Source organism: Elaeis guineensis, chromosome 5 (genome assembly GCF_000442705.2).
Source record: "Elaeis guineensis isolate ETL-2024a chromosome 5, EG11, whole genome shotgun sequence".
Taxonomy (NCBI): domain Eukaryota; kingdom Viridiplantae; phylum Streptophyta; class Magnoliopsida; order Arecales; family Arecaceae; genus Elaeis; species Elaeis guineensis.
In genome coordinates, this window is record NC_025997.2 from 30,255,440 (window position 1) to 30,327,528 (window position 72,089).

General features: G+C 33.7%; 1 protein-coding gene and 2 pseudogenes across 1 annotated transcript; 1 reads left to right on the forward strand and 2 right to left on the reverse strand.

Annotated features, from left to right (window-relative positions):
- Window positions 1-15,796: 15,796 nt before the first annotated feature.
- On the reverse strand, window positions 15,797-17,493 carry LOC105045301 (leucine-rich repeat extensin-like protein 7). The gene has a single exon (XM_010923536.4). The coding sequence runs from the start codon at window positions 17,464-17,466 to the stop codon at window positions 16,042-16,044; it is 1,425 nt and encodes a 474-aa protein (XP_010921838.1). The 5' UTR covers window positions 17,467-17,493; the 3' UTR covers window positions 15,797-16,041.
- A 20-nt stretch (window positions 17,494-17,513) lies between these two features.
- Window positions 17,514-21,368, forward strand: LOC114914219 (uncharacterized; annotated as a pseudogene).
- A 1,122-nt stretch (window positions 21,369-22,490) lies between these two features.
- On the reverse strand, window positions 22,491-45,524 carry LOC140857978 (uncharacterized; annotated as a pseudogene).
- Between the last annotated feature and the right edge of the window lie 26,565 nt (window positions 45,525-72,089).

Genomic DNA, 72,089 nt, shown 5'->3' on the forward strand with positions numbered 1-72,089 from the left:
ACTAAGTAAATGTTGCCACACTTATGTCTAATGAATTTGATACTAGCATCAAAGGGATTAGTGACAATGCATGAAGTTAATTTAAATATTACTTCAAAACTTTTGTCACGCAGTTGACTTATACTAAGCAGATTATATTTTAAATTATCAACTAACAATGTATTATCAATGTAGGTAGAAGGAATAATCTGAATTTTACGAATCCAATGATCTTTCCTTTGTCATTGTCGCCAAAGGTGACTACTCTTCCTTTTTTTTCTCAAGGGTGAAGAATTATTTCTTATCACCCGTCATATGTTTTAAACAGTTGCTATCCAAGTACCATTTGCATTTTGATCCATTGGCTGTAAGGCATTCCTGCATGAAAATCAAGTAGCTTTCTTCGGTACCCAAGTTTTTTTTGGATCCTTTAGGATTGGTAACTATGGTTCCTTTTACAACTCAAATTTTTTTCATTATTTTGCCATTGATTTTTTTTGAATTACATGCAAATGCTTTGTGTCCTATTTTTCTATAGCTAAAACATATTGCGTGAAAAGTGTTATAAGTGGATGATGATGCAGAAAAGAAGTTTTTAAGAAATTTTTATTTCTTTTTCTATTTATACCCTAAATCAGCCTTATCATAGACTCCCTTTTGACTGTTTAATATCATTTTTAGCTGATCTAAACTACATGTGAATTTTTCTATCAAATATTTTAGTTTTTCAACTTTCTTCTTTAAGATTTCATTCTCCTCCTTTAATTTATTATTGTTTTGAAATATTTCTTCTTTTTCTTTGATTAATACTTCAATTTTTGCTTTCAGATTTTTATTTTTCAAACTTATCTTTCTAAATTCTTTTATTAAGTCATGAAAAGTATCTTGAAGTTCATCAAAAGTAAATTTTAAAAAACGTTTAGAAGATACCTCATCATCCAAAGCCATGAGAAAGAAGTTGGCTTCATTTTGAGTCTCCTTATTAGAGCCAGACTCCTTGCTGTCACTCCACATTGCTATTATGGCCTTCTTCTTAGTTCTTTTAAATAATTTCTTCAAAGTTGGACAATCAGCCTTGAAGTGTTTCAGTTTTTTGCATTCGCAATACAAAGATAGTTCCTTCTCTTTCTCTTTCTTCCTGCTCAGCTCATCCTTGATCAAGTTTCTCTTCTTGAATCTATGTCTTCTTTTTCCCATAAATTTTTTGAACTTTCTGATTACTAGGGCCATGTCCTCATCATCATCATCTTTGACGGACTGGCTTTCATCTTCCTCAATTACTATAGACTTTAGGATAATTATCTTCTTTTTTTTATTTTCCTTTTCAACATGCTGTCCCATTGCCAACTCGTGTCATCAATGACCCAATCAGCTCCTCGAGAGCAATTTGTTTAAATCTTTGACCTCCTGAATTGTAGTCACTTTGTCTTCCCAAGACCATGATAAGGACCTGAAAATCTTTCTCACCAAATCACTGTTAGAATACACTTTACCAAGACTTTTTAGTCCATTAATAATATCTATAAACCTAGTAAACATGCTAGTGATAGATTCAGATGGATCTATTTTAAATAATTCATATTGATGCACAAGCATATTGATCTTTAATTTTTTTACCTGATTAGTCCTTTCATGCATAACTTCAAGTCTGTTCCAATTTTTTTTTGCAAAATTGCATGTAGAAATTTGGTTGAACTTATTGACATCAAGGGGATAATAGAGTATATTTATTGCTTTGGCATTTAATTGAGCAAGCTTCTTATCCTGCTCATCCTAATCTTTTTCAAATTTTGATTTTTCAGTGCCATCTACAATGATTGTAGGTGTGTGAGATCCATTGATTATGATACTCCACATATCACAGTCACGGGTTTGTATGAATATGTACATGCGTGCCTTCCAATAGGTGTAATTAGATCCATTGAAGAGCGGTGACCTATTTATGGATTGCCCTTCGGTAAGTGAACCTCCCACTTGAGTTATCATGATTTTTTTCTCTTGATCGTGAGATCAACAATTAGTAGAGAACTAAGGCTCTGATATCAATTGTTGCCCAATTGAACAACCCAAGGGGGGGATGAATTGGATTGTTAAAATTTTTTCAAATTAAAGATAATGTATGTAGTGCAGAAAAATAAATGAACAAAAAATATAGTGATTAAATGAGCTGAAACTAAATACAGAAAAAAAAAAGATCACAACCACACAAACACAGCAAGTTTATAATGGTTCGGTGCATCTCAAGCACCTACATCTACTCTCCAAGCTATCCCTTAAGTTTTTCACTGTAATCAATCTAATTACAGCTTGTTTGTTTTCATCGAGCTCATAAACAAATCTAATTAATTTTAGCTTAGGTCAACCAATCAAAATCTTTACAAGTCTTGTCCCAAGGCTCTCCAAACTAATCCTAGTTTGGTACAAATTTATCCCTTCAAGTTTCAGCCCCAGCTGAAACTGTTACAACAAATAAGAAATAAAAAATAGAACAGCAAAAGAAACCCTTAAGGAAGGTCGGATTGTTGTTATTGAAGCTCGATGGTTGAGGACTTGAATGCCAACAATCAATGCTCTTTGTCCCTCTTTTTTAATGCTCTAAAAAATCAAGAGGAATGTAGTTAGAAGTTGGTGGACACTCTTGATTAGCTTTAAATGTAGATTTTTTCTTTTAGCAATGAACTATTTTGCTTCTCTCTTTCCTTATTTTTTTTTCTCTCTTGATGATTTTCTCCATCCTCTGAGTGATTTGGACTTGAAACTAGTCATTGGAGATTGCTGGAGGTGGAAAATAGCCGTTGAAAGTTTTTTTTGATCAAAAAATTACATCTGAAAAACTATCCATTGAGGCTATCAGACATCATCGAGTCGGCTCAGATTGATCTCGAATAAGCTTGAACAGTACTTTTCAAAATTTTAATATTTTATTCAACTGAGAGAGTTGGCTCGAATCACTCTTCGAGTTGGCTCGACAGTTTCCTTCAAAAATTGATGTTCTATTTTTCTGAGAAAGCCGGTTCAGATCTATCCTCGAGCTAGCTTGACTTGTATTTTTGGAAAATCAACTTTCTATCGACCTGAGAGAGATGGCTCGACTCCAGTTTCGAGCTAGCTCAACTCGCAGAATCAAAAGATGGCCTTTTTGTCATCCTGAGAGAGTCGGCTCGGATCCACCTCGAGCCGGCTCGGTTGCATGCCAAGCCAAAATTTTGAAGATGTATCATGTCAGAGCTAGCTCAGTTTCTGACAGAGTTGATTTGATTTTTTCAAATTGATTTTTTTCATGTCAAGGCTCTCCAAATTCGATTTTTCTTGACTTAAATGATCTTTAATTAAATTTAGAATCTTCAAACAGTCATTTTGTTCTGTAAAAATATTCTTTGTCATACTTGAAAGAATATTAGTATTGAAATATGTTCTAATATTTTGTGATCATCAAAATTATTTTCGGAGACAACAATCTCTTTCTTTTTGATAATGACAAAATATTGAGCATATAGTATATATATACAAAAAATTATTTAGTATATAGCATAAATGTAATGGTTTTTTACAATTCAATATATATCATTTGCACAAACAGTTTGGATTTGAAAAAGTTGTATCTTTACAAAATTTATATGTGTGAACCTTTTATTTACCATTGAAATTTAGGCTCCCCCTCAATAGATGCATCTTATGAATTGATTTTCAGAATAAAAATTTTAATAATCTCTGTTTAGATTTTAACGTTTCACTTTTTATTTCATAAGAAATTGAGTTTGATGGATAATTTTAATGGATAAATTGAGTTTGATAGATATGCTCAATTTAATCTTTCTCTCCCTTTTTATCAATATCATAAAGCTTATAATTATTTCATAAGAAAGTTATCAGAATCAATAAGATGTAAGCATGCCAAGCATATCATGAGTCTTTTGATAGCCTTTCTTCTCTAAATTGATTTCTAGGCTAGACTTGCTTTCTTAATATGATTTAATTCTAATTAAAATTTCTTATAAGGTGTGTGTAGGGTATAATTCGACAGTCATTCACAAGAAACATTCACAAGAAGACACATATTACACAGCGAGATAAAATAAAGTAGATATTCATTAATTATTTATATTGTTTACAAAAAGATGCTATCCAAACAATACAATATGCATTACAAAAGAAGCCAACCAAAATATGAAATTAGGTCTAACATAAGGATAATCCAAGGTAACTACTCTAGAGTTTATTTGGCACTTCCTCAATAATGGGGTCAAAAGGATAAGATGATGAGGAGGAAGAAGCTGATGTCTTGCTTCGGGTTCTAACAAAAGGTCCAAGGCGAAGGGGTGGAAAACTAGTGGCAGGCCTAATCGTGGCACTGAAGGGGGGTCTGAAAGAAGATATGGGGGTAGGAGAAGGTTTGATCCGAGTGGCAGAAGGAGATATCCGAGACTACAACTGACCCAACTGTACCTCAAATCATCGAATCTCTGTGACAAAAAGCTCTACGCTGCCATGCTGTGATATCATAATCTCCTCAGCCCTTTTAAAAATTTTGGCGACCTCAGCTTTCACTCGACCGACCTCTTCAGCTGTCCCATGCAGTCTTTTCTCTAATATATCTATATTTTGAAACAAGATGCTTATTGCTGCATGAGAGAATCAAACTGCCCCTCAGAAAATACTTTCATCTCCTCAAGACTCTGAAAAAAGTACTATCGAAGATCTAAGAGATCAATCTTCTGGTTTGCGATAGTTCTATGGTCCACGACTCTCTCTAAACACTCAAGTCTCAAAGTGATCCTTAGTAACTCATTATGAAGTTGCTGAAATTGAGTCCGAGTCTGCTCTAGAAGTGCCTCGTGGTTCTGCAAAATCTGAGACTTGAAGTCAGCAAACATGCTCTCCATGCGATCCATCATCTGATCCATATCTCCCTCTGTAGAAAAGGTATGTGGCACTCTAGATGTGCAAGAGGAAGCAGGATAATGCTCACAAGCTACAGATCTCGGAGTTGGTGCAGGTGCAGAGGATGACGGTCCTACTGTAGGTGCAGGGGAGGATGGCTCTACAGAATCTGAGGGTGAGGAGGAGGAAGATCCAGAAACTTCTTCGGGCTACTCTTCTTCACCTCCTCTAATCCATTCATCTCCCTCTTTATGGAACTTCATGCGATGGAGAGTGTGGATGCAGTAGTAGTCAATATGTTTGAGTAGCTTGCAGTTCTCTCCATCTAACTCAATAGTTGCTTCTCTAAATATCAGGGTGAAGACCATTCCATAAGGGAGATAGGCCTGACTCTTAGATTTTTCTACTATATTTTTTATCTACTCGATCATAAAGAAGAGTAGATTTATAGCAGTGCCCCCAACCATGTGAAACATCATGCCCAGAACTCTTGAAGAAATCCAGTCAAATCTTCCTGTTTGTGGGAAGAAGATTCAGTTGATCATGTTGTGAAGAAGCTTTAGTTCAATAGGCAAGAGATTGGCATTGTGAATGTCAAATTTCTTTGAAAGATTCTTGTCGAGAAGTTTCTACATTCCATCAAAATCATTTGACAACTCCACAGCTTGGAGTCCAGAGGAGGGCATTTGCAGAAGATGCCCTAATCTTCTTTGGTCCAAAATAATCTCAATGCCCTTCACCATTGACTCAATGGACTCGGTATCTAACCTCAGATTTTCGAAAAACTCTCTAACAAGGTGGGGATAGGTCGGTAACTTGCATGAGCACATCATCTCCCAACCCTGCTGTCGAATCCACGATCCAATCAGAAACCCTTGTTCATCCAAAAACTTGAAATTAACTTTTCTTCTGATTGTAACAGCTCTGGATGCCGTAGAAACTTGAGTTAGAACAGAGGTCGAGGAGGAGGGGGCTAATCATGCTGAACCTCGGTGCTGCTTCTTCTTGGAATAGGTCATGCACAGAGCCGCTGCTCGATGCTTCTTTGCCTTGGCTGTGCGGGATTTGGGTGCCATGGTTTGGAGATCCCAAGAGTTTTAGGGTTGGACGAGGAGGAGAGATTGGATTTTGGAGGGATTAGGGTCAAAGCCAAGAAAAGCTCGGAGTGGGAAAGCTCGGATGAAAGGGGAACAGGATTTTGAAAAAAGATTGATACGATTTAAAACTGGGTCCCGACATGTCTAGCTAGCTTGAACCTCGTCGAGTCAGCTCGACTGCACAGTCGAGTCAACTCGAGCCAAATTTTTCAAAAATTTATAAAAATTCAAAATAAATGCAATAAATTTATAGAACATATGGATCAAGTCAATCAATACATGAGTAAAAAGATATTAAGAGATTTTATCATTGAAGGGGATTACAAATTCTTAATTCACCTCTAATTAGATTAAATCTATCTTCATTCAAAGATTTTGTAAGACTATTAGCCAATTAATTTTTAGTTGATATAAATTCAAGTATAATATCATTATTTTGAACGTGATCTCTAATAAAGTGATGTCTAATTTTAATGTATTTTGTTTTAAAGTGTTGAATAGGATTCTTTGTTAAGTTGATGGCACTAGTGTTATCACATTTTAGTAGAATTTTATTTTGCTCAATGCCATAATCCTTGAGCTGTTGCTTAATCCAAAGGAGTTGACCATAGTAACTTTTGGTACCAATATATTCGACCTCGATCATAGACAATGCTACCGAATTTTGCATCTTACTAAATTATGAGATCAAGTTCAACCCTAAGAATTGACACGTGCCTTTAGTATTTTTTCTATCAAGTCTACATCCTCCATAATCAGTATATGAAAATCTAATTAAGTCAATTGACATTTGTTTAGAGTACCATAAACCTAAGTTTTTATGTTCTCATTAGATATCTTAAAATTCTTTTAACAATAAGCATATGGGACTCTTTAGGATTAGACTGAAATCTTGCATATATGTAAATACTAAATAATATATCAGACCTACTTATAGTTAAGCAGAAAACCATTCATACCTCTATAAAGTTTTGCATTCACACTCTTATCATTTTCATCTTTGTCAAGTCTGCATGTGGGGCTCATCGGTGTGCCAATCTCTTTTGCATTCTCCATACCAAACTTTTTAAGTATTTCTCTAATATACTTGGTTTGGTTGATGAAGATCTTTTCTTTAGTTTGTTTGATTTGAAGCCCAAGAAAGAAGGTTAGCTCTCCTATCATGCTCATTTCAAATTCATCCTACATTAACTCAGCAAATTCTTGACAAAGATCCTCATTAGTAGCCCTAAAAATGATGTCATCCACATAAACTTGAACTACAAGAAGGTTATTATCTTTTTCTTTTCAAAAGTAGTGTTGTGTCTACACTACCTCTGTTGAATTTATTATCTAACAGAAATTTGCTAAGTCTTTCATACTATACCCTAGGTGCTTGTTTTAGACCATGTAAAGTTTTATTCAATTTAAAAACATGATTTAAAAATAAATGATCTTTAAATCCAGAGGATTGTTCTACAAATACTTCTTCAGTGATATAACTATTCAAAAAAATACTTTGCACATCCATTTGAAATAATTTTAAGTTCATGTAGCAAGCAAAAGCAAGTAACAATCTAATAACTTCTAGTCTTGCTATAGGAGCATATGTTTCATCATAGTTAATCTCTTCTTCTTGATTATATCCCTTGCCCACTAACCTAGTTTTGTTTCTAACTACATTATCATTTTCATTCACTTTATTTTTGAAAATCCATTTGATTCCAATAATGGGATGGTCAATAGGTCTGCTAACTAGTGTCCAACATTATTTCTCTTAAATTGCTTTAGCTCCTCTTGCATAGCAGGCATCCAATTTGAATTATTTTCAGCCTCTTCTATGCATTTGGGTTCAATTTAAGAGATGAACGTAAGATAATTAAAAGTATTTTTAAAAGATGATCTAGTTCTTATCTCTTGTGAAAGATCACTTATGATTAAATCTCTTAGATAGTTGTGTGCATACCTTCACTCCTTGGGCAGATCATTATACCTTTGGATTATCTCTTGTTCAGTACTCTTCTCTTGCTCAACATCTTTTATCTGTTCATTTTCATTTTGGGTTGATCTTCTTTCAAATTAGCTCCTTCATCCTATTCTTTAGAATTTCTACACCATCTTCAAACATATTTTTCTTTCTCGAAGATAAATTGTTAGCTTTATCAAAGATAACATGAATGGATTCTTCAATAGTCAAGGTATGTTTGTTGAAGACTCTATATACTTTGCTAGATGTAGAGTATTTAAGAAAGATACCCTCATCCACTTGAGCATCAAATTTACCTAGATTATCTTTTTCATTGTTAAGAATAAAATATTTACAACTAAAAATATGAAATAGTTAATGTTAGATCTTTTTTCTTTCCAAAGCTCATAGGGAGTTTTTTTTAAAAATAGGACGAATTGAAACTCTATTAAGGATATAACATATTTGTTCATAGCTTCAGTCCAAAAATATTTGGATAGGTTCCCTTCACACAATATGGTAAGGCCATATCTACTAGAGTTCTATTTTTTTTCAACTATACCATTTTGTTGTAAAATTTTTGATGTCAAAAAATTATGTTCAATACCATATTTATTATAAAAATTTTTAAAAAATTATTTTTAAATCAGTACCATGGTCACTATGAATATAAACTTTTTTATAAAATTTTGAAAAGACAGAAAAGCTTCATCTTTGTGTGCTAAAAATAAAATACAAGTAAAATATAAGAAATCATTAATTATCATAAGTTCATATTTTTTCTACCAAGACTTGTGATCCTAGTGGATCCAAATAAGTCCATATGAATTAATTCAAGTGGCTGATAGTTGAAATCATATTTTTGGATTTGAACTCCCCCTAGTTTGTTTACCAAATTAGCATGTATTACAAATATGATCATATTAAAAATTCAATTTGGATAGTCCTTTAACTAAATCTTTAGCAGCCAATTTTAAAGGAGTATTCATGCTAGCATGGCCTAACCCATGATGCCACAGCCAATTGATGTCTTTGATCTTAGTATCTGTAACAATAAGGCATTGGTCACTTTTTATAGCTATCTCACCAAGATCAACCAAGTAGATGTTGCCATGTCTATATCCAATGAATTTGATACTAGCATTAAAGGGATAAGTTATTATGTATGAAGTTAATTTAAATATTACTTCAAAACCTTTGTCACACAGTTGATTTATACTAAGTAGATTATATTTTAAATTATCAACTAATAATATATTATCAATATAGATAGAAAGAAGAATCTGAATTTTATCAATACGAATGACCTTCCCTTTGCCATTGTCGCCAAGGATGACTACTCCCCCTTCTTTTTTCTCAAGAGTGAAGAATTACCCCTTATCACCCGTTATATGCCTTGAACAGCCGCTATCCAAGTATCATTTGCATTTTGATCCATTGGCTGCAAGACATTCCTGCATAAAAATCAAGTAGCTTTCTTAAATATCCAATTTTTCTTACATTCTTTAGGGTTAGTAACTATAATTCTTTTTGGAACCCAAATTTTTCACTATTTTACCATTGATTTTTATTAAATTACATGCAAATGTCTTGTGTCCTATTTTTTCTACAGCTAAAATATGTTGCGTGAGAAGTGTTATAAGTGGATAATGATGCAGAAAAAAAATTTTAAGAAATTTTTATTTGTTATTCAGTTTATACGCTAAATTAGCCTTATCATAGACTCTCTTTTGACAGTTTAATCTCATTTATGACTTATCTGAACTGCATGTGAATCTTTCTACCAAAGGTTTTAGTTTTTCAACTTTCTTCTTTAAGATTTCATTCTCCTTTAATTTCTTATTGTTTTAAATATTTCTTATTTTTCTTTGATTAATACTTCAATTTTTGCTTTCAGATTTTTATTTTTCAAGCTTATCTTTCTAAATTCTTTCATTAAGTCATGAAAAGCATCTTAAAATTTATCAAAAATAAATTTTAAAAAAAGTTTAGAGGATACGTCATCATCCAAAGCCATAAGATAGAAGTTGGCTTCATTTTGAGTCTTCTCATTAGAGCCAGACTCTTCACTGTCGCTCCACGTTGCTACCATAGCCTTCTTCTTGATTTTTTAAATGATTTCTTCAAAATTGGATAGTCAGCCTTGAAGTGTCCCGATTTCTTGCATTCGTAGCACATGAATAATTCTTTTTCTTTCTCTTTCTCCCTACTCGACTCATCCTTGGTCAAGTTTCTCTTCTTAAATCCATGTCTTCTTCTTTCCATAATTTTTTTGAGCTTTTTGATTACTAGGGCATGTCCTCATCATCATCATCTTCGATGGACTGGCTTTCATCTTCCTTAATTGTTGTAGACTTTAGGGCAATTGTCTTCTTCTTTTTATTCTCCTCCTCAACATACTGTCCCATTGTCAACTCATATGTCATCAATGACCCAATCAGCTCCTCGAGAGGCAATTTGTTTAAGTTTTTGGCTTTCTGAATTGCAGTCACTTTAAGACCTAGGTAAGGACCTGAGTACCTTTCTCACCAAATTACTATTAGAATACACTTTACCAAAACTTTTAAGCCCCTTAATAATATCTGTAAACCTAGTGAACATGCTAGTAATAGATTTAGATGGATCTATTTTAAATAATTCATATTGATGCCAAGCATATTGATCCTTGATTTTTTATTTGATTTGTCCTTTCATGTATAACTTCAAGTCAATTCTAAATTTTTTTTATAGAATTGCATGTGAAAATTTAGTTGAACTCATTGGCATCAAGGGCATAATAGAGTACATTCATTGTCTTGAAATTTAATTGAGCAAGCTTCTTATCCTGCTCATCCCAATCTTTTTTGGGTTTGGATTTTTAGGACCATCTACAATGACTGTAGGCATGTGAGATCCATTGATTATGACACTCCACATAACGTAATCAAGAGCTTATATGAATATGTGCATGCGTGCCTTCCAATAGGTGTAATTAGACCCATTGAAGAGTGGAGGCCTATTTATAGATTATCTTTCGACAAGTGAACCTCCCACTTGAGTTGTCATGATCTTTTTTTCTTGATCATGAGATTAACAATTAGCAGAGAACCAAGACTCTGATATCAATTATTGTCTAATTGGACAACTCAAGAGGGAGGGGGGGTGAATTGGGTTGTTAAAATTTTTTTAAATTAAAAATAATGTATGCTGTACAGGAAGATAAGTAAACAGGAAATGCAGTGATTAAATGAGCTAAAACTGAATACAGAAAGGGAAGAAGATCACAACCATACAAATACAGTAAGTTTATAGTGATTTGGTGTACTTCAAGTACTTACATCCACTCTCCAAGCTATCTCTTAAAATTTTTACTATAATCAATCTGATTACAGCGTATTTGTTTTCACCGGATTCACAAACAAATCCTATTGATTTTAGCTTAGGTCAACCAATCAAAATATTTACAAGTCTTGTCCCAAGGCTCTCCAAACTAACCCTAGTTTGGTACAAATTTATCCCTTCAAGTTTCAGCCCTAGCTGAAACTATTACAGCAAATTAGAAATGAAAAATAGAAAATAAAAGAAATCCTTAAGGAAGGTCGGATTGTTGTTATTGAAGCTTGATGGTTGGAGACTTGAATGCCAAAAATCAATGCTCCTTGTCCCTCTTCTTTAATGCTCTAAAAAATCAAGAGTATTGTAGTTGGTGGACACTCTTAATTAGCTTTGAATGCAGATTTTTTTCCTTTAGCAATGAACTATTCTGCTTCTCTCTTTTCTTGACTTTTTTTTTTTATCTCTTGATGATTTTTTCCAACCTCTGAGTGATTTGAACTTGAAACTAGCTGTTGGTGACAGTTGGAGGTGGAAAATAATCATTGGAAGCTTTTTCTGATCGAAAAATTATATCTAAAAACTATCCGTTGAGACTATCACACATCATCGAGTCGGTTTGGATTGACCTCGAGTCGGATCGAATAGTACTTTTCAAAATTTTAATATTCTGTTCAATTGAAAGAGCTGGCTCGGATCACTCTTCGAGTTAGCTCACAGCTTTCTCCAAAAATCGATGTTCTATTTTTCTGAGAGAGCTAGCTTAGATATATCCTCGAGCTGGCTAGACTTGCATTTCTGAAAAATCAAATTTTTGCCGATCTGAGAGAGTGGCTTGGCTCTAATTTCGAGCTGGCTCGGCTCATAGAACAAAAAAAAAGATCTTTCTATCACCCTGAGAGAGCCTACTCGAATCCACCTCGAGCCAATTCGGCTGCATGCTAAGCCAAAACTTTAAGACATGCTGTGTCAGAGCTGGCTTGGTTTCTAATAGAGTTGGCTCGATTTTTTCAAAAGTGATTTTTTTTGTGCCAAGGCTCTCCGAACTCAATTTCTCTTGACTTAAATGATCTTCAATTAAATTTAAAGTTTCCAAATCTTCTGTAAAAATATTCTTTACCATACTTGAAAGAATATTAGTATCGGAATATGTTATAATATTTTGTGATCATCAAAATCATTTTCAGAAGCAACAGAGCCTCCACACCTTTTGGACCATTTAGGGAAGCCGCCAAGGCCTCCTTGATCAAGACAGGGAGGGTGAGAAGAGAAGGACGAGATGAGGGAGAGCATAGGAGTGGAGAAGATGATAGGGATGGTTGGATATCGCGGAGGCTTATGGTTGAAAAAAGCATAAAGTCGCTCTATCATAGGGCAACTCTATAAGTTGTTCTACGATAGGACGATTTATAGAATCGCTCTATTTTAGGACAACGTAGTAGTTGTTGACTTCACCTTCCACATGACGTGAATTATGGTGAGTCAGCACATAGGATGACTTTATTTTGGACAATATTTTGATAAATATTTTTGAAAGAGTAATATTTTCATAATTTTTTTTAAATTAGTATTATTTAGATAAAATAGCTCCTAGCTACTATCTGTATAATTTATGGGATGATTATTATATCTGGGAGAAAGCTACTAAGCAACCTGTGCAACTTGTGGAAGCGAATCTTTCTCTAAAGACAACATCTTAGGACATACCTCGATCAATAAGCTTTCTTCTTTCTCTATTTGTTACTATTATTGCTTGTCATTTTCCCTTTATTTATCTTTCATTTTCTAGCAAGTCCTATTTGGTATAAAGATGTATTTTTCTGAAAATTCCAATTCCTTTTCCAAATTTTCTTAGAGCCTTCTTCCTAGACAGGGGTTCCATATCTCTCAAGCCATTTTTTCATTTTAGACATATCTCAAGGTCTTCTAGAGATACAATTTAGAGACTGTGCCTATATATCGTGAATTGTGGTGATCATTTCTTCTAAAGAAAATGGTAGTGTGATATGAGTGCAATGAAAGGTCTTTGATTCTTTTGGTTTCTCATAGTTCTCTTTGGCTCTTGTTCTCTCTTTGCACTGCCACTGTCACCCTCTATGTTGCATCTAACTAAAAATTTTGTCGCCATGCATGTTGTCACCATTCCCATCTTTCTTTATTTTAGGATGAGGAGATGAGATGATGTCAGACGGGAAGGGTGCCTATCAAAGATAAGATCATCTCGAAGTAGTCCCACTTATCGTTGTGCTCCAAAAAGGTGCGTCTTACCTGCTAGCATCATTCAACCATACCAAGAATTTTGGGAGCATCCAAACTCCTTTACAAGGTCCATCTTCAGAAAAACAATCAACATAGTAACATTATCTTCTGTTTTTAAGGAAACAACAACATTATTAATAGCAAAAATGAAAGGTTGTGACCTAGTATATACTTTTCTGAAAAGAAATATAGCAAAGCAAATCCTGAGATAGACTAGGTTAAGCTTGGACTAAGGCATAAACATACTTCTGCTTGCTTCTTGGCCAACTCAATGTGAATATTTCCAAAATCAACTATAATTGTAATATAACTAGTACTATATAAGAACGTTTTGACAAGAGCAATCATTTGCCATGTCTTGAAATTCAAATGAGCATTCTAATGAGATTCCAACCACAACCTTTATATTCTCAAATTATTAGTGTCAATTCATGCAATATTTACTGATAACAAAAATGAGAATCAAATTGTAACATTCATTTATTCATTGATCCGATTGGAGAGAGAATATTTCCTTCAACATGTTCAACTCGAGTCTCTCAAAAGAAACTAGAGGAAGATGAAAGAATTATGAAAATACAGCTCAAGTTTTTTTTTCTTTCATTAATTACTTCTTCACCAAAAAATTGAAGTATATAATCTTTATTTATAATAATGAAATCTTCTCTTACATAATTTGAGTATGATTCTCATTCTAGTTTTTAGAAAAACTTTCTAGTGTCTATAAAAACATCCATTTTTGAATAATTTGGGTTGCATTCCATTTTCTAATTCGAATAGGACTGAGTCTCTAAAAAAAATTAATATAAAAAATTATAAAAAATAAAAAAAATTATAGAAGATAAATCTCGATTTCTATATTAACTTTGCTTTCTATTACTCTATTTAATTCTTCACATATTGGAAGATAACCTTTGGCCAAAGTCTTTCTCAAAAAGGAAACTAACCCATTTCTAGGTCCGAATGATGGAATTTTGATCTGATTTAGTCTCTTAAGAGGTGAACATAAATTATAGATCTTAAAAAGATATCTAATTTTTTTTAAAAAAAAATCATCTCAATCAGGCATCATATGATTAAGTTATGACCTCCTAAAGTTTGGCATATGATTCGATTTCTTGATATAGTAGATCTTACTCTTGAATCCTATCTAGCCCTACTCGTAGTGGCCAAAGTGATTTATATCAAGTCTGGTGATCTTTCTGGATATTTGTAGTGACCAAAATAATCTATATAAAATTTAGTAATCTCTTGAATATTTGTAGTGGTTAAATAATCCACATGAATTTAGTGATCGACCTAGATTATTCATTTATTTATGTTAAGAGAAAAAAGGGCAAGAGATTCGCCGCATATAATTAACCTAAGGCATAATACTTAGTGTCACGCCAACCAAGATTCAACCCAGTGCTTCTGCTTGCTAGGCAGAGTAATATAACCATTTGAACTATCCTAGTTTATACCATCAATACTTTGAATATTTATTGATAAACACAATATAGGTAGATGTTATAGTTTTATCAATTTTTTTGTTGCATTACACATCTAACATATTTTTTAGTTATGTCTAAAAGGGATTTTGCATATATGTCCTTGCAAATATGACTTAATGCATGTTGACACTCCAAAAAACTATTTGCACATGTATCCCCAAATCATCTTATTTGATATGAATACACCTACTATTAGATCTTTGACTAATCCTCCATTAGATTTTTGATCAGTAATGTTAATAAGTTAATCATTGTGAGTATTATTTGACACTTTTAACCTTGTAATTAATACCTCTGAAAATTTAACGGTCAATTCATATTGAAAAGAGCATATATCTTTATATAAATTTTTCAAGAATTTCACAAAGATGGAACAAATTTATTCTATTATCCTAAACAATTATGTATATTTAATATTTCATATAAAAATCTAATAGAAATGCCGACTGCCAAAATCTATATTGTATATATTAAAATCGAGGCATCAACCTCCGTCCACCACGTGTTTAATTTTTTTTAAGCACCGTTCATCACATATCCACAAGACAGCTTTAAATATTTTACGCAAAAAATATATTTTTTTATTATCTTAATTATTTTAAAATATATAAAATAAATATTAATAAATAATAAAATAAAATATTTTTTCAAAAAAAAATCATACCCGTGCTATGGTTTATAAGCTAGTAGGATCATATATATATATATATATATAATATATATATATATATATATATAAAAGGCACATCGTTGGCACAGAACGCACGCATTTATGTAAGATGTCTCTTTCGAAATGCATCATTGTATGAAACATCAAGGCACAAAAAGCATTGTTCCATATTTGAAGATCTCATTCACACGTGCAAGTTGTAAGCCAAGGAAAAAGGCATATGGAAACGAAAAGCACTGCCAAAAGAAAAATGATATGCTTGGAAGTACATGTTGTCACTAATGGCGCGCACACAAACACACACTCTCTCTCTCTGGGGTTCCCTGAAGCAGCGTATGGAAGCTCTTGGTGTGCATGAACGGAGGTGGATTCCTCACCACCTAAAATTTTCGAGCAAAGTGCAACTCAGTTGTAACCTGGATACTGGGGTGGAGGAGGCGATGCATAATTGAACCCTCTAACTGGTGGCAAGATGTTATATGGATCTGGTGGAGAGACAACTGCATTAGGTGGGGGAGGTGAATGGACAGGAGGAGGGGGAGAGAAGATGGGTGATGGCAATGGAGTTGGCCGTGAGTAGAGTCGTGGAGGTGGTGGAGAGTAAACTGGAGGAGGTGTCATGTCGATATCACACTTGGTCCCATCTGCATGATGACATATGATTGGTTGGTCTTGCACCGGAGCACAAGCCTTTCTTGATTTCTGTTGCCCCCTCTCCAGAAAACAATTGCCCTTGTCGTCAAATACCAAGTCTGATCTCGATGTGCACTCCGAGGCTGCCCCTTTGAAGTAGTTGTCCGATAATTTGAAGTTGCCAAGGCTCTTTATTCCACATACGCTACCCGGCACGATGCCGGTTAGCATATTATGTGCAATATTCAGTGACTCAAGCTTCCTTAAACTTGCAAGGGTCTCCGGTAGGACTCCTGAGAAAGAGTTGAAGCTAGCATCAAGTACTGTGAGTTCACTCAATGATCCGATTTCATCCGGAAGGCAACCTGTAAAACCATTGTTGGATAGGATGATCTCATTCAAGGTGGACTTCATCCTTCCAATGGTCTTGGGAATGGAACCTTCAAACTTGTTGTTAGCCAAAACTAAAACTGAGACGGTAGAATTGCCCAAGTTTTCTGGTATATTAGAAGCAAACCGGTTGTCGTTCAAGAACAAGGCATCGAGGTCCTTGTCAAAGAGCTTGGGTGGCAGCGGCCCCTCAAAGTTGTTGAATCGGAGGTCGAGGTATTTGAGAGCAGACAGGTCGAGGACCACGGAAGGGAACGGGCCGACGAGCCGATTGTTGCTTACGTCGAGCTCATGGAGGAGGGTGAGACTCGAAAGGCTAGAGGGAAGGACACCGCAAAATCGGTTGGAGTTGACGTGAAGGAAAGCGGTGTCGTTGAGGAGACCGATCTCGATGGGAATGAATCCGGCAAGGTCGGCACCATTGAAGTCGACACCGGCAACAACTTGGATGGAAGGATCATCCAGGGAAGGGGCGCAAAAAATGCCATTATAGGCGCAAACGTCATGGCCAACCCAATTAGAGGTGAAGTTGGTGGGGTCGGAGAAAATAGCTTTCTTCCAAGCCTGCAGAGCATTGTAGGCTAACTTTAATCGTGGGTTGCGAATATCGACATTGATGGAGATGTCAAACTCGAAGTCGTTGAGGAAGTCAAAAGAATTCCCATGAAAGGTGAGAAGCTGGCGACGGGCAATGGAAGCAGCTTGGGCATCAGAGAGGGCGAGAAGAGGAGGGGAAAGGAGGAGGAAGAGGAGAGGGAGGAGGGTGGAGCAGCCGAAGGCCTCCATGTCAGGCCTTGGTAGTGCCATGGTGGAGGCCTTGGGAGGCCTTGGGAACCTCGAGGAAAACGGCAAGGATGAAAGCAAAAAAGGATGTTATTTTGGGATTCGGTAGTGGGTATGGAAGGTCCTCCTTGTTTCTTGGTTGTTTGGATTGGGTTGGTTGTATTTTGATGGGTAAAAATCGGTATTGGATGCTAAATTAGAAAAGATGGCCAATATAGGGTATTCAAATTACTTATGATAAGCCATGATGATCAATGATCCACATATCATGTATGAGGCAATGCTTAATAAGAAGCGATGTGGACTGACAGGTTGGATGGTCAAGAACGATAATATAAGCAAAGAATACAGTTTCTCTGCATAAAATGTATTTATATATTTTTTTAATGAACCATAATATATATAGCACGTGCAATGTATTTCTTATTTTTAATAATAGATTTTGGAAAAAGGATTTGAACCTTCAAACTTATGGTGGATAACCACATGCTCAATTTACCTATCCGAGTTTGAAGAGGCCGGGTAGGAAAAATTTTGGAAGGGAAAATAGAGATAACATATAGGGTAGAGCAAGGTAGGATGGGAAATGCGAATGGCTAGATAATTTGCAGTATATAACATAATAGATGAGTCCCGACCAACTCACTAATTCAATTACTTGACTATTTATTGAATAAGACTATTTAACTATTATCAATTTGTGATGAAAATTAAGTATGTTACATCTAAGTCAGCTGTAAAAAAAAAAAAAAAAAAAAACCTTTTTAACTTGAACAAAGTTTTGTCCAAACAGGAATCAAAATAATTTTTTTTTTAAACCAAACATGGCTAAAAGAAAGTTAGGTTACGGTGGCAATTGATATTAGAGGTTTTTAATGTCCAATCCATTAGTAGATTAGACTTAAATTTTTAAGTCCTGTTGACTATTTTTATAACTCTCCATCCATTTTTAAATAGGATTTAACTTTTAGCCGTTATGAGATGAAAGTATCCTCAATTGAATAGCATACTTTCTCTCCCAATGAAAATTTTCATCTTCCGACTTCCCTTCTCCCCGATGAGTAGGTCCGGTGGCCAAGTTCGGCACGATTCTACTCATGCTACTTGCGGTGGCAGCTATGACATTGTACTTTCGATTCTTTTCTTCGGTGACGATGACGATGTAGAAATGGGTGGAGGTGAGTCCGACCGATAATTTTCTTTTTTTCTCTCCCTCTTCTCTCTTCTTTCTTTTCCCCCTCTCTCCCTCCCCTTCCTACCCGGCCTCCATTCTAGCTATGGCTTGTCCTGCCCCTCTCTCTATCTCTTCCCTATTTTTTTGTTGCTGCACCTTGCTAGTGGAATATTGCCTTCTCATGGACATCTTTCAGTGATTCTAAATATGTTACTTATTTTTTAATTTAATTAACCATATGCATGTTTCCAGTAATTACCAATCCCAATTGGTGGGAATGGGATAGTGTTTTCTCATTGACAATTTTCAGTATTTCCTCACATATCTGATATATTTTCTATATGTTGATTTTTATAATTAAACTAATGAAGTGCTTGCCTTACATATGATATGTATTAAACTTTTAACCAAACATGTGCTCATGCTCCGAGATTTATCAATTTAGAGCTAGTTAATTATCTGTGTCTGGCCCTTCAAATGATTACATGAATATATTAGTGAGAGGATTGGCAGAAGGGAAATAGATTACCAGAGAGGAAGCAATTGCTTCCATTCATGATCCTACTATCAGAAAGTTATAATTACTGCTTAGGCCTCTCATTTTTTCAATAGAAAGTTGTATAGATACAATGATTAACACTAGATCAAAAGCAGACAGCTTGATTCTTCACTATATATAGCTTGTATTTTTAGAAGTTCTTGTATGAACAGCTTAACATTGTTTCCATTATGTTGGGCTTGTTTGGTTAAATTTTATCACTGCTATTTTACTGCAGTTTAGAACATTGTTAGGATACCTGTACTTATTGTACATTGTCATGCTACAATTTACTTCATACTTTATTTTAGACATTATTATTTATGAAATACAATTTTGCTTCTCTAGTAGTAGCTTTGCATTCACAATTTTCATTCTAAGTTTTTTGAGATAAATTTGAGATATAAATTTGATCTATATATATATACATATATATATATATATATATATATATATATATATATATATATATATATATATATATATATATATATATATATATATATATACACCTGTACTTATTGTACATTGTCAAGCTACAATTTACTTCATACTTTATTTTAGACATTATTATTTATGAAATACAATTTTGCTTCTCTAGTAGTAGCTTTGCATTCACAATTTTCTTTCTAAGTTTTTTGAGATAAATTTGATCTCTCTCTCTCTCTCTCTATATATATATATAATACATATATATATATATATATATATATATATATATATATATATATATATATATATATATATATATATATATTTGTAATATAATGGTGATATTTCTAATGTGTATTGTTTGAATTTGATTTATGATGCAGTGTAATGATGGCTAGTTCAAAGAGAGACAAAAAATTTTGTATTGGTTGGACAAATATGGCTAATGGAAGGCACTATTTCCATCACTACGTCAAGGTTATGGATAGACTTACAGAGTCCATGTCCAAGGAGTAGAAAGCAAGGGTGGCTGCTCCTTTATTTGGCTATTTGTTTCAGCTTTCATACATCAAGTATAGCAGGCCCATATTGGATGCATTACTCTCTTTCTGGGATGATGAGAGGAGAGCTTTAGATTTAGTAAAATTGTAGGTCCTTTTGTAGGGAGCAACATTGCCCTTATCCTTGATTTAAGAGCTACGAGTGATGAGGTTGAGTTATATAGATAGGAAAGGGTTCAATCAGATCTCATCACCCAATTTTTTGATGGTGACCACAAAAAGACTATTAGGAATTTAATAAAAAATAAGTTGATGTATCTTGTTGGGAAGTCCAAGTTGCAAGATGTGGAGGACTTTACTAAGTATTGGGTTCTCTATCTTTTGGTAACCATCCTCTTCCCAATCATATACTATCATATTTCCTAAGGCATTATGTCCATATCTTGATGATTTGGACTATCTAAGATCATATAGTTGAGGTCTTACAGTTTTTTCTTTCCTTCAATAGCAGATCCCTAGCCTAGCAAAGACTGACATATAAGGAACATGATCGAAAGAGGCTTTACTGGATATATGGATGGATGCACGATGGCTCTGATAGTAAGCTTGTCTATATTTAGTATGGTACATAATTCATCTAGCATGATATGCAATTTATGTTGAATGATATATAGTTAATTTATTATGATACACAGTTAATATATTATGATACATATTTAATCTATCATGGTATATAATTAATCTATTATGCTATATAGTTAATCTTTTATGGTATACAATTAATTTAATATAATACGCAATTAGTCTAGTATCATATGTAGTTAATATGGAATGGTACATAGTTAATTTATTATGGAATATAATTAATTTATTATGATACATAGTTAATTATTATGGATACGATTAATCTATTACGGTATATAGTTAATCTAACATTATTTTAGTATAGTATATAGTTAAATTCTCCTAAAATATGATGCTTATATTGCTTTATTTGTATAGGCATGGGCTCTTGAGCATGCCAACAGTTTACTCGAAAATCATAGACCACTATTCATCTATCTCCATCTCTTACATTAGAGCAATGGCCCATTCCCTCGTAAGGTGGAGGCGATCATTGAAGCCATAAAGAAATTAAAAAATTTTAAGGTATATATTTTGTATCTAACATCATACATATTTCAATTGATGTATAACTATATTTTTTTGTCCTTGCCAGGTGAACAAGAAGATAGAGCCTAAGAAGGATGACTTGCACCTCCTGTCACAAGGAAGGCCATAGGGGCTGGTTCTGATATAGGGTAGATTCATACATAATTTGAATTTTTTTTATTTGTTATACTTTATATTAGTTATATAACTCACATATTATTTTCTATTTAGCGCACATATGTAATGTGCTGGCACACAGTAAAGTCCACCATGCACACACATATAATGTCATTACAAATAATTGGTATTCTGCTACATTCTTTTTAATTCTTTATAGTACGTAATTGTCATCATGTGGCACACTTGTTTCCATTTGGCGCACAACTATTATGTGCCAGCATTCTATTTGCACACAATATTTAAATAGCATATTTAAAATTTTACTATATAGGAAATATGTACTTCTCATTGTGTACCATATTAACTGTATTCCATATTTATTTAACCATGTATTATCTTTATTTAACTATGTGTAGTGATAAATTAACTATATATCATGTTTAGTTAACTATATATAGTAGCTAGTTAACTGGCTACTATATTAATTTAACTATATGTAGTGACAATTTAATTATATACCATGTTCATTTAACTATGTATCATGTATATATAACTATATACCATATTTATTTAACTATGTACTATATTAATTTAACTATGTATAATGATAATTTAACTATATATCATCTTAATTTAACTATATATAGTGATAAATTAATCATGTACTATGACTCCTTAACTGTGCACTAGATTTATATAACTATGTACAATGACAATTTAACTTTGTTTAATGACACCTTAACTATGTAATATGCAAACCAGCCCAATGTAAGCCTACAATCTAACATCAAGCTTGAGGAGATATTGTAAAAAAATTATGAATCCTAAAAAGAGTTCAGACCCAAACCGTACAATGAGATATTAGAACGTGCCCGTAGACAGCACTAATGTTAATAGTGTGTCAAATTTAGTTGTTTTATTAATCTAGATTTCCTCTGTTGCCATTGTTTGATTCAGAATTTAGTAAGATAAAATATAAAATTTAGAATAAGAACAAGCATATAAGTTCAAGTGAAAAGCAAATGAATAACCAAAAAAGATAGATATTTAAAGTTTTATAAGTTTACAACAAATTGCACTTTCGCAACACTCAGCCATTTTACTTCTCACAAAATAACTCCAATCCTAAATATTACTCAACAGCCTTATTACAAGTCCTTTTGTTGTGTCCTTTTTTGCATCACCAATATTTTATATTTCTCGATGAATCCATCTGTGAAGCTCTTCTCTTCTTCCTAGACCAACTAGGAGGAGTTTTTGTGATAGAAGGTAAAATATATATTTCATCTAAGGTACTCTAGGTCATCTCAATATCAGAAATTAGATTGATAAATTCTGCATATGCTGCTCTATATATTTTAGTCTGAAAATAATTATTAGTGAAGTGATATAATGATCTACCAGCCTTCTCAATACATGCACATGCATGCTTACATGGCATTCAGAAGATTTGCCATTCACCATAAAAGCAAATATATTCCTGTAGGTTAACCTTATATGAGAATTTTGTGCTCTTTACATCATAAATCATGATGCTTGATGTAAAAATGGATAACCTTCGACCCTCTTCTATATTTCTTTGCAATACTTTTTCAGGATCGAGGCAAAGATGGATTTGGATGCTGCAGCCTCGAGTCCATCTATCGTGCATCAATTACATAATTTGGAGTCTTATATGATCAACTATCTGAAGAATAAGAAGATATTGAGCCTCCAGGATCTAACTATTAAAATACTTAGCCACATTAGATGTCATGATACCCTAGTGCGGATCTAGAAAGACTGAATTTGCCCAATTCTCTACTAAAGAAAAAAATTCGATCTGCATCGGATGACCAGGAAGAAGGATAATAGATTTCATATTTAAAATTTTCATAACTCTTACAAAAGTTACCTAAATATGCAGTGGAAAGATGATGATCAAGATAGAAAAGTTCCTGAAGTCTGATGCTCTTTGAGATCTGGATATGCAGATCCTCTACTTCGTATATACGTACGCCAAGCACCGCAGGAGAGAATGATGAAGACTTGAGGAACTTCTTCAGAAGGAAAGGAGGGGAGAGCTTTGAGATCTAATCTTAAGGCTTGGAAAACCGATCCATATGCCACCACACCCAAGGAGAGAGGACGCCCAAGGAGAGAACACGCCAGAAGAGAGGGGACACCCAGATCAAAAATTGCTCATACGTATTCTCTCCTCCATGCCCCTTCTTAAATAGAAGAGAAGTCCTAAACCTAATCAAGCACCTCATAGATTAGGACTCTGAATCAAATTCAAAGTTTCCTAATCCATGAGAATCCAAAAGAGGAAAGGAGAGGCACCACCTTGCACCTCTCATCTTTGCGGCATGCCCAAGGGAAGGGGCATAATTTTTAGCATCCCTCCTCCATCTTGATCGACCACAAGGAGTGAGAATCTCGGGAAAAGGTAGCTAAGTGCACCAAATCCAATTTGGTTTAGATTCGAATTTCAATTCAAATCCAATTCGAAACAAATTCAAAAAGATTGTTGATCCTAATCTAATTAGAATTCTGGTCTAAATCTAACTTGATTAATTAATCCAATTAGTCTTAAATTAAATCAAGCCCAAATAGATTAGATCTAATCTAAAGTAATTAGAACTTGAATCCAATCTCTCAAAATTTTTTGGATCATTGATTAGGTAAAATTCATCCTCAGAATTAAACCTGCACCTCATACCCAATGCTAGATAGATATAGTCAATATTTAATTCTATTTGATCTATAACTTAATTCTCAATTAAGTAAATCTATATGTTCAATTAAGTCTCATACTTTCAATTTGAACACATAGATATTAGGTCAATTCTTTCCTATATTGTTTGACTTTGTGCGTGACTCCATAGGTTCGAACACTAAATTGATAGTATAAAAACTATTTTTTATACTAATCAAAGTGACAATCTAGCAATGATACCTGATGTCCGGATAGATCGAATAATTACAAGAAAGCATATGGCTACCGCATAATTCATCTCTATAATCCTTAATGCTCAGGATGACCTAGGGTTAAACTGTCAACCCTGGACAAGTCATCCATATTGTATTTCAACCTTTCAAATCCTATGACAGATCACAAGAATTATCTAGATCAAAATTTTACTAAATTGAAATACAATAATGCATTAACTCCTATAATCCGAAGGGGTCAATTCCATCTTGACTTGTATACAGACTTCACAAATACTTGACTGTATTCAGTAGCCTTCCATCACTGTATTAGAAATATAGATAGTCCAGTATCAAAGTACAGTGAGTTACTTACAGGTCACCATGGTGATATCAGATCAGAGGATACTTATGCCCATATCCTTCGCAAGCTGTCCTTGATAGCAGCGCGCTCCATAGGTGAATCACTGTTCGGTAATAATGTACTCCTATATCTCACTTGTATGTCATACCAGTGTCTGCACACTTCTTGGTTATGAGGACAACCAATCCATATGGCATAAAACAACCTATACTCGATAAACGTTATTATCCTAGTTAATAACATATCATTTGATCGCGAATATATGTAAGAACTATTCAATAAATCCTTCTTTATCGATTATTTTATAGTTCAAAGGACTTCATCATAATAATAAGAATTCTATAAAATAGAAAGATACAAATTATGATAAACTGCTAAAAATAATTTTATTTATTAATAATTCATATACAAGAGCACAATTGTTTACAGTAATATAATTGACTTTAGAACATATTTTTCAACAACTCTTACTTGAACTAAAGCCAATCAGGACTGTATCTTATATCCATCTTCCACTTGTGATCATTGAACTCTTTGGTCTCGAGAGCTTTATTGAAGGGGTCGGTTAGATTTTTCTTTCTATCAATCTTCAACAGCTCTATGTCATCTCTTTCCATGATCTCTCAGACAAGGTGATAGCTTCGCAGAATATGTTTGGTTCTTTGATTGGATTTGGGTTCCTTTGCTTGAGCGATGGCATCAGTGCTGTCACAATATAGTAGAACCAGTCCTTCAACTGAGAAAACCACTCTAAGCTCATATATGAACTTTCTCAACCAAACTATTTTTTTTTACAGCATCGGATGTCGCAATGTGTTTCACTTTGCATACTGAATCAGCTATTGTATGTTGCTTGAAACTCTTCCAACATATCATTCTACCATACAGGATAAAAATGTAGCCAGACACACTTTTACTATCATCATCATCTGACTGAAAACTAAAATCTGTATATCCCATAAGTTTTAAGTTAGCATCTCCATAGGTAAGCCAGTGGTCCTTAATATTTCTCCAATACTTAAAGATTGTCTTTACAATCTTTCAATAATTTTCATCCAGATCAGACTGACACCTACTCATTATCCCTAGTGAATAGGCCACATCTAGTCTCATACAAGTCATAGCATATATGATAGATCCCACTATCGAGGTATATGGAATTCTACTCATACGCTCTCTCTCTTGTAGGATTTTCGGATAATCTTTCTTAGGAGAGTAATTTCTTTGCCTATCGAAAGTTAGTCCTTTTTGAAATTTTTCATATTGAACCATTTCAGCATGATGTCAATGTATGTGAATTGGAACAATCTAAGTAATCTTTTAGATCTATTTCTATAGATTTTTATTTCTAGGATGTAGGATACTTCTCCCAAATCCTTCATAGAGAATTATGATGACAATCAGAGTTTCACACTTTGTAATGCAGGGATGTCATTCTCAATTAAGAGAATATCATCCACATACAGTACAAGAAATATGACTACAGAATCATTAGCCTATTTATAGACACATGGTTCCTCTCTATTCTTAACAAAGTCATATGTTTTGATCATCTTATCAAAATGCATGTTCCAACTTCAAAAAATTTATTTCAGTCGATAAATAGATCTGTTTAGCTTGTACACTTTACATTTATCTATGGAAGTGAATCCTTTAGGTTGTATCATATACACCTCTTCTTCCAACTCTCCATTAAGGAAAGTGATTTTGACATCCATTTGCTAGATCTCGTAATCTAAGTATGTTGTTATTGTAAGTATAATCTGAATAGATTGGAGCGTTACCACAAGAGAGAACGTCTCATCATAGTCAACATCATAACGTTGACGATATCCCTTAATAACTAGACGGACTTTATAGATCTCTATCTTTTCATTCATTTTTTTTTTTGAAAACCCATTTGCACCCTATAGGCTTAATCCCTTTGGATGGATCAACAAGTATCCATACTTCGTTGATCTCCATGGACTCTATTTTAATTTTATGATATTTAGTCATTTTTAGAGTCAGATCTCTGCATACCATCCATATAAGTGATCGGATCCTTATCGTTCTCATCTAGTTCAATAGAATCTCCATCCTGGATCAGAAGATCGTAGTATCTATCTGGTTGACGCGGTACTCTATTAGATCTCCTTAAGGGTACCTTTAAAATAGGCTCCGAATTTGATTCCTCAATTAAATCCAGTTCTGTATGTCTACCCAATGGTGTCTGATTTTCTACCTCATGAACTTCATCAAGTTTGATCCTAGTGACATCAGCATTCTTTAAGGAACTCTTTTTCCAAAAAGACTGTCCTATTGTTGATGAATATCTTTTGTTCTTTAGTAACATAGAAATAGTATCCTTTTATTTTCTTTAGATATCCTATAAATAAGCACTTATCGGACCTAGGTCCAGGTTTATTTGTCTTCAAATAATTGATATAAGTCGAACATCTCCAAATCCTAAGGTGTGAGAGTAGTGGCTTACGCCCTGTTCATATCTTATATGATATTTTATTGACAGATTTGCTTGAAATCTTGTTCAGTATATAGCAAGCTGTATCAAGAGCGTATCCCCAAAAGGAGATTGGCAAAGTCATAAAGTCCATCATGGATCGAACAATATCTAACAGTATTTGATTCCTCCTTTCTGACACCCTATTATATTGGGTGTCCCTAGAAGAGTCCATTGTGAGAAATTTTGATTTTTTTCTAGATATATCAAAAATCACTGGTGAGGTATTCTCTTCCTCGATCTGATCAAAGAGTTTTAATACTTTTTCTAGTTTATTTTTTTACTTCACTATAGAATCGTTTGAATATTTCAAATGATTCGGACTTATATTTGATAAGATAGACGTATCCATACCTTGATAGATCATCAGTAAAAGTAATAAAGTAATTGTATCCACCTTTGGCACTTGTGTTCATGGGTCCACATACATCGCTATGTACTAAACTTAGAACATCACCAACTCATTCACCTTTTTCTTTAAAAGGTGATTTTGTTATTTTACCAAAAAGATTGGATTCACAGATTGGTAATGATTCATATTCATTAATGTCGATGATTTCCTCTTTAGTTAACTTGTCTATCCTGTTTTTGTTCATATGACTTGCCGATCATGCCAAAGGTAGGCATCGTTGACACTATCTATTTTAAGACGTTTATTAGATATGTGCATTACACCAACAGGTTGTGATAGAGGATATATGTCATATTTTAATTATTCACATATAATTATAGTACCATTTAAAATGATATCACAAAATTCATCTTTTATTGAAAAATTGAAACCAACTTTGGCCAAAAGGCCTACAGAGATGATATTCATAAAAAAAGAAGGATAATAGTAACAATCATCTAACATGACAATCTTAGACTAAAAAATAAGCTGAATAGTTTCTAAAGCTAGAATTGGAACAAGATTTCTATCTCCAACATTCAGGAAACATTCGTTATTTCTGAATTTCCTACTGATCTGAAGTTCCTACAATGAATTGCAAATGTTAATTAGACTTTCAATATTCAATTTTTAGATAGTAGTATCACATACAGAAAAATTACAAAGAGTTATTATGTAAGTACCTTGTCCAGCAATCGATTGCTTGTTTCTCTTGTTTGGTCTGTTGGGGTCAAGGGAGGTAAGATATTGAGGATAATTTCTCTTTCAATAACTTAGCTTCTTCCAAAAGAATTACTCTGTCTGGCTCTTATCCACCTTGGACTTCTTGCTCTGATTGAGCTTAGGAGCCCCAGCATGATCCTTCTGCACCTTCTTTTTCTTTCCTCTCTTAGAGGATTGATGACTTGCAGAAGACCCACCTACCACATTAATCATTTTCTTGTGGAGCTGGTTGTCCTTCTCGAAAGTCTACAGTAATTCCAGCAAACCATGATAGTTCATTACAGACTTAGTCATTCTATAATAACTTAGGAATAGTGGATAGGACTTAGGAAGCAAGTTAAGAATAGTATCCTTGCCTAACTATTCATGCAACAGAAAACTAAATTTGCCAAGATATTCGATCTGCTTGATCATGTATAATACATGATCAGTGACCGATGCCCCTTCTCACATATGGATATTGAAGACAGTACAGGAGGTTTTATATCTCTCAACATCTTCAAGGATGTCGAAGGACTCATTCAACTTTTGAAGTATTTTCTCAGGCTGTGCATCCTCGAACTTATAACTGAACTCATCATTCATGACAGCCCTCATGATGCAATCACTACAACAAAAAAGATTATTAACGATGAAATTTTTTATCATTAATAATCAATTTTTATCAATAATAATTATTAGCGATAAAATTTTCATCGTTAATTATTCATCACAAATAATTACATCGTTGATAATATTTTACAATAAAAAAAATATTTTATCGCTAATAAATGATATTTGTGATGAATAATTTTCATCGTTAAACTATTTTCATCAAAAAATTTTAATCATAAAAAAATATTTATGATGAATTATAAGGTCGCTAAAAATAAAATATTAATAGCGATGAAGATTTTTTTATCACTATTAATTTAATTAAAATATTTTCTAAAATAAAATTTTTAAAACATTTAGCGATGAAATATTTTCGTCATAAAAAATATTTTTTGCAATAAAATTTTTCATCATTATTAATTTAATAAATTTTTTTTAGAAAATAAAATTAAATAATATTAGCAACGAAAATCTTATGTCATAAATAAGGTAATTTTTGATGAAAATTTATATCACTAATAATTATTTATGATGAATAATTTTTTATCACTATTAATTATATTTAAAATTTTAATAATTTTATATTTATTAAAAAATTAAATTATCATACTAAAATATTTTTGGTGACCAATATTTCATCGAGAATAATTTCATCACTAATAATTTAATCATATTTTTTTAAAAATAATATATGAATATATTTTTTTAATTTATATCTATAATATTTTTATAAATAAAAAAATAAAAATAAAAAATTTATACAATAAATAGACAAATAAATTTTATTATACTAAATTAAAATTATAAGAAATTTAAATAAAAATAAAAAATATATGAAGAAGCCATCGAGTGTCGGCATTTGGAGAACAAGCTGGAGAAGGGGAGTGCTCGAAAGAACTCAAACCGACCTGCTGCTGCCTCATTAGTTATTGTTTACTCCATCTGCACCATCTGCTCCATTATCTGAATCTGAAGCTGCTGATACTCGTCAACGTGTGCAGCCAACTCTTGAGCTCACTACTCAACCTGACTCTGCACCTCCGTCAGTTGAGCCTCGCACGCAGAATGAATGTCAGCCCTAGATGAGCATGATGATGAGGGAGCAATGATCCCATACCTTAGATCCCTAACATAACAGGGTCTCGTATCAAGCACTTGATCATAGATCTCATCATCTGTGGTTGCGGTCGAGCCCTCAAGGGTAGGCTGGGATCTAATGTCTGTCATACGGTCTTGAAAATTAAAGTTATAACTATTTTAATTTTATAATAAAAATTAGACTGTGAATAAAAAAATAATTAAAAAAATTTATAAAAAGCTCTTGGCTCCCCGTCGTCCACTTCTCTGACCGTCGCTGGTGGGTCCGCTGGTAGATATCGATCCTACCAAGAAGCTCGCCACTCTCAGCATCTCTCTATAATTTGAGAATTAATTAAATTTTTTTAAATAATTATAAATTTATATGCTAATTAAAAATTTAAAATTACCTACCATGTGTTCCATATGACGAGCGAACGACTTCGGACCCCCACAATGAGGTACGATCAGTCTCGCTCGATTCGTAGCATTTTGGGCACATCTTCTCTGTACAGTTACCAGTTAAATTAGTATATAATAAATTTAATTTAAGAATAAATAATTTAATCATTAAACTCTAAAAAAAAATTTAGATGTGTAATCTGATATGTCGGATCCTCGTAATGCCGGCATATGACAGTTCCGTCATCCATAGTGATGCTGTCATAGGGCTGCTACTGCGCTGCCTCCTCCCTATGATCCTACACCACATGGTACTAATGCTGATGCATGTGATGCGATAATCTCTGAAATGCAACGATAAATGAGTGTCTATGGCTCACCTCACACGATCCTCTTCAAAATCAATGATGTCGAATACACCCTACCAATAACAAATATTAGAAGAATATTATATAAATTAAATATTCATAATATAATTTATTTTACCTATAAGTGGGTGTAAAAAATCTCTCTCTAAGTCGGTAGAATGTGACGCCAATCGAAGAGCATCATGGGGGCATAACTGCGGCATATGATGCTCAGCTCAGTCTGTCATGGCTCGTCCCATCCCCTAATGGGTCTAGTGTAGCCGACTGGTATCTCGATCCGGAGACACTGTCCTGGGTGCTCGCGTCTCCAATGCTCTAGAGCAAGGTTCTTCGATGGACCTCGCCCTCGCCTCACTATCGATGAAGACTGGCCTGAAACAACGATAAATAAATCATTAGTATGATCCAAATAAAAGAATCAAATTTTATTATTTTAAAAATATAATAATACACTCACTGAGACTCGCCTCACTGGGACCTGCTGCCTCACTGGGACCTGCCTCATTAGGACCCGCCTCATTGGAACCTGCTAGTGCAGGACCCTCTGACAGTGGAGCCGGTGCGGCAATGGAGATCGATGAAGGTGCCTTAACCTCCGAGGCAGACTGTGAACGCGAATATCATCGTCTATCTCCTGGTGCCATATCTGCAATAATTGAGATATAAATAAATATAATATTCAATAATAATAATAAAATCAAATAACATTCTAATGAATATAATTATATTGCATATTATTATTGCAAGAGAAGATTGAACGAAGAATATAGATCTACTCATCAATATTCGTATCTTCCTCGATGTGTAGATCCTCCTCTGAATCACAGTAATCGATATATGTGTCGTCTTCTATCTCATCATCATTTATGAACTTATCGTCACCCTCTGACTCATCAAGATTAAATATAATATCAGCTTCAACTTCATTGGATGGTAGATCAGCCCTATTCAAATGTACCGTTACCAGTTCTTCATCAACTAAAAGCTCGGCTAATGTTTGTTCTTCTTGCTGAAAAGCTTCTTCTTCATGTAAATTCAAATTTTCATCCATCTCTAATTGGATTGGTATGTCATATACGCCTCTAGGTGTTATTTTTTGTATAACATACCAATTACCTCAATACTTTAGATCCTTCAAATATATTACTTATTTCGCTTGAGTTGCTAATATATATGGCTCATTTTGGTATCATGTTCGTGTAAGATTTATATTGATAAATTATGAATCGATATGAATATCGATCTTTTTATTACTAATATTCCATCATTCACACTGAAATAAAAATACAGAATTACAGGACCCATACTTCAATTCTATGATATCTACCAGTATACCATAATAATCAATCTCTTCTTCTCCTTCATATCCTGTTGTATCAATCTCACTATTTTGGATCTGTCATTGCATCTCAAGCTCCATTGTATGAAATCTCATTCCTCTAATAATATAGGATGCGTAGTGATTAACCCTTCGATCGGGACCACATGCTAAATCGTGCAACTCATCGATCGAACCCACTTTTTTATTGAAATACTTATGTTTCATTTACATCACAACATAAAAATTATATTAGTTCAAATAATATTATTTATAAATAAATAAATAACGTATCACTAATGTAACTTACAAGATCATCAAATTATTTTGTAAATTTTTTCCTATGTCGATCATCGGTATCCATATTATTCTCTCTGCATAGTATATTCTTGTGCTCATTGCAAGAAGTCACGATTTTTAATTTTACATCATTATGAAAAATTTACTTAAAATATTAAACAGTATGGTAAGATGGTACTTACTCAATAAAAATTTTATTTTCTTCACAATTATTTAGAACGTAAAAGTATGCCTTGGATAGCTCATTCACATCCATAAATTCATATCTCCTTGCATCAATAGGTCAAACTATTTGTTTAAATATAGACAACATCGGTTCATTGTCACCCCATTCACGGTCTGTGTTACAATCTATACGATTGAATTTTATTTCAATATCATCAAGATATATCGAGCAGAATGTGACACACTCGGTAGCTACATATGCTTCCGCTATAGACTCTTCAGGCCTTACTTTATTGTGCACATATTTTTTTAAAGTGCATAAGAATCTGTAAATAAAAATAAATTTAAATTTTAAAAATATATTCATATCTTATAATTGATATGATAAAGTACGTATAATTTCTTTACCTTTCAATAGGATACATCCATTGATAATATACTGGTCCGGTCAAAAGAGCTTCTTTTGGAAGATAAACAGCTAGATACACCATAACATCAAAAAATAATGATGAAAAAAATTTTCTAACTTACAAAGAATGAGTACGATATCCTTTTCTGATCTCTCAAGTAAGTTAATTTTCAATTTTCGACAACACAGTTCTTGGAAGAACACTCCTAGCTCAAAAATACAGTTTGACCATCATCACCCAAATAGCCACGTATGACCACAGAAAGTAAACGTTGCATCATCACATGGGAGTCATGACTTTTCATGCCAGATATATTGCCATCGTTATTTCCAACACACCACGATACGTTTGAAGCGTATGCATCAGAAAACTTTACGATTTTGAACCATCCATAGAAATTCTTCTTTTTTTCTCCAAACAGCGAATAACATGTGGGTGGCATAAAAAATCTCTCAACTCGACGAACTAAATACAACTCTGACAGTATTCCTATTTTTTGCAAATCAAGATGAGTTTTTGTACCATCTTTTACTTTTTCTGCAATATTCAATACAGTACCGATGATATTATCACAGATATTCTTTTCAATATGCATTATATCCAGATTATGATGAAGTAGTAGCTGCTTCCAATATGATAGTTCAAAAAAGATGCTTCACTTCATCCAATTCAGCTCAGCTTCAATACGCTTCCGTTTGCGAGTATCCGATGTTTTTCCAAATCGGACATTTTCAATGACTTCAAATTGTTCTAAAATTTTTGCTCCACTTAACTTCTTAGGTGACAGATGTCGATCAGACTTACCATCAAAATATTGGTTATAACGGATCCTCCAAAATGATTAACAGGAAGAAACCACCGATGACCCATGAAACATATTTTTGTCCGTGCTTTAAATGTAAAGAGGATGCATCCCTATTGCATATTAGACATACAAGATATCCTTTGGTACTCCATCCAGATAATTTTTTATATATCGAAAATTATTTATGGTCCATAAAATCGAAGCATGCAACTTAAAGTACTTCGACTCACAGAATCATATGTTTGTACCCATTTTTTCATAACTCCTTCAGATCATCAATTAAAGGTCATAGATATACATCAATTTTATTATCTGATACTTTTGGATCTAGAATCAACAGTGACATAAAAATAAATGGTTCTTTCATGTACTTCACTTCATCCAATTCAGCTCAGCTTCAATACGCTTCCGTTTGCGAGTATCCGATGTTTTTTCAAATCGACATTTTCAATGACTTCAATTGTTCTAAATTTTTGCTCCACTTAACTTCTTAGGTGACAGATGTCGATCAGACTTACCATCAAAATATTGGTTATAACGGATCCTCCAAAAATGATTAACAGGAAGAAACCACCGATGACCCATGAAACATATTTTTTGTCCGTGCTTTAAATGTAAAGAGGATGCATCCCTATTGCATATTAGACATACAAGATATCCTTTGGTACTCCATCCAGATAATTTTTTATATATCGAAAAATTATTTATGGTCCATAAAATCGAAGCATGCAACTTAAAAGTACTTCGACTCACAGAATCATATGTTTGTACCCCATTTTTTCATAACTCCTTCAGATCATCAATTAAAGGTCATAGATATACATCAATTTTATTATCTGATACTTTTGGATCTAGAATCAACAGTGACATAAAAATAAATGGTTCTTTCATGTACTTCCAAGGTGACACATTATATACAACTAGCATCACAGGCCACATGCTATAAGAGGTACTCAGATTGCCAAAGAGATTAAATTCATCTGTCGCTAGACCAAGCCGGATATTATGCGGATCACTCACAAAGTACGAATGCTTTGTATCAAAGTCTTTCCACACTAAAGAGTCGGCTGGATGGCTAAGTATGTTTTTCTCAAAAATCCACTGCTCATAATGCCATCTCATTTCTTCAACTGTCTTTGTGGACATATACAACCTTTGAAGTCTTGAAATCAATGAAAAATATCTCAAAATCTTTTGAGGTATCTTCTTTACTTTTCTATTATCGATTTTGTATCTAGGCTCACCGCAATTCGGACATTCAGTTGCTTGTTCGTTATCCTTATAAAATAATATATAGTCATGTTTGCAGGCATGTGTAGGAGTATAGCTAAGTCCCACTTTCCGCATGTATATTTTTGCTTCAAAAAATGATTTCGAAAGTCTCTCTCCATCGGACAGAGCTATTTAAATCAATATTAAAATTTGGTCAAATGACTTCTGACTCCATCAATTCATAATTTTAATATGAAGTAATTTTATCAAAAACTCTAACTTAAAAAATTTTGTACAATTTGGATAGAGTGGCTCTCGTGCATCCCTTACAAGCTTTGCAAACTGTTTAGTAGTCCCTTCTACCTCAAGTCGGATATTATGTTCATGATCAAAATTGCTTTCAGATGCAGCAGTATTCATACATACATTTGAACAAGCATCTTGATGTAAATCATCTAACAATTCTCCTATACCACTATGTTCGACAGGTCCATCAGCATCACTATCATCTTCAATATCATCATCGTTGCACACCACTTCATTTCAATCATCCTTCTCATGCCATGTCCAACAAGTATACTTTTTATCCATACCATATTATAGCAAATGCTCCTCAACAAGTGTTATGTGATAATATACCATATTGACACATCTTTTACATGAACACTTTATCTGACTAGTACTATTAGCCTTATGCCGTGCAAAGTCAATAAAATCTCAAACTCTTTTTTGATATTCAGATAAAAAAATACCTCTAGCATTCATCCAACTTTTGTTGATATTCATCTGACAATAAACACAAAATCATTAACAACCAAAAAAAAGTTCAGTGGTATTCTGGATCCCGATCAAAATTTCGGACTGAATTGCATTCCGAATTTTAGCCAAAATATTGACCCAGATCCAGATCTGGATCACTTCATACAAAATAATATATATTAAAAAATACATACAGACTGAACAATAACACAGAAAATGTGTTATAACAACTTAATGAAGTAAAAATGCATGATCCTATCCATTTCAAATCATTACTAACAGGTGTGGCTCTATCCCTTTCAGAAAAGTAATAATCTCATTTTATTATTAGTGGATATTTTATCTCATTTTTGTAAAAATTTTGACAGCATCTCCCCATGGTTCTCCAAGTATACGATGTGGATATGGTTCTACGCACCCTATCCATCATATATCAGGAGAACAATGGATAGATAACTACTGAATACCACATAATAAAATAAAATATCAACTATTAACAATAATAATATTATTATTTTTTTAAAAAGTTTGAATATGGGACATCCAAGTTTCGATCTCGATGAAGATCGAAACTTGAATGGAAATCTATGGCTCAATGTAATTTAAGTACCATCTTTGAACATGCATTTAAAGATAGATTTATAATTTATCAAAAAAGAATAACCTCGTATTAAAATTTTTTCATCAAAAATTTTAATAGAGTTTTCTCTAAAATAGAAATACTTTTTATATTTATAATTTTAGCAGCATACAAAATAGCATATAAAATAATTAAATTATCACAAATAACAGCAACGTGCATTGTGTTAGTGAAAAAATAATTAGTCAAATAATTAAATAATTTTAGCAATAATACTAAAAAATAATATATAATAATTATAATTAATTAAATAATCAATCAAATAATTTCAGTCCGATCAGACCTAGCCCGATCCGGCCCCGGAACCGACCCAGTCTGAACCCTACCCGGCCCGACCTTCCCCATCCCGGCCCGGCCCCACCCGAACCGCCCCATCCCGACCCAACCCCGACCCAACCCGACCCGACCCGATTCGCCCCAGCTTGGACCCGACCCGACCTGACCCGCCTCGGCCTGTCCCCACCCAACCTGCCGGACCACCCCAGCCCCATCCCCGGACCCATCCCCGAAGGCCCCGGCCAGACCCGAAACTGACCGCCTGGACCCTACCCACCCGACCCGACCCACCCTAGCCCGACCCGACCCAGCCAGACTCGCACCAACCCGGCTTGGCCCGCACCAACTCGGCCCGGCCCAACCTGACCCGAAAACGACCAGGCTCGGCTCGACAGGCCGCGACCTCGCAGGCCCCACAGGCCCCCGACCCCGGACCGTCGTCCCCATCCCCAATCCGGCCCGACCCGACAGGCCACGCAGGCCCCAAGGTCCCCATCCCTGTCCCCGGCCCCGAACCCAGCCCGCTATCCCCGTCCCCGACCCCGGCCCGCGGGCCCCACGGTCGAGATGCCTGTCGTCCCCGGCCCCGACCTGCCGTCCCCATCCCCGACCCCGGCCCGCTATCCTCGTCCCCTGCCTCGACCCATCGGACCCGACCCGCAGGCCCTGCAGCCCTGGCCCCGGCCCACCATCCTCGTCCCTGTCCCCTTCCTGAACCCTCCCCCCTAAAAAAAAGCCAAACTCACCTAGACGGCAGCCCGAGAATGAACGGCGATGGCTACAGCTCTAGGGACGGTGACGACCACGGCTCTAAGGACGGCGAGAGGGAGGATGCGGATGCAGGGGGAGCACGAGAGAAGCTGCCAGGCTTGAGTGAGGGGGGGCATTCAGAAGAAAATGGGTTTCAGATGGGATGGACGGGACATGTGGTATTAGCAACGAAATTTTTCATTGCTAATAATAAATTTTTATCGCTAATAATTTAAATAAAAAATAAATTTACGATGAAACAAAATTTTTTCATTGCTAATAAAATTATTAGCGACGTAGAAAGTTTTCGTCGCTAATAGTTTTCGCCAAAAAAAAAGTTTCACTGAAAAAATTTTTCTCCCAAAAATATTATTTACAATGAAAAAATTATCGATTTTTAACGATGGAAATTTCCGTCACTAATAGTTTTCATCAAAAATTTCTCGATAAAAAAGTTATTTACAATGATAATTTTCATCATTAAATACTTATTAGCAATGAAAATTATGTTCCGTCACTAATAATTAGTAAAAATATATTTCTCATTTTTTTAAAAAAATTATGTTAATTTTTTTATTTTTAAAAAATTTAACACAAATTATTAATATTCACCTAGTCCAAAGAAACAAAGTTCTAATTTGGTTTCAAAATTTTTAAATTTTTAAAAATAAAGAAATAAAGTTCTAATTTAAAAGTCTTTTTGAAAGGAGAATGGTGAGGCCGACTTGAAATGGGCTAGGAGTACAACAAATAACGTGCCTCTTAATTACATACTTGGTTGATAGAAGCAGGCTGCTTAGCTCACCTTATCCTCTTCTCAATCTCAATAGCTCAAAAGCATACTCCTAAAGAATTTATTTTTCGGTAACTAAGATCGACTAATTATAAATTATGATACATAAATGGTGCTCTTCAGGAGGCACCTCCTCTTGATGCTGAAGTTCTAAGTTTGATCATGGAGTATGACCACTCTATCTCAAATAAATAAATAAATAGATATAATATTAATTTTTGGGGTTAGAAATATGATTTATTGCTCATAATTTTTATTCGAAGCTTTATAATCTTAATTTTCAATAGCCATTAGATTTTTAGATGATTAATGATATTTTATTTTTAATTGATTATTATCATTATTATAAATTTAAGTTGTTGGTACAAATAGTATAATAACGATGTCACCACCAAGGTTTAAATTATGGGCCTTCCTTGGGTGAGGAGATGCTAAGCAAATGTACTAAAATTGATTAACAATAAGAGTTTATATATACTTATTAGACCTCATAAATAATGATAAAATCATGTTAATATGTACCATACATGAGAGAAAATAATTTGAATTCATCTATCAGTTAGATAATAAATGGAAAGTAAATATACAGATGACAAATTAAGGAGAGAAACAAAACCCTCCCTATTGTTCATTTGTTGTCCATTTTATGCAATTCAATTTGAGAGTTTCAACCAACTTATGCACTCTTTGTCTACCTTATCACTATTGGCTTTATTAGTGGTACTTCAGAAACTATGGTTGTCATTCCAAAATAATATGGTGCCCGGTATGATCTTCTCTGGTCTGATAAATCATATGGATCTTTTATGATGTTGATGTTAGTGTAACAATAATTTACTAACTTAAGTCGATGGATAATATCCAATATTTTTGCCTTTTACATGTATATGCAATCTGACAATGTCATGACATCGATTAGAAGAGTAAGCTATTAAATTTTTAAAATTTTTAAACTATTAGCGATAAAAATTTTCATCATTAAAAAGATTTTTAGCGATAGAAAATTTCTTTTCTATCATGAATAGTCTAGTTTTTGAAATTTTAATTTTTTTTATTTTTCAAATACTAGCGATGAAAGATATACATCGTAAATAATCAATAGTTTTGCAACGGTAATTCAATTTATCATCGTAAATAGTTGATTATTTATGATGAATATATTTAGTCACCAATTATCTTTTATTTTTAAATTTTTAAAATATAATTATTTACAATGAAAATAATTTTTCATCGTAAATAATTAAGTATTTACGACGTAAAATTTTTGTCGCTAATAATCTGTAGTTTAAAAATTTTTAAAATTTTTTGATATTTTTCATATATTAGTGATGAAAAATTTTCAACATAAATAGATGAGTATTGGTGATAAAAAATAATTTTTTATCATAAATAATCATATTTTTATGATGTAATATTTTAGTCACTAATAATCTATGGCTTTTGAATTTTTAATATGTTTGAATTTTTTCATGCATTAGCAATGAAAAATTTTTATTATAAATAATTTATTATTTGTGATGAAAATATATTTTTCATCATCAATACTCTCAAATTTGTGATGTAATATCTTCGTCATAAATAATCTGTAATTTTTAAGTTTTTAAAATTTTTTATTTTTTTTAAATATTAGCGATGAAAAAGATTCATCATAAATGATTAATATTTATGATGAAAAATAAATTTTCATTATAAATACTAAGATTATTTATGATAAAAATATTTTCATCATGAATATTTAAAAATTTTAAATTAAAATAAATATTTTATTATTTATGATGATTATTTTCATCATAAATAACTGATATTTATGATGATATTTTTTTTCATTGTAAAGGCTAAGATTATTTATGATGAAAATATTTTCATCATGAATATTTAAAAATATTAAATTAAAAATAAATATTTTATTATCTATGATGATTATTTTCATCATAAATAGCTAATATTTACGATAATTTTTTTTTCATCATAAATATGGATCTATTTGTGATGAAAAATTATTTACATCATAAATATTTAATTATTAGTGATGAAAATTATTTTTCATCATTAATATACTTATTTGCAATAAAAATATTTTCATCGCTAATAAATTCATTGCAAAAACTCATTTTTTTTGTAGTGAATGCACAGTTGTGCGGTCATTGAGCCACTTCTGGTAAGTGTCTCTTGCCGCACCACATGTGTTGGCAGTAGGTTCCTCAGGTGCAGGATCTGTAATCATATATAGGATCCTCTCATATTTTAGAACAATCTTCAACTTACGATCCCAGCTATTGAAGTTGGGTCCGATAAGCTTGTCACTGTCCAACAGCAAGTGGAGCGATAATCTGTTAGCCATTGCTGAAAGAAAAATTAAAATCATATTAGTATATAAATTATTTAATTATTTAATTTTAAAAATTTGAATTTTAGTTTAAAGGTTCTTTCACTATTTTATACGAATTGATAGCCTCTACTTCTAATTCGAGGAATCTGATTCCTTAGCGGGTACTAGAATTCACACAGCCTGTATATGGATCCGAGTGTGGCTCGACCAACCCATATGCATCTATAGATAAGTTTTTAATCAATTATTTTTTTAAATAATTTTTAGTAATTATTTTGCCTCAGACATCTCTTCAATAGGCGTGTGGCACCTTCACTGAAAATTCTAATTAGGTCCAACCATTAACATGAACTTACTCAGTATATCTTACTAACGAATGATTAGGTCTGAGTGTGGCTCGGCCAACCTAACCACCCATCAGAAAATCACAACTGAGTCATCATATTATGAATGATAATTTTAATAGCCAGATAAACACCAGACATGTGGCACCTCCAATGATTATCTAGACTATTGGATCCATTATCATCTGCATTAATGGGAGGCTATGAACTTGTTATCTCTGTAACATTATTATTGTAAGGACCTAATAATTTTCAAAATTTATTAAATAATTTAGAATCAAGAGAAGAGGTTAAATAGCATTTCAAAAATCTTCCACTGACTTTATCAAGTCATCAAAGAGGACTAGAAACAAGTTGGTTTAACAGATTCTGAATCAATCATACTGATAAATCTTAATAGCATGGGTCAACTCAAATCATTCAACGATCTAATCAAAAATATAATCTACCAAGTTGGTCAGATAAGTGAGATCGATGGGAGGGTAGCCAATGCTTGCCTTAGACACCATATAGGCCAGGTAAGTATTCTCTCAATTAAAAGCCACCGGTTGAGCTGTCGAACTTATCTTTGACACTAATTGGTTGATTAGTTTTAATTTGATTAGTCAAAGGACTTGGGCTCGACCGCTGAGCCATAATCAGATCCATTTGATTTAATGAAAAATATGGACTTGATCAAGCTACAAGTATTGAGGTTGATCTAGAGAAGTCTTGATCTAATCTAATTTAACTCTCGATTAGATTTAATCTATTTCTCAATTTAGTCCATATTCGATTCTAACCCTAGGTCTAATCCAGTTAAATAATCTGATTTGAACTAACCCATAGTCTCATGATTTATGGAGCATCTTAAGATCTTCAATTCTCAATTAAGTGTATGAAATCATGTATTGAAATAATTTCAACTGTAAAACTATTTTACAAAAGTTTTCACGTAAAGCATACATCATATGTCATAAAACTTTAGATTATGAAACTAATTTTCAAATCTAAATATTTTGCATAAATCAATAAAAATAGATCATAAATTATTTTAAATCTAATATAAATTTATTTATGATTTAAATAATTTTAAATATTTTTTTACTTTTTTTCTTCATAAGATGTAATCACAATGGCATCCCTACACACCATAAGAGAATTTGTCGATTAGGCAAGAGAGGGATTTTAATTCCTGCTTCCTCTTATGATCAGTTAGATATGGTGATAAACTCAATCTGAGTACTTGGCTATTAAGAAAAATTCTACACCATATATCATATATGCATAACACATGTGCAGAATAGAACAGTTGCAGAGTTCTCATCTGATCTAATTAGATCATGACACTACATCATAAAAAGTTTCAGATTTGAACCTATATTTTTACATCATATGAATCATTAATTTAAGATCTGAAATAGCATAGGAATCTATTCAAAACTTATATGAATGCATAGAAAATTTTTGGTTTAGATGATAATCAAACATACGCAGAGATCTTGTTCAAAACAAATCTGAAAATTTGTCTAAACAGATTTAGATCTGGACCTGATTCCAACATCAATTTCATAACTAAAAAACATCCATAAAAATCTATCAAAATAGATATAAATCAAGGCATAATCAGGTTGTTTATTTGAACAAAAAAAATTTGCAAATTTTTTTTTGTTAAAATAGATTTTTAACAGACTATAATCAGGGGTTGATTTCGATCTAATAATTTGGTTAAAACCAAATCAGAAAAATATAAAAAAATTAGATTGAAATCAAATTTGATCTCATAAAAAATTTTGATCAAAATCAAATCAAAAAAATAAATAAAAAATTTAGAGAAATAGACTATGCAATCATAGACTTCAATCTAGCTCTGATACCAGATGAAGAAAAAAATCCGATCCGTATTGGATGATCACGAAAGTTACCTTGATATGTAGTAGAAATATGATAATCAAGATAGAAGAGTTCTTAAAGCCTAATACTTTACGAGATCTGGATGCATAGATCCTCTACTTCGCATGTACGCCAAGCACCGCAGGAAAGAAGGATGAAGACTTAAGGGACTTCTTCAGAAGGAAAGGAGGGAAGAGCTTTAAGATCTAATCTCAAGGCTTGGAAAGACTCCACACGCCACCACACCCAAGGAGAGGGGATGCCCAAGGAGAGAATAAACCCAAGGAGAGGGGACGCCCAAATCGAAAATTGCTCATACATATTCTCTCCTCCATGACCCTTCTTAAATAGAAGAGAAGTCCTAAACCTAATCAAGTATCTCATGGATTAGGACTCTAAATCAAATTCAAAGTTTCCTAATCCATGAGAATCTAAAAGAGAAAAGGAGAGGCGCCACCTTGCACTTCTCATCTTTGCCACACACCCAAGGGGAGGGGCACAATTTTCAGCATCCCTCCTCCATCTTGGTCGGCCACAAGGAGAGAGAATATCAAAAAAAGGTGGTTAAGTGTATCAAATTCAATTTGGTTTAGATTCAGATTCAATTCAAATTTAATTCGAATCAGATTCAAACCAAATTCAAAAACATTGTTGATCCTAATCTAATTAGGATTGTGGTCTAAGTCTAACTTAATTAATTAACCCAATTAGCTTTAAATTAAATCAAGCTCAATTAGATTAGATCTAATCTAAAGTAATTAGAACTTGAATTCAATCTCTCAACATTCTTTAGATCATTGATTAGGTAAAATTCATCCTCAAAATTAAATTTGTACCTTATGCCCAGTGCTAGCTAGACATAGTCAATGTTTAATTCTGTATGACCTATAACTTAATTCTCAATTAAGTAAATCTATTTGTTCAATTAAGTCTCATACTTTCAAATTGAACATATAGATATTAGATCAATTTTTTCTATATTATTTGACTTTGTGCGTGACTTTATAGGTTCGAACACTAAGCCGGTAGTATAGAAACTATTTTCTGTACTAATCGAATTGATCATCTAGTAATGATATCTAATATCCGGATAGATCGAATAATTGCAAAGTAATATTTAAAATTTAGACACATGATTACCGCATAATTCATCCCTTTGACCCTCAACACTTAGGACAACTTAGGGTTAAACTGTCAAACCTAGGTAAGTCATCACTGTCAATCCTAAGTAAATCATCCACATTATATTTTAATCTTTCAAATTCTATGACAGATCTTAAAGATTATCCTGGTCAAAATTTTATAAAATTGAAATACAGTGATGCATTAACTCCTATAATCCAGAGGGGTCAATCCTTTCTTGACTCGCACACAGACTTCACAAGTACTTGACTATACCCAGTAGTCTTCCGTCATTTTATTAGAAATACAGATAGTCTAACATCAAAGCACAATGAGTTACTTGCAAGTCACTATAGTGATCTCAGATTGGAGGGACACTTACACCCATATCTTTTGCGAGCTGCCCTTGACAGCAGAGTGCTCCATAAGTGAGTCACTGTTCGATGATGATGTACTTCTATATCTCACCTATATATCATACCAGTATCTGCATACTCTTTGATTACGAGGAAACCAACCCATATGGCACACAATGATCTATATTCAATAAATATTATTATCCTAATTAATAACGTATCATTTGATCAAAACATGTTTAAGAACTATTCAATAAATCATCCTTTATCAATTATTTTATAGTTTTAAGGACTTCATCATAATAATAAGAGTTCTATAAAAGAAGAAGATGCAAATTATGATGAACTGTTAAAAATAACTTTTATTTATTAATAATTTATATACAAGAGCATAATTATTTGCAATAATATAATTGACTTTAGGATATATTTTTTAACACCAACTTCACATAAATGATTGTTACTTACACCTGAGACTTCTACTATAAATTTGCTCATTAATTTTTAAAAAATATTCAGCCTTGGAGTATTTGCAATAGCATTTAATAAATTGACCAATCTCTTTCTTTCAACTACATGTTAATAAACAAGCACCTGCATATAAAAAATTGAAAGGATCATGTATACAACACTTACATGTTAATATACCTAAGTATTTTAAAGATGTAACTTAAAAATTCAAAAAAGATGTTGCATACCTGATTTTTAAAATTATCTTTGACATGACGAATATAGGAGTGGTAGCTATCAGTAAAGTACTTTAGCACTACTTTCATAAGTCCATGATATCTATCTGTCATAATCATGAATGGTTGTCTATAATAGTCGACACAGAACTCTAAGGCTCCTTTCAAAATCCAACAAAATTAGTCCTAATTGTCATTATTCTCTATATCAACAATAGTATATGCTATGGGGAACATATCATCATTCACATCTTTGTCCGTAGTATCAAGCAAATCTCCTATATCTTTATGGTTAATAAATATTTCATTCATGATATCAGAGGTCTACAACTTTTTATGGAATCATTGATTGAGGTTTTAAATAAAATGAATAGACATCTGAATCGATCTTTGAGAGTTTTATACTCTGCTATGCTGTCAGAGTTGGTCTCAAGAATAGCATCGCAATACCATCATATTTGTTCATAAGATTCTGACATCTAACCATAGAGCTCCTTGATCGTAACATCTTTTCCATGCCAATCTTGATGATATGACAATTCCACACCAATTCATGATGAATATCTTTTATAATATCATTTGACCTATACAAAGGCATATCTTAAATTTTTTTCTTCACAATATTTGAAACCCAATGCTTCGAAGCCTTAAGGTAAAATCGAACTTGCAATCCGACTCTGCATGTATGTTCATTGTTCATTATTTTAATTATAAATCTATTTTGATTCACAAGGTGAAAAGCATGAATGTGCCATCTACATTCTTTATATGCATACTCAATGGTCATGCATTGATGATCATTCTTCACAAAAATAAAATCTCTAAAATTTATAATGCAGAAATTATGAATTGTATCATGAAGAGTTTTGACATCATTAAATTCTTGACTTGCACTCTTTATAGAGCTCTTCCAAGCATCCAGCATATTTCTTGGACTTGGTTCATCTTCAATAGTAGCTTTTGTTTATTTGACTACTTGAACGAAATTATTTGAGCTATCAAATGAGGAAAAACAAGATGAATTGCTCATCTAATGACTTTTGGAATAATATGTATATTCAGTATATTTTGGGATGGGCTGCTATCTTTGCAATATAAAAAGATCATTCTTTCAATATATTACCTCATGTTAATATCACATTAGGTGATTCAGTCTAATTAAACAAGAAATACTAAAATAAACTATAAATAAATTTTATATTATCTCATGTTGATTATTACATTAGGTGATTCAGTTCTTAACGCAGAATGGTATACAACTATGTCAATTATTGTAGCTTTTAATTTTAGATGTATTTTATTCATATTCCTAACATCCTTATCTACTATAAGCATAATGAGCATTCTCAAATTATTAAGAATATAGAATTTTATATCAATCATTGTAGGGGATAAATTCTTTCATCTCTCAACTATTTCATTGAAAATATAGGTGAGAGTTGTGCCTTATAAAATTGAAATGATATGGACTTTGCTACCATAAGAGTACATAGCCATAAAAATAGAATTTTCAATGTCCTTACAATTCATGATTGTTAGAGACCTAGATGAGGTCTTTTAAAAAGCTAGATTTCTTTCCAAGGGTCATCAATAAAAGTTTGTTGCAAGAAGCAAATCCACAAATAGAAAAGATATTTTGGCCTTGGACAAGTCAATGAAAGATTTTCACCGTGAAAAACAGACTTAAGATGGACTATAAAGAAATTAATCCATACCTGAATCTTAGTATCATGATAATATCACCAGAATCAATGGGATTCGACAAAGCTAAGAAGAATGCCAAAATAGGAAAAATTTGGCTATTTGGGATGGCTAAGAAGAACACCTAAATAGGGCAATAGGATTTTATGATGCAATGGGATTTTATGATACAATAGAACATCCAAAAAATCTCGAAACCATGGAATAAGATGTCCAAAATATTTGAAAACTATGAAAATAGGGAATGTTGTCTAAAGAGGAGTCCTAGTCAAAGGATAAGTTAGGTATTTTTTTGTTAGAGTCTAAAATAATGGATCACGAGTTAGAGTTTTAGTCAACAGAAATTCTTTGTTAGAGTGGCATCAAAATAGAGACCAAAAAGTAAATTTCTATTGATATCATGAGTAGTTATTCCCAACACCATTACAAAATTTTGTTGATTCAAAGGATGAGTCAATGGTCCCGACAATCACTGCATTCCATCAGTTGCCTCTAGAGGTTCATGCCTGAGAATGGAGCTGCTATAGTGTTCATGATCTCTTCGACTCCTTTATTTTTTTACTTTTCTAATATAGCATCTATAATCTATTTTTTTCCAATAAATTTGTTCTTTTCCTCCCTGATATATAATTCATCTTGGACAAATTTAACTTTCTTTTCTTGTTGTGTTTAATTTTCTTTGGGACAAACTACATAGACACCCCTCTAAGTTTGGGTTAAGGATGCAAATGAGTTGAGCCGCTCGCAAGCTACTTGAGCTTAATTCGACTCATTTCTATTGAGCTTGAGTAGCTTAAATAGTTTTTTGAGTCGAGTTCAAGTAGCAAAATACTCAACTCGAAAGCTCTTGAGCCTATTTGAGTTTATATATATATTTAATAATATTATTTTTATTTATAATATATATATATATTAAGTAGGCTAAGGGTTGACTTCGAGCTCAAATATAAGCTTGAATATAGCTTGATTGATATTCGAGTCAAGTTGGATCGATCTCAAGTATTATCTTTTTTCATTAAGTTGAGCTTGAGCTTCGGATATTAAGGTTTGATTGATCTCGAGTTGAGTTTAAAAACCTAAGTTTTTTGAATTGAGTCAAGCTTGGGTCGCTAGATACTTGACTCAGTTCAGCTTGATTGCATCCCTAGTTTGAGCTATTTACACTTAAACATCAAAAATTTAAAAAATTTAATTAGCCATTAAAACTTCATTTTTGTTGCAATGTAGCCCAACTGTCTATCTAGGTCCTGACACCATTAATAGAGTAATAAAAAAGATAAAAATACCTATGATTCAGGGTAATTGGGTTATGATTTTTATGTGATCTGCAATCTCAAAATACTCTATCCTCTATCATCCATTCACTTGCACAGATCTCAAAGCACTCTATCCTCCATCATCCATTCACTTACACAGATCTCAAAGCACTCCATCCTCTATCGATAATCTGCATATGCAAATCTTAAAGCACTTCATTCTCTATCATTCATCCACCTACACTATACAGATCTTAAAGCATAACATCCTCTATCATCCATCCACCTTCACATATCTCAAAGTACTTCATTTTCTATTATCCATCCATCTACACAAATCTCAAAGCACTCTATCCTATATTGTAAATCCGTTTGCATTTATCTTAAAGCACTCCATCCTCTTTCATCCATTCACCTGCATAGATCTCAAAGTGCTTTATCCTTTATCATTTATTTACTTGCATAAATCTTAAAGTACTTCATTCTCTATCATTCATCTGCCTGCATATATCTCAAAGCACTCCATCTTCTATGTTTATCAACTTACATAAATATCAAAGTGCTTCATCTTTGGTCATCCATCCATCTATACAGATGTCAAAACACTTCATCATTTGTGATCCATCCACCTACATAGATTTAAAAGTACTCCATCTTGTCATCCATTCATCTACATAGATCTAAAAGTATTCCATCCTCTATCATCCATCCACATACACAAATCTGAAAGTGCTCCATCTATTATCATCCATCCATCTATATAAATCTCAAAGCACTCTATCCTTTATCATCTATTAGTCTGCATAGATCTCATAGTTTTTCACCATCTATCATTCATCCATCTACATAGATCTCAAAATGCTCCATCCTTTGTCATCCATCTTTTTGCATATATCTCAAAGTGTCTGTCCTCTATCATTTATCTACTTGCATAGCTCTCAAAGCACCCTATCCTTTATCATCATTTACTTGTATAGATCTCAAAGTACTCCATCCTTTATCATCAAATTACCTTCACTCATCTCAAAATGCTCCATCCTTTATCATTCATTCACTTACACAGATCTTAAAGTGCTCTATCCATGTAATCACTTTTTTTCCCCTTCCCTTCAATTTGTCCTGAAAGAAGAGCCCCTTGTTAAGTTAGTGGGAAGGAAAGTTTTAAAATTTTATAAAAGTCTTGTTATTTGTGATCCTCAAGCGATAACATTTTCTAATAGAGATAGACAACTTCGCTACATTGCAACAAACATGGGGTATTTATTTAGGGAGAATTGGGCTTTGGAAATGTGCAACTCTCATTCTTGTTGTTTGGTTAGAGGAAGTTCCATGTCCATTTCAATTCCAGGAGGAATGAGAATGCTCCAATCCTACAAATTCCAATCTCTATGCTCTCCCAATATTTAAATCCCATTTCAATTCTAATTCATATTCTAGTTATGGACCAAATATGTCAGAAAATATGACTATTTTGATTTTTTATTCCCATCCATTCTAATTTCAATTTTGATTCTGGTCGCAAACCAAATGCACCTTGGGATTTAAATACCGAGAGAGATTTGGGAATGGGTTTTGGAGGATTTAGGCATTTCAACTCTACCTTAGAATTGGAATAAAAATGGAACACCCCCAAACAAATTGCTGGAATGAAAGTTACTCATTCCCATTTCTATTCCAGAGCCCAATTGCCCCTAACCTAACATGCCCTAAGTTGAGTGGAATTGATGAAGCTGTCCATTCAATTCCACTGTCCATAGAGCAGCAAAAAGCTTACGAGATGTAAACTTTCTACTAGTTGAATGAGGCTAATTGCCTCTTTGAAATCCTTATTATTCAATTTTGATCACTAGGATAAATGTTCTTCCACTAGAATATAGGGAGTATGACAAACAGTCTCAAGTTTTAGCCTCCCACACAATATTGGTGGGCTAACATAATTATGTATCTCTTTTTTTTTTTGTGATATAAAGAGAGGAGGATCACCCAAGATATATATTAATATATATATATAAAGAAACTATACAGGGGTGTGGTTTACAGAGTTTGCCTATAAACCCAACAATTGCCTATAGCTGAGTTGGCTTAGGCAAGAAAGTTCAGTTGAGTTTATACAAAATTTAAAGTATTGTTAGTAAGATACACCATGAACACCTTTTCGCAGTGGACAGGGCAGTAGGGAGTCTGTATAGTGATAGACAAGGCAGCTCCTTTCAATAGTAGACAACTATGAACACCTATTAGCGGTGGATAGGGCAATAGGGAGTCTGTAAAGCATCTATTATCAGTGCTTGACTGAGTCTGTAAAGAGTCTATAAGGGCATCTAAAACAGAACATGAGAGCTGCTGGAGGTTCTAGTAAAGAGTCTGGAATTTTAAATTTTTCTTGCTTTCTTCTATCATTCATCGGTGTATCATTGTAGCTATTCCTTGGGTTGTGCAACTCTTTAGTGAGTTATTTACTTGTATGTTTAGCTAATTGTACAGATCTATCCTGATTATTTGGTTCATTGTCTTACCACTGTATTGATGATGTTTCTAATTTCCTCCCTGCCTTTTGACATCTTGTATGATATCCAAGTTCGCAGTAAGGTGGTAATGTCTTCCACCAGTTTAATAGGTGCTTTAGCTTCTTTTCCAAAAACTCTTCTATTTCGTTCATTCCATAGACACCACATCACTACAGATGTAAAACAATACTATGCCATTCATCCTTCCGCACTCTGTATTCTCTATCTTCCATATGTCCATAGTTCTTCCATGGTGTTCATTGTCAATGGAGAAACAACAGCATTGCTAAACTATCTCCAAACCATCCTAGCGAAGATACATTCGAGGAAAATGTGCATCACTATTTCTTCCATACATCCACACAAAATACACTCTGCTGGAGCTGGCCCATTTTTTTTTTGTTTAGATTATCTACCATTAGTATTTTGTTCTAATATGCCAACCAATTGAAAATTTTGATTTTTAGTGGTAGTGGTAACCTCCAATTCATCTTTGCAAAATGAGAATTGATTCCCCCATTGAGAAGAATAGGCATGTCTTTTTAACAGTGAAGGTTCTGTCTAATGACCACTGCTAGTCTACTTTGTCATCTTTCCTATCCAGTTGTATTTCAAGCAAAAATTGCAGATTTTTGCTTGTTCTTACAATACTTCCCAAATTGCTATTGGGTTCATTGATTGCTTCTACCACGGATACATCTATTTTATTGCTCAGTACAAATTTCAGAGGGAGGTTTCAGTATAGTGGGCTTAGTTCATGCCGGTAATCATTCCAAAAGCTAACCTAATTTTCATTACCAATTCAAAATCGCATGCTCTAAAAGAATCATCTTTGTATTTTCATCACGTCTCTCCAAGATGGAGAAGCTAGACTAGCTGCCATTTTAGTGTTAGGTGGATTTGTTTTGTAATATAGCTCTTGTATTATTTTTCTCCATAGTCTCTATCTATCTGAAAAATATCTCCACTACCATTTTAACATTAAGCACTGGTTCATCATGTTCAGATTTATTACTCCTAGACCTCCATGTTTCCTTGGTCTGCATACCTTTTCTCATTTAACTAAACCATAACCTGCACTATATTTATTGTCACCTCTCCACAAAAATCTTTTTCTTATTAAATCTATTCTTTTAATGACCTGAGCTAGTAGTATTTTTGATATCATCCAATAAGTTGACATTGATCCTAGAACTGCATTGACTAAAATTAGATGTCCTCCTATGCTCAGTAGTTTGCCTTATTGGAATTTCGTGTCGGGGCATGTATGTATGTTTCATATTTTTTTTCTAAACAACACAGTGGAATAGAAGATTAAAACTTTTTTTAATTTAAATCATGCATGCTTAAAATATAAAACACAAGGATTTACTTCATATACTGAAATTGAATATATGCTGAATTTTATGCTGAAATTGAATATGTGATCGAATCACATATTTGTTTTGTAATTTCTTTCTTCAAATCTGGATTTAAAGAGAGTAGGTTCTCCCTTAGCCATACAAGTACCCGACCTCTATGAGTATCCACTCAGGATCAGTCTGAAATAGTCTTCTTTGGTATTGATTCTTTTTCTCTAAGAACAATCAGCCTACAAATCTGAACGAAGTCTGGATCGTGATCAACTCTTTGATTTTTTCTTTGATCTTTTCTTCTTTTCTTTTCTTATTTTTCTTTTTTTAATTATGAAACAATCAAGATCTAAAAATCAGCAAGCAAGAAGACGCCCAAGCTTTTCTTGGGCATGTAGATATGGAACACCCAACACCCTTGGGTGTTGGGACCATAAGGGGAGAAGAGAGAGAGAAGAAAGAGGGGGCGTGGGAAACTTCTAAGGGAGGCATGGGCTACTGGAATTCAATGCTAAGGAGCTTTAGGAAAGGCTCCTTTAAATAAGCATAAGGTTTGAATCCTATTCAAAATCAAACTACCACTTAATATAAGTTTTACTTGCTTTAGGAATCCTTATTCCTTTAGTTGTTTGACTCCCTTTAGGAGATCCTTTAGGTGTTAATTTTTGGAGCCTTTGTACCCATAAATACATATGCCACATGACTGCCATGAGACACCTCAATCAGATCGACACACCCTATCTAGTATGTGCATGCCCAACTTGATCAAATCAAGTGGCGCCCAATCAAAACTATCAAGAAAATTGATTAAAAAACTGAATCCTTAATTTATTTGATCCAAAACCCTAGGCACCTAACAATTGAAGCCCAATGAATATAATTTATTTAGGTTATTAGTAGATAATTAATTTAAATTAATCTTATCAAATAAAAAATTCAAATGCAAAGAGAAAATTAAGTTCAATCATGTGCTAGCAAGATTATCCTGAACCCAATAGGATTTCTCTAAATTCAATTGAGACTTCATAAGTCCAATTACTTATTCTAAATCTAATTCTTTGTTGTATAACCTCATAGATTCAATTCTATTTGATAGTAAGATATACAATGATCTTTATCATAACATCATTGAAACTCTTTTCAATGGATTAGAATAATTTTACTCTAACTCATCAAGGATTGTCGATCCTGAGCAACCCTAGTGAGCTCTCACAATCTACCAGTGATACCTAGCAGTATGTAGTGGCAATCCAGTAGAACTGAAAAAGAATCTCAATGTGTAGTTTATATGTGATTCAGTCTCTCTATTGTGAGTCTCCACAAGATGACAGATCATGGATAAATCATCAAACCTCATCATCAATCATATGATAAATTCGATCAGCTCAAGTCCAATTGCGATCTTTATAGAAATTTTTTTCATCAATCATACTGCTGTGGTCACAGACTCTCGAACTTAGCCTCTCAAATCCTATAGGACTACTCCTCTCTATCAAGGTTGATAGATTTCATCTAGATACGCATCTTACTCCTACAGTAGATCAATTGTCGCTAACATCTACTACAAAGACTTATTGTGATCATGTTTATGTATCAGTCCAACTCCAGTGATCTCATTGTGAGTAATCATACCATCACAGGTTAAAAGATCATTCACACAATTACAGCATCGAGACAATCACTGACGATCAAATAGAAATTCAAAGATCTCTCATATGATCATGCTCAGTACTAGTTGTTCTCTAATAACTATCCATACTCGTCGCTCAGTATTTCTACACTGTAGACTTGAGATTCATCTATCTCGAAAGAAGCAATCTGTACGTCGGTCTATCCAAATCGATCACCATCCTCATGATGATACTATGATCGAAAGAATTTAAGAATTATATACATATTTCTAATTGTCAATATTTTGAGAATATGTATCGACATGTTAATTCCATGGACGATTCAAAGACACGTCACACTTGAATAAAAATCAAACTTGTCCTTTATTAATTAAATCAATAAATTAAGTACAAAATTATGTTCTAGATTTATTACAATATGTTAGCCATATTGGCATATAGAACATATATCTAACATGCTTTTCTATGAGCTTAATTTTTTGTTGATCCTTTCAATTAAGAAGTTTTAATCTGATGCTCGTGTCTTTTTATAGGATAGGAGAAGGCTGAGGTATCTTATTGGAAAGCTTGCTTGTTTGCATCTGATAACTCTGGCAAATCACTTCTCTTTCTCCTTATGAAGTTCGATTCCCATCATTGAGGTTTCATCACAGTTGATTCTCAATCCTGTTATCATTTTGAAACAATAAAGCAGAAATTTAAGATTCCTGACATATTTTCAGTTTGCTTTGCAGAATATCAGTGTATCATCTATGTACTATAAGCATTGTATCCTGCTTACTATTTTCTCTTCTCCAATACCTTTGATTATGTTATTTTCTTCTGCCTTTTTCATAATCCTCGACAAAATGTCCACCAATAGGATGAACAGGAGTGGTGACAAAGGATCTCCTTGTTTTAGCCTTTTGTGTATTCTGAATCAGTACGACATCTCTCTATTAATATTTATTGCCAGCTTACTATTTTTGAGTGTTTATTTTATTTAGTGACACCATCATGAGCTGAATCCTCTAGTTGTGAGCATCGAAAAAAGAAAATTTCATCTGATGTTATCAAAGACTTTCTCATAGTCTAGCTTGTAAACGAGGCCCTTGTCTTTGTTTCTTTTGCAGGTTGATATAATTTCTAAAGCACTTAAGTAACTATCACTTATTTATCTTCCTTTAATAAAAGCTGACTGTGTTTTAGTTACCAAGCTGTCTAAATATTTCAAATAGTCTTATGCTAAGAATTTTAGTGAAGATCTTCATTAAACCATTTTCTAAGCAGATTGGTCTGTAATCCTTCATTGATCTATTTTCTTGTTTCTTTGGTATCAAGCAAATATATACATAGTTGATCCTTGATAGATCTGTCAATCCTCTATATATTGCTTCAAAAAATCTATAAAATGACATTGAAAATCCATCTGGGCCTGGAGCTTTGGCTTTTGCTCGGCTGAAAATGTCCTCTTTGATTTCCTCCTCTATGAATTGTGTATCTAGGTCTCGTAGATACGTAGCTTGTTGTGGATATAGGGTGTTCCAGTCGGCCTTTAATTCAGCTGGTTCATCTTTCTTGAAAAGGGATGAATAGTGTCTAAGCAATATCCTTCATTTGATCTTGAGTTTGAGCCATATCCCTTTTCCATTCTAAGACACTGATATTACTTTTTCTTCTTCTGGCACTTGCATAGTGATGAAAATACTTTGTGTTCTTGTCTCCGCATTTTAGCCATTGGATTCTGGATCATTACTGCCACAACATTTCCTCCTATTGGAGTATGTTCTCTAGGGATTCTTTTGTTCATTGTTGCTTCTTAGTTTCTTCTTTACTCAAGTTTCTAATCTCCTCCTGCATGTTCAGCCAATCTATTCTCTTTTTTATCATTTTTTTCTTGGTTATTATGTTCCCATTTATAGTTTTATTCCAAGTTTTCAATTTTGATCTCAAAAATCTTAGTTTTCTAACTAAATTAGCAGGAGCATCAGTTTTAACAGGTGCAGTATCCCACCACTGGAGAATCATATTGTCAAACCCCGACAGTTTGTACCAGAATACTTCCATTCGAAATGGTTTATTGTAGTTTTATCTTCTCTTCTATTCTAGCCATAATGGGCAATGGTCTGAGATTATTCTCATAGGGTGTGTAAGGGTGGCATCGTGATGTAAATCCAACCACTCCGTTGACACTAAAGACCGATCTAATTTTGCCATGATCAGATTTTTCCTATGGTTGGACCAAGTAAAGTGCTTTTGTTGTAAGTTAATTTCTATAAGTTGATTATCATTGATAAAAGTGTTGAAGAGTTTTGACGCCTTCTTGTCTCTCCCTTTTTCAGTTCTTTCTTATTGGAATATGACTATGTTGAAGTTTCCTATAACCATCCATTGACCTGTCCATCTGAGTCTTATCTAATTTAACTAATGGAGGAATTCAATTTGACTTTTAATATCTAGTGGGCCATAGACATTTGTTAGCATCCATTTCTCAACATTTGTTTCGTTGAATACTCTGATTTCAATGCTAATAGAATATTTTTCTTCATAAAATATGGTACCTTCTACCTCCCCTGACTTCCACATTGTAACCATTCCCCCTGCTGACCCTTCTACGTTAACACACACCCATCTGTCATAGGTTGTCCCCTCAATAGATTAGATTACTCCTGGGTTCATCTCGCTTAGTTTGGACTCTTACAAGCAAATAATTTTTTTTTTGGTTGATTGTATCAGATCTCTCACCATCCTTCTCTTTCTCCATTGGCCCAGCCCTCTTATATTCCATGAGAGGATTGTCATTGGGTTAATCTTATTTTCATCCATGGTTTTTTTCTATCTATGTATCGTTCTGCTTGCTTAAAATATTTGGTCTGTTGGTTATCTATGAGTTTCATCTGTTTTGATATTTGGCCTGCTGTAGCGTCTCTTTGTAATTTGGTTGACACAAATGAATATGGCTGTTGATTGAAAAGTGTCCATTTCTCATTCTAGCAATATACCTCATTTGCATATAGAATACTACAAGGGTGCTTGAAAGCACTGCCAAACATATGATATTTAAATAGAGGGTTAAACAAAATATTACCGCCCTCCTCTCCTTACAGAAAACCATGTGGTAGAACTTACCCCAAAATATGGTATTCCAAGATTTCTGTCTACACAAAAAGAAACTTTTCTTCCCCCCCTCCCCATAAGACTATTCCTTCCATAATTCTGCCAACGATCATCTAGTTAATTCCAATCCCTTCAGTTTGCTAGTAATGATCTCTTCTTTGCCTTTGAATTTAATTCCATAGAGAGTGCCCAGCTATTTTACTTTTGTTGCTGTGAGAGAGTTGATGCAAAGGAACTCATTTTTATGTAACATATCTTCCTGTAAACCCAACATTCTTATCTTTTTTGTGCATATGTGGGTGCTCTGTTTGGCCTTAAACTATGTAGTTTGTTGATTTTTTTTAGTGCTCAAAGTGGTATTGTTTTTATCTCACCGATTTTTGTCAGGTAGGGTCGTCAGAATACCTGTGAAAGCTTTCTGCACTAGGATTAGGTGGTTTTCAGATGGGTTGAGCTTCTCTATGGCATTCCTTTGACCATAAATGAGTCCACAAAAATCTCAATTATGATCCCATAATTTGTGGCAGAATCTCCACCGTCTGGCACAATTATAATTGCATCCGTAGTTTTTTCTCGATATTTGATCGCTGTCGTAGGCGGTCAAGAATAAAAACCAACTCAAACTATATAGATAGGGTGAGTCGGGATCATTTTTACAGGGATTTAGGATGATTATTTTTTTATTAAGAAAAAAATAAAAAAATTGATTATAGAAGGATTAAAAAGAAATAGAATAGCAAAAATTAAATTAAAAATATAAATTAATTTATGAAAAAAAATAATTCAGAGAAATAATTCAAAAATTTCAAATCCATCAAACAAATTAGATTTATTTTTTTTTTTTATGTTGCAATACTAATTCTTGTGACTAAAGTATTAGTATAGCTTATCTCTAAAGGGTATGTACTGTATAGTAGATCACAGCTCGTCCTGTTAGAGTACAAACTATCTAAATTTAATTACAAGATATAAGATTTAATCTAACATACTATGATCTATCTCTCTTAAGCACGTACTGTATCCAGAGATCACGGTATGTCAGTATAAGATATAGGCTGTGTAGGCTAGATCAATATCTTAGAAAAATAAAAAGATATGAAATAAAAATATAATTTTATTATATAAAAATTAAATACAAAAAAAAAATAAAAATCTATTTACAGGCTTCATCATATTTCTGGATTAAAGAGATTTAACCACGCATCAAGATCTCTAGCTCCATAATCTCCTAATATTCGATCCCTAAAGCTCTTTGATTTTTTTTCTTTACTTTTTTCTTGCTTTTTCTCTAATTTTTTCTCCTCTTTACACTTATTCCCAGGTCTACTATTTATAGATAAATTTTTTACCTTTTTCTGATCACAAAAGGAGTCCCAAAATCCTTAGAAATCGTATTATACTCGTATAAATTAATTCTGACGTCGGATTGCCTTTGAACTGCCCAGATCAGCCCAAAATATGATGTTTTAATCCTTATCAAAGTCGGATGCATTTTTGACCATCCAATCGTGCTTCAGATGGGATTCCAACCGTCGAATCGTGTAAAATCATTTCTATTCAAAGTCGGGAGCCACCACAGCCGTCAGATCGTGCGATGGATTTGATTTGGATCATCGATCAGCAAAAAAAAAGTCTTTCTTCCATCATGGACCGCACCTGTGGATCGTGAACTGTTCCTGTGGATCACGAACTTGATTCTGTAGATCGAATTAGGGTTAGTCAGTTTGACTGGTATCTAGAAAAGTGGTTCAGAGACTACGTCCTGAAGAAAAGTGGTTATTTAATTGGTTCCGTTCGCTTACCTAGCCAACTTAGTTGGTGTCTAAGGAAAGTAACGGGGAGACCCTCACCAACCTTATACTTATCTGGCCAGTTGAATGACTAGTTTTTCACCTGGAGTACTCAAAGATAACCTTGACAGTTAGGAGCTATCTAGATCTAGGGTCACCCTTAGTTAAGATTGACTACATAACTTGCTTGTTAACTAAATTTAAACTTACTCTTCTCTATCATCTCTAGATTTAGGACCCCTTAGGACTTATCTTTAGAACTCTCTTCTCATCTATCTCTCCTTTTTCTTCTTTCTTCTAATAAAAAAAAATCATTAAAAATCTCACAAGATTGCAACTTGGAAAAGAAAATCGGATCATTTAGTGAGAATTGATTCAAACCCTACCCTAATCCAAGAAAGTTCTGAGTGCACAATGAGTGAAGTCAATCAACCTCAGATCCTAAAAGATCTTTGCTATCCTGTTGGGTCAGCCCAACCATCTTATATCAGACTTCTCCAAACCAATACAACAACTTTTGAAATTAAACCTCAAATCATTAACATGCTCCCTAAATTCACTAGTTGTTGCAGCCTCATGGTTGCACAAACCTCTTCGAACTCTCTAATGAATATGTATGCATCCTCTATTCTCATAAATTTTGAAAGCATGTTGATAATTTGAGGTTTAATTTCAAAGTTGTTTGCAGTGGGTTGAGGTAACCTGATGCAAGAAGGTTGGACGGAACCGATCGGATAACATAAATCTTTAAGGGTTTGGGGTTGATTAGGTTCTCTCATTATAGAAGCTTTTGGGTTTGAAACAGAAATCTAATTAATTCTTACTAGTTAACCCAACACCCTTTTCCACGAAAGAAGTAAAGAAAGTACTTTTTTTTTATTTTTTTATTTTGATTTTTTTTTTCAATCAAGTTTTCAATCAAAAGAAGAGAAAAGAAAAGGAGTCCTGATTAAGGTTTTCCTAATTCTAGACAGCTCCTAACTGCCAAAGTCACCTTCAAGCACTCTAAGTTCGAAATCGACTAATCGAATCAATCAGGTCAGTGTAAGATTGGTGGGAGGTTTTTCGTACTTTCATAATGGACCTAATTAGATAATCACTTTTCTTCAGAACGAAGTTTCTGAACCACTTTTCTAGACACTGACAGGCTAACCCACTTGAACTCGGTCCAACTCTTGGGTTTTCTTATCCTAATGAGCTCGGATGTCCCTAAGGCTAGCGTCTAATCAATTTTATTTAAGGATTAGGTTATGTAGATGCAAGAAAATAATTTATGGACTAAGGAAGGGTGATCAAATCTCTACCTTATCTAATTAATGGGTGATGCCCTTAAGATACATTATGAAAATGTAATGCAAAGAAAGCAAGGTGACCAAATAAAGTGGAAGGTTTTTAAAGTTTAGGTGTTTCTTTATATTAGTTAAAATTTTATGCGATTAGTGTTTTCTTTCTTTTTATGTTAATCTAATTACAGAAACTAAAGTAAATGTTATGTTTTGGATTAGTGAGTTATGAAAGAAATAAAAAAAATTCAACTAAAGAGAAGTAAATCAGCTAATAAGAAAAAGAAACTTATGCAATCTAAATATAACGTGAGAATTCTATTTATATTAAAAGTAGAAAATTAACTAAGTAAATAAAGCAGCAATTAAAAGAAAAATCTAAGAATTAAAAATAATAATTTTTTTTAATGCAAATCAAAATTTATCCTAGGACAACCATACAACGTAACTTCCTGTTACGCTAGGGCAACCTTATGTCAGGGCAGATTTTTGATTTGATTAAAAATAACTAAAAGAAGACAGAAAAGAATTATAATACTAAAGCTAAAAGCACGAAGAACAAGAATTTGAAACATAATTTAAACACGCCAACTCTCCGACAACGGTGCCAAAAACTTGATGTGTCTTAAATTTACCGCAAGCGTATGGTGTGCAATGTAGCACGTCCGACGAGTACGGATAGATCCCATGAGAAATTGAGTTTTAAACTGTATTTAAATGCTTGCTCAGGCAAGCTTTAAAGGAAAAGAAGAGAGATTGATTGTTGAATTACGAACGACCAAAACAGTAAACTAATCAATTGTAAATGTAAATTATTTCAAAGATATAGGACTTTTAAATCTACAAGACCAATGAATTAGAGAGCCTTCGTATGATTTCTCTTATCATGTCTATTGATTAAGGTGTAAAATATGAACAAGCATTGACCATGAAGAGATTTAACTCAATCATGATCCATCAAGCATTTTATTTTTACCCTAATTAAGAGACTCTTCCTTTCTTCTCTTCTCTTGTGTTGTCCAAATATAGGCTATGAAGGGATTTTGACCCAACTATAAACCATCAAGATTTTCATAAGAAAATAGAAGAAATAGTTTAGAAAATTGTGAGCCTTCTACCAATCATCCACTTTTGCACCGAATCAAGTATGGACTATGAAGAGATTCTGACCCAATGATAGTCCATCAAGTCTCTTGGTGACAGAGATGAAAGGAGAAGGACTCTAAAAATTAAAAGTTCGAAAAGAGAGATTCAATAGAGCAGATTTCTATTCATGATCTAGCTTCATCGCAAATCTAGAGGGATTGCTTAACCAGACATAGTTGATTTGAAGCCAAAAAAATAAAATAAATACTAATTCTACTTGCTGGAATTGAACTTATGAAAATTAAAAATTATGAAATTAAAAGATGCAGAAATTTAAACTATCCTGTTGCAGAAATTAAAATTGTAGAAATTAAATAGAAAGAGAACAACTAATTTATTGCTAAATAAAAATTATGATACAAAAATTTTCAACTCCTAAGCTATTAACAAGGCTTAGAGTTTGAACAAAAAATAAAATAAAATTTCTTACAGAACCAGATTTTTCTCTCTCTCTTAGTTTGGGATCAACCTCCCTCCGACTAATTCTCCTTCTCGTGTGTTGGAAGGGTGGAAGAAAGTGAGAACAAGGTGGCTAAAAAATTTTAAAGATGGGCATGTCTATCTGTCACACAGACTCCCTACAAGAACTATGGAGTGTTGAGATCTATTATGAATAGAGGCATTAGGCTTTATTTATAGGTGTAGGTAGAGAAGAAGATTTTATATTTTTTTGATGTGGGACTAAAAAGAAAGGATAGATGAATAGTTAGGATTTAATTTGGAAAGTATAGATAGATAGATAGGCAGTTGGTTAAATAGAAAAGATAGGGATGAAAAAAATATTTCTCTCTCTATTACCGTTAGTGACCCAAGCAAGGTCAAAATCATATATGCCACATGAAAGGATCTTCATGGTTTTTGTTTTCGTTCACATGGCCAAACAGCACCCGACCTCCTTTATTTCGTTTATGTTCCATATTCATGCACCAAGGTCTCGTATAAAAAAAACATGTCAGCTCCCTTTTAAGCCAAGTGCTGTTACAATGTTTTTGGTTCCCATGTCAGCCAGCAACCAATCAATATTTTAACCTTAATCCATATGTCACCATTTTCTTCCTTGTAGATCAAGCGGTCCACGGTAGACCACTAACTTGCAAATTGAATTGGATCATCTTTCAGTTTTGAATTTAATTCCATTTTGACTCCGTTTCTGATCTCGTTTGATCCTTTAAGCCTGCAGATCGAACTTTTCATATTGGTGCAGCTCTTTTCTGTAAAATATATAAAGAAGTATCAATTTTAAAAAAATAAAAATAATTTAATCTATAAATTAATATTTTTATGGACAAATTTATACACCTATCAATGATTGATTGTTGGATATCGTAGTCTTAGCTAGAGAAAATATAGTCTCAAATTCAAGAAGAAAATAGTATAGGTGTAGAAAAAATTATAAAAATTTTAGAAAAAAAAAATCTGGACATATGTATCTTTATGGAAGGGGTCATCCAAAAGGGCTTATTGACAAAATTTAATGATAACGATCAATCTGAGAGAGCTCGGCAACAAGAGATGGTTAACTTCATAAAAATTATACAAAAGGATATACAAAAGAAGTTTGATGAAGAGAAATTAAATATGGCCCAAAAATTTGATCAAGAAAGAACATGCATAGCTGAGCAGAATAATCTAGAATTAGTTATTCTTCAAGGATTAATAGACTTCTTATTAATGAATAATCAATCTCTTGGTGATGCTATTAGTAAAATTGGGATACTATACATGTATGAACCATCTTCAATTGATGCACATGATCCTTCTTCTTTATAGGTCTGTATGAATTATTTATCTATATAAATATTTTGATTGATTTATAAAAAATAATTTATTTTTATTATATATAGTAAATCACTATTGTTTAGCATTTTGATTATTCAATATTATTTCTTATGTGATTTAATTTTTATTCATGATAGATGCATGCTTCAAAAGGAGATAATGCTATGGAGAGAGAAGATCATTCATCAAGAAGATAATCAAAATATATATATATATATATATATATAATGGCTATTGAACATTGTTTCTTATTGAATGTTGATAGTTGAATGTTAATGATATATGAATTTATGGACTATATTTTGGTATTTATACATTGTTGAGATTTTATTATAATAAATATATTTTATAACTATAATTTTAATTATTATATGTTATCATGATTTATTGATATTTAAAAAATATAGGTTATTGAGCAAGATATTAAAATAGAATATGCAATAATTATATTTTAAAAATATAGGTTATAAATATAAAAATAAAACAAGCAACAATTACAACTATTATTTAAAATATGATATGCAACAATAGAAATTTGTTGCCTAAATAAAAAATTATTATCAAAATATCTAATAAAAATGTTGCCTATAATCAAAAATTCATTGCACAAAACTTTTTAAAAATTATTGCCTAAACATAAAAGTTATTGTCAAAAAATCTAATAAAATCGTTGTCTATAATCAAAAAATCATTGCATAAGATTTCTTGCAAATCATTAATTAAATAATTTAAAATTACTATCAATATATTAAAAGTTTCTACATAAATATAAAAAATATATTGCCTAAATATAAACAATTGCTATCTAAATAAATAAGTATCGTTGGCTAAATATAAAAAACCATTACCTACAATGAAAAGAAGTATTACAACAATCTTTAGAAAATTATTGTTTAAATATGAATAACCACTATGTAAAACATAAAAATCGCCATCAAATGTTTCTGAATACCGTTGTTTAAACAATCATAACTGCTGCAAAAATTGATAATAAATTATTGCATAAAGTGAATAACTATTGCTAATTACTCCCAAAAAATCATTGCTTAAATGAGAAAAATCATTGCGAATATCTCATAAATTATTGTATTTATTACAATCATTGTAAATACCTATTAAAAATCATTGCATAAGATTTTTTTAGACAACGGTTATTTAATTGTTGGCTTAAAATCATAATATCGTTACTTTTAACTTTAGGCAACAGCCGCATAAGCAGCGGCTAATAAACCATTGCCAAAACTATTAGGCAACAGTTTTAAACCTTTAAGCAATATTTTTTAGCTATTGCCTAAGATTATTTTTATTGTAGTAAATGTTGAAACATAGAAAATAGCTAGTCTAGAGTCAAAGTCTCCTAGGATCTGAATTCACCCAGACAAGATGTGAGGAAATGCTGCACAAGACTAAAAAGAGTAAAAAGAGAGCTTTCAACAAACCAGAGCAAAAAAAAAAGTCTGAATCATATAAATACAAAACTTATTGCAATTGTCATAAAAAAGAAAATCATGAATGGATTTGAATGGCAACTTCAATTATGTGCAATATCTGTTGCACAGCAAAAGTCAGCACTATGCTAATACTTTGCTAGACAATGAAAATTCATTCGAGTATCTCCCATACTAAGGATGCTGACAAAACAACATAAAAAATGGGAAAAGAATTGACATAATAATTTTTAGAAGTATTATATTGTTGGCTTGAACTTGATAGATGTAGAAGTTCCATGGATCGATTGCTCCAAGCATACTGCACAAATCTGCTACTTTGCATGTCTAAACAATTGATTTGTTTCTAAATATCTTGTGAAGAGAGAAGATACTTGTTAGGGAACAGGAATATAGCTGTTCAGCGTACATATAGTAGAAACTCAAAAACTTATAACAAAATCATAATAAAAAAATATCCTTCCTCCCCTGCCCCTTTGATCCCTTGATATCCTCTGCAAGGACCATCCACTAAGAGGCTAAGGTTGTAGATGGTGGGGGGATTTGTGATAGGATTAGCGGAGATTTGGAGGTGTGGTTGAGGGTGGTGGCTGAGGGAGAAAAAAGTGTCACACACATCCTATAGCAAGTGCCCCGCTAGGTTTGCAGTGGTACATGGGGATAGGAGAGTGTACGCAGGGTCATACAAGGAGTCGACAGCGTAAAACTTGAGCCTGCGATTAGTGCCAACGGCAATGATGGTGTACATGCGTTGCAGTCGATGATGGTAGCAGAGAAGCAAGAAAAGGTATGGGTTTGTGGAAGTGACACTGGTGGAGGCGAAGGGGTGGTGTGGTGCGGTGTGGCACAACGTGATGATGGCAGTCTTCTTAGTGGTGGTGGCATTATGTGCCCAACTCAAATTCTGACATTCCTTTTATCCCCGTGATCGCTTGAATGGCAATTTCACAAGGCAAGTGTCCATTTCCTTCTGGTAGAGGAGGGTGAGGACTAGGTCATCGGTTGAGGTGAAAAGGAGGGTTTGAGTCATCACCACTGCAATTGTGGAAGAGGCCGAGGAGTATTAGCTGTAATATCTGTTAGCTGTAATATGTGTATTATCTCCTATTATTTTCTCTCCGTCAATCTTGTAACTTCCTAGATTAGCAGATTAGCCTTCTGTCAATTTTGTAACTTCCTAGATTAGCATATTACCTTGTGCTTATATATATTATTGCAGCCAATCCCTATTGCTGCTATTATCGATGAAGAGCACCTGCAAAATGAAGTCCACACTGATCGAAATTATGTCCGATGGAGACCCTCTGATGCTTAAGTTAGTGGAGAGTGGTGAACAGTAGATAAGTATTTAGAATGACAGAGTATCAGTCCAGAATTGCCTTATCAAATGCTGTTCATTTACCTCTTTTTATAGACGAGTAGTTGGTAACCATTTGTAATGTTAAACACGTGGATCCTGCTTATCTCGATATTATGTGATCATGGGATGGATGGTTATATCCATCACTGATCATGTTCTGACAATTATGTACTTTCTGCACTGGCAGTTTCTGATAAGTCGACTATATGTCGGTAATCAAAGTATGTCGATCATATATCGGTAGTTGTGGAAGTCCGAATGAGCATCGATCGGTAACTCTGATACATCGATGGTCATTGTCTGAGATTAGTCGAGTTGTCATAATTGGAGTTTATTGATGGCAGAGGATAGCCGACTATCAGTCGGTCAATCGATTGATAGTCGACAGATCATGCTTATCAGGCCAATCGAAAGTCAGAATCAGGGAGTTGGCTGAATTGCCCCAACAGTTGCCCCCCACTCCCAAGTCCAAGATAGTCTGACATGCGTGTTGTCACGTGGTCTATCACATTAGATGAAAGAAGTTGCCACGTGTTGTCTCGAATCTCGATTCGACCACAAACATTAATTTTTTGAAATATGAAGAGTCTTTAGTCGTTTTGTTGTTTCGATAACTGTGAGATCATCATTGGGATGTCACTTCGAGAAGATAATTTGACGTCCGACAAATCCAGACGATTTGATTCTAACTAGTAAATTTTGACCGCATGTTCAGATGTCATTGTCTCTGTGCTGTTCACACAGATAGCGGTGAGGTGGCATGATCTGGAAGTAGGTGCATCAAACCGTCTGATCAATGATCGATTCTGATGTAGCCACATGTCGACATCTGAGGAAATCCTGATTTAAATGACTTTATTCGGACCGTTGAGGAGTCCTATACGTATAAAGCTACTTTTATTTGGACTTTCTATTTTTGCATTCGTCATTCTCCTCTACAACAGAAGGTTTTGCCCTAGTGTTGAGAGCTTTTGAAGTTTCTTTCTTCGCGTCATCTTTAGCTCCAAGTCGAGTTTCCATTCCTTCCTCTTAGGTTTTTTTCTTCTTTTTCTTCTAGGTTCTTTTATTTTCAATGGCAAGTAAGAAAATGAAGGCTCCATCTTCTCGAGATAGTCAGTCGGAGAATTCGATCGATAATCTCCTTTGGGTCCGAAGATGGAGGTTTCTTCCTTATCCGAACCCAATGTCGATCAGCTCCAAAAATAGTACCATATCTCAGAGCAATTTTAACTTTTTGCTCTTGATCTGGATGGTCGGATGAACTCTCCTCCTTCGAGCCAAATTGCATTCTATATCGAGGACCTTCGGGCTAGTCTTTGATTTTTTATTCCAGAGTTAGTCCGAAATCTTCTTGATTATTATTAACTTTGTTCCGCTCCGCTGGCTCCGAATTTCATTCGGCTGATTATCAGCTTCACCCTATTATGTCGTCTTATCCCGACCAACCCTCATCATTCTCTTTTTCGGGCTTTCTTTGTTGTTTGTCCTCATCTCAAAGCCAAGGGATGGTGGTTTTTAACCCGAGAAAGGGTTTTTCTTTCATTTCTAATTTTTTATCATCTATTTATGGATGGAAGAATCAATTTTTTTTCGTTTCTTCTTTATCTCCTTGGGGCTTTCCTTCACGCTGGGGTGATCCAAGAACTGACTCCAATGAGCATAATCGGATTGACATCATCGATCGAAAAGATTTTCTCCTACTTAAAGATGTGGAAGTTCTACTGCAACGAGAGCTGATGACAGAGCATGCTTTTTATGATGCTGGACTTAGTTCGATAACTTCTTTAGGTATAGCATAATCGATCATTTTATTTTTTGTTTGTTTCTAAATTTTGTACTAAATTTTATTTTTTGATTGCAGCCATGAGGATGAGAGCATGAGTTTCAACTATCGAAATCCATCTACATGCTGCTAAGAAGAAAGCAGCGACCGACACTGGATCGTCCCAATCGTCGAAGAGAAGTCAGGGTGACACTGAGTTGGTACCGACGAGGGAGGTCGATATTCCATTGGTAACAGCTCCCAGTAGTGAGCCGGTTATTGCATTATCAGCTCCGACAATGCTTCCTTCTACCGAAGTGCCGTCGGTCGGAGCTGAGACGGCAAGAGGTGAAGATGCCACACCAAAACCATCAATGGCACCATCTACGGGGGTTTGGATCGAATCTGTGGTTGAACCAGAACCATCTGTTGCTGCGCATGCCATTCCGAAAGTAGCTCAATCTCGGATGCAGTCGAGCATCGATTTTGTAGCAGCTTCAAGCGAACAACCACGGACTGCGGAGTGGAAAAAGGCACCGGCTACCTTTATCGACAATGGATTGTCCGTGGGTCTCCCCACTCTTTTTGATATTTGAATTTCTGTCGATGAGTCGGCCTTGGCCAATCCATCATTAACCAGACGACTCATCGAAGCTGTACTTCTCTCGATTGATAGGGAGAACAGAAGAAATCGGACAGTGTCCGAAATATTTTCTTCATTTTACCCGATGATGCTTAGGGTAAATGATATTTTTTTCTTTCATTTTTTTTGTTTCGACTTGACTTGTCTTTTTCTTTCAGTGGGAACATAATATGTACACTCTAGAGAGCAGATATCGAAAAATCATCAAGCTTCATCGAGTGTTGATGGACAAGGTGGTAGTCGCCAACGTCGAAAAAGCTGCTGCCGAACTACAGTCCTCCAAAGTCAAACTTGGAGGACTACAGTCCTCCAAGTCAAACTTGGGTCGGCTCATCAGAGCATCGCATCTCTCGAATCCTAGATTAAAAGTAAGAAGCATTCCATCAGTCGGCTCCAAAGAGAGAGAGACGGATGCATAGAGTAGCTTGAAGTAGAGCATGGAAGGCATCAGACCACCATGGAGAGGGTGGCACTGGCTGATGTAGAGTTGGCCTTCACCAAAGAAGAAGCTGAGTCAGCGAGAGGTGCTCTGAGTCTGGCCATCAAAAATTTTAAAGATTCACAAGAATTCAAGAATGAAATTTTCGAGGGCAGATTCACCTCCTACTGTATCGGATACGAAGACAGTAAAGATACAGTCAAAAAATTATATTCGAACTTGGACATGAGCAGCATCGTCCCTCCTGATTTGGGAGAAGAGATTGCTGAGGAGACCACCGTGCCGACTGAAAGAGATGCACCGATTGCACCAGAACATGCTCCAACCACCGAACTTACTCTATCCACCGAAGTTGTAGCGAAGCAAGATGATGAAGAAGTCGATAGGTGATCGATGTAATATCTTTGCTTTTTTTTTGTAACCGGACTAAGTCCAATTTTGTAATCGGATCTTGGATCCAATTTTGTAATTTTTTCTTCAATGAATGAAAAAAAAAAATTAAGTACAGAATCTCTTTTTATATTTGTACTTTCAATATCATTGAATAACAGTTAAATTTTTGATCATCCATCAGTGAATTGAATGTTGGCCACTAATTGTAGTAGAGTTTGTCCACTAGTCGGGTATCAGCCGACTTAGCTTGCATACTTTTTAAGTATTTAATCGATGATAATAAGTCGAATATCTTTCGACTGACCGTAGTCAAGTCGGTGTATTTTCTACTCAATCGAGATCGAGTCGGCATAATATTTTATTTAGTTAAAACTAAGTCAGCATGAGTAGTCATTCAACTTAAGTCAATTTTTACAATGAAAAATCGAGATATAGTCGATAAGTCAGTTTTTACAATAAAAAATTGAGATATGATCGGTACAAGCTGACTGATTATTTATCGATTTGATACCATCATTCGACTTAAGTTAGTTTTTACAGTGAAAAATCGAGATACAGTTGGTAAAAATTGATCGATTATTTGTTGGTCTCATACCATTTTGTAGATAACTTGTAGATGATTGAAGCTTTTATGATTTTAAATCCCAATATTTTATTTCGAATGTCATACATGTGAATAACTTTATTAATAGTACATCTTCAAATTATCGACATTTCAAGTTCGAGAAATAGTCATCCCATCAAGGGTTTCTAGTCGATATGCATTCAGACGCAGTATTTTCATTATTTTGTAGGATCCTTCCCAGTTCAGAGATAATTTTTCTTGATCCAGAGGCTTTGATACTTTTGCTTTTCTTAAGACCAGATCTCCTGGACGAAAGACCTTCGACTTGACCTTTGCATTGTAATACCGAACTATTCTTTGCCGATATGCTGCCATCCAAATTTGAGCTTGTTGTCGGACTTTCAGAAGTAAGTCTAGGTTGGCTTTTCGACATTCAAAATTGCTTGGCTCATTATATTGTTACACTCTTGCTGATGGTAATCAATCTTAAGTGGAATCATCATCTCCATTCCATAGGCTAAGTTGAATGGTGATTCTCTTATCGATATATGAGTTGTTCGATATGTTCATAAGATCGGATATAATTCTTTCATCCAGAAGCCTTTAGCTTCATTCAGTCTGATCTTGAGATCATGTAAGATTGTTCGATTTGTTACTTTCACTTCACCGTTAGATTGTGGATGGCCAACTGATGTGAGTTTGTACGTAATATAAAATTTTATATAAATATTTAAAATTTTGATTGTCAAATTATCGACCATTGTCGGTGATAATAGTGTGTGATAAATCGAATCTACATATGATTGATTTTTGAATAAAATTTTTATCTTACTTTCAATGATTTGTGCTAAGGGTTCAGCTTCTATCCATTTGGTGAAGTAATCAATTACAACTACTATAAAGTTTTTCTAACCGGATGCTGAAGGGAAAGAACCAAGTATGTCGATTTCTCATTGTGTGAAGGGCTATGGTGCAACAATTGATGTCAGCTAGCTGACCGGTTGATGTTATATATTAGCATACTTCTGACATGGTTTACATCTTCGAACAAGTTCAACTGCATCTTTCTTCATGGTGGATCAGTAATATCCTTGTCATAGGACTTTATAAGCCAATGATTTACCCTCCAAGTGATTTTTATAAATTTCTTCATGAACTTCTAAGAGTGTATAGTCGGCATCCGTTGATCTTAAGCACTTTAGTAAGAGAAGAGAGAATGATGTTTTATGAAGTTATCCATTCATTAAATATATTGTGAGGCCATCCATCATAGTCGTTTGGCTTCTAAGGGATCTGCAGGTAGAGTTTCATTAGTCAAATATTGAATGGTCAGATCCATCCAGCTTGGCTCGTCATTGATTTGTAGTATTTTTTGACTTTATCAATGCTCGATTGTTCAAGACATTCGATGAATACTTGATCCAGCGAGTTGAATGAAGTGGTTGTGAGTCAAAAAAGTACATCAGCTTGAGTATTCTTTATTTTTAGAATGTGAGAGATCTCAAAATATTTTAGAGTCGATGTAAGATCTTTCACTTTCTAAAGGTACTTCATCATAATAGAGTCTCGGGCTTCAAACTCATTCTTGTCCGATAATCAACTATGAGTCAGTGAAGACCTTCAGATTGTCAATGTCAAACTTTTTGACAATCTTCCGACCGGCTAGCAGAGCTTCATACTCAACTTGGTTATTTGAAACTTTAAAATTAAACCGAAGGGCATATTCGATTACGATCCCTTCAGAATTGGTGAAGATGAGATCGGCTCCGCTGCCTTATGTGTTGGATGCTCCATCAATATGTAGCATCCACACCGATGCTTAGTCGGTCTCAAGGGTTTCAACTTACTTTAATTTATCATCGGGTCTATCTTCAAGATTATTATCAGATATGGTATACTCGACGATAAAATTGATCAAAACTTATACTTTCATTGACAGTCATGGATGATATTGAATATCAAACTCATTGAATTTTATTGCCTATTTTGTTATTCGACCTGAAGTATCAGGTCGGTATAGAATTGCTTTCAATGGTTGATCTGTCAAGACGACTATAGGATGTGCTTGAAAGTATGGATGAAGTTGCTGTAATGATATGATTAGAACGTAGATCATCTTCTCTGCTCTTGAATATCTTATTTCAGTATTATAAAGTATCTTGCTGGTATAATAAATTTGTCATTGAATTCAATTTTTATCCTCGTGGATGAGTACCAAACTAACTACTTCTGTCAAAGTCGTCAAATAGAGATACAAAATTTCTCCCACCTTCAATTTTATAAGTAATGGTGGAGATGCTAGATATCTTTTTAGATCTTCAAAGGATTGCCAACACACATCTGATCATGGAAAGTCTTTTGCTTGTCTCAAGATCTTGAAGAAGGATAAATATCTTTTCACCGACCTTGAAATAAATCGGCTAAGTGCGACGATCTTTCTATTAAATTGTTGTATCTCTTTCTTGAAGCTTGGATGCTTCATAATGATAATAATTTTTTTTTCTCAAGATTAGCTTCAATTCTTCATTGTGACACAAGAAATCTAAAAAAATTTTGAAAGTTACTTCGAATGTACACTTAGTCAGATTCAATTTCATCTGATATCGTCGAAGTATGTCGAAGGCTTCTTCTAAATCTCGAACATGATTAGAAGTTTGGAGGCTTTTCATCAATATATCATCAACGTAGACTTCTATGTTTCGTTCAATCTATACTTTGAACAGTTTGTTGACTAGCCGTTGATAAGTAGCTCCGGTATACTTTAAAACGAACGGCATTATTTTGTAACAATAAATGCCTTTGTCGATTATGAAGGCAGTGTGTTCTTCATCTTCGAGTGCCATTCAAATATGATTATAGCCTGCAAAGGCATCCATAAAACTTAAAAGTCGATATCTCGAAGTCGCATAAACTAGTTGGTCGATCTTTGATAAGTAAAAACTATCTTTTAGACAAGCTTCATTTAGATTTGTGTAGTCGATGTAGATTTTTTATTTTTTATTGGCTTTTCTCACCATCACTATACTGGCGAGCCAATCAGGATAATTAGCTTCTCTGATGAGACTTGCCGCAAGAAGCTTGTCGACCTCTTCGTCAATGATCTTCTGTCTTTCA

Bases quoted from the DNA above. Each gene is read 5' to 3' on its own strand.
- LOC105045301 (XM_010923536.4), bottom strand. From the start codon at position 17,466: ATGGCACTACCAAGGCCTGACATGGAGGCCTTCGGCTGCTCCACCCTC.